At 37.9% G+C, this 57418-nt stretch overlaps 3 protein-coding genes and 3 long non-coding RNA genes across 6 annotated transcripts; 3 read left to right on the top strand and 3 right to left on the bottom strand.

Annotated features, from left to right (window-relative positions):
* The first annotated feature begins 4826 nt into the window (after nucleotides 1–4826).
* LOC149036368 (uncharacterized) lies at nucleotides 4827–7103 on the top strand. Its single transcript, XM_089188833.1, has 2 exons — nucleotides 4827–5076; nucleotides 5216–7103. Exons 1-2 carry the CDS (start codon nucleotides 4903–4905, stop codon nucleotides 6290–6292), a joined length of 1251 nt encoding a protein of 416 aa, XP_089044959.1. The 5' UTR covers nucleotides 4827–4902; the 3' UTR covers nucleotides 6293–7103.
* On the bottom strand, nucleotides 6460–9160 carry LOC149036367 (uncharacterized). Its single transcript, XM_089188832.1, has 2 exons — nucleotides 8770–9160; nucleotides 6460–8410 (listed from the first exon to the last, which is right to left on the bottom strand). The coding sequence occupies exons 1-2, from the start codon at nucleotides 8889–8891 to the stop codon at nucleotides 7126–7128; spliced, it is 1407 nt and encodes a 468-aa protein (XP_089044958.1). The 5' UTR covers nucleotides 8892–9160; the 3' UTR covers nucleotides 6460–7125.
* A 458-nt stretch (nucleotides 9161–9618) lies between these two features.
* On the bottom strand, nucleotides 9619–10991 carry LOC113675193 (uncharacterized). The gene is made up of 3 exons (XR_003446576.2): nucleotides 10908–10991; nucleotides 10652–10725; nucleotides 9619–10022 (listed from the first exon to the last, which is right to left on the bottom strand). It is a non-coding gene; the product is annotated as an uncharacterized LOC113675193 (long non-coding RNA).
* LOC149036366 (uncharacterized) lies at nucleotides 10692–11919 on the top strand. Its single transcript, XR_016181898.1, has 2 exons — nucleotides 10692–10802; nucleotides 10935–11919. It is a non-coding gene; the product is annotated as an uncharacterized LOC149036366 (long non-coding RNA).
* A 5895-nt stretch (nucleotides 11920–17814) lies between these two features.
* LOC149036365 (uncharacterized) lies at nucleotides 17815–20677 on the bottom strand. Its single transcript, XM_089190324.1, has 4 exons — nucleotides 20500–20677; nucleotides 20097–20174; nucleotides 19144–19665; nucleotides 17815–18250 (listed from the first exon to the last, which is right to left on the bottom strand). The coding sequence occupies exons 2-4, from the start codon at nucleotides 20112–20114 to the stop codon at nucleotides 18104–18106; spliced, it is 687 nt and encodes a 228-aa protein (XP_089046450.1). The 5' UTR covers nucleotides 20115–20174; nucleotides 20500–20677; the 3' UTR covers nucleotides 17815–18103.
* A 15473-nt stretch (nucleotides 20678–36150) lies between these two features.
* On the top strand, nucleotides 36151–50631 carry LOC149036364 (uncharacterized). The gene is made up of 3 exons (XR_016181486.1): nucleotides 36151–37298; nucleotides 38108–38206; nucleotides 49082–50631. It is a non-coding gene; the product is annotated as an uncharacterized LOC149036364 (long non-coding RNA).
* Nucleotides 50632–57418: the final 6787 nt, after the last annotated feature.

Here is a 57418-nt window from a genome sequence, read left to right as displayed (position 1 = left end):
AGGTTCAGTGTTTTATTTTACAGGGGGACGAGTTCGATGATATCAAGAAGTTGAATCAAGAACGCTTAAAGATAAAACTGGCTATTTCAGCGGAGAATTCAAACACATCATATTTCAATGACACGAACATCTTGTAAAAAACGACCGAGAAGTTTAAAAGCAACCGTTGAATGAATCAGTGTTTCTTATACTGTCAGTTTTCCTTCCAAAAGGCTTCATCGTCTCTTTAAGAAGTGTCTGGGAAGGCGTCCGCCATTAAGATATATGCTAATCGTAGAGACACTAAGAAAAACATTTTGAAATTATTGCAAAGAGTATCCCATGTTGAAGTGTTAAGTAGCATTATTATCCCACTGACAAGTCAGCGAATGGAAGCCATATTTTTTGTGTCTTTAATTTCTTGTGCATATTACCGCTGCACACTCGGTCCCCGTTTTCCGTTCCCTGTTCCCCACTCTTTGATCTTCGTTTTAGATTTTAGTGATCAGTTTCCCAACTCAGCTGTAAATACTTCAGGTAATAAGTCGACTCCAAACTCGTGGAAGCCCATCACCCGGTATATGAAAACGCCGATTGTTTTTTCGGACTACGTTGCGATCCAAGTTTACTTTAGGTGTGCGCCTTACGGCTCGTTGGTTGAACAAGCTTATGATGAAACTACTCCCACAGGCAGACCACATCATGTGTTCATGGCATGTTAATAATTGTTGACACGGACGAACAAAATCTATGAGGGTTATGAATAATGCACTGAAAATTGCATATCTTAATTACATCTCGGTCTGAATATCTCAATAAAGTTAAATAAAATGTTAATCAACTCTTTTGTGGTATTTTTTCGCCTTCATGGGCCGTTTGAAGCGTCTTTTTACTTTTGTCTTTTTAAGCCTAAATTTCCCATGCAATTTATTCAAGGCTTTCTTACTTGGGCAAAGCGTCATTTATAACATAAAATCGCCCCATTTAAGGATTCATATTCATTACTTGGTTTGGAAACAAAGTGTGAGAAATACAGTCTCTGAACGCTGATAAGAATTATCAGAAAATTAACTGTCAAAGTCTTAGACAAGCCCTAAAAACCATTAACATGTACAGAGGGTGGCAAAGGGGTTAGTTGCGAGTGGCGCGTAATTAACACCAAAATTGGGATCAGTATCAGTATCTGGGCCAAAGGAACTATGTAATAGAGCCGTTTAATGTTACGATATAACGGCTTATGTAAAACAGCACCAGGAAACAATCTTAATATATAATTCAAGTCAATTATATAGCCTGATGTTGCGCTCGTAAATGCATTTACATGCGACCGTAAAGTTGTTACGCGGGTAATCTTTTAGAGGACAGGTAGCTCGGAGACCAAACTGAACTCAGTATTGTCGGGACAACAACAAGAAGATTTATTTAAAGCGTAAACATTATTTCAAAAGGAAATCAACTGTTTCTTTAACCAACAATCTAAAGAAGGTTCAATCAAGTTGGAACTGCGTGAAAAAGGATCAAACTTTGCAAATTGCTGAGTTGCTAAAGTCATGAATATTGGAAATTTTGGGTTTTGTTGACTAAAAATAACGATTTAAATTAATTTCTTCAAAATAACCAAATATTTGAGTTAATAATATACCTGGAAAAATTACTCAGTTCTGATTGGTTAAGATAAATGCAGTTTTCAGGTAATTCAGTGCAGAAGAGGGTTAAGGTTACTTCCCACCTTCAAAGGCCGAAAAAAACCGATTTTTCTTTTATTGGACTAAACTGAATTTTAACATTGAACTTAATGTTTCCATAAAAAAATTCTGAAATTTTTAAAAGCACTCGAGTTATTAAGAAAAACGTATTTTCAAATAAAAGTGAATAAACCAGGAAGGTGTCTTAATCTCGGACCTGGGTGAGTTCGTTAGGGGAATTTTCGCGGCAACCGCTCATGATGGGGCTCGTTTTTCATGTTGTTTCCATATTTTGTTTACATCGCGCACTCAACAAAACTCACACGTGAAAGCTTTTTGCTATGGAAAGATCTTTGCTCATGGAAAAGTCAAAAGCGGAAGAAAGTCCTTGATAAGAAAAAAAAGGAAAAAAGAAAAAAACAGGTCCACAGAAGAAAGAAAGAGTACCATTCTGTAGAGAAAAGAAAAAAATTCCTTCGTGAAACCGACTATTTACTGGCAGAGTTCCATGCTGGTGTCTAGATTTCGAACAAAGAAGTCGCCGTCTAACCAAAATTTGCCATAAATAATGTTAAAAACGAGGTTTCCTTCTCTTTATGCAAGTACTAGCCTTGATATAAAAGCATTAACAGTCGTAATTTTGAAGCTGTCTGTCGATTCGTTGTCTTGCTTCTCGGCCAAGTTGATAATTTTTCCTAATTTTTCCTCTGTGATTCTCTCCTCTGAGAATCTTCCCGGCATAATGTTATTGCTGGTAGGTGAAGGAGCGGATGTTTGAGCAGGAGTTTTCGTCGTATCTTGACGACTTTTTATTAGACATGTTTACACCTTCTGGCGAAGTTTTCTACCACTTAGATTCACATCAACGGCCATAAAAAGGGAATGGAAACGGCAAAAAAGGTTAAATACTTGTTTCTATCGGCCATAAAATGTTAGAAGAGCAAATATCTCATCGGTAACTCTCGTAGAATGGCAGAGTTCATTCTACTTTTCCCTAAGCAAAATGGCGGCTTTCGTCTAGTTGAGGCAGCCGGTTGCCATGGCGCTTTGACGCCCTCGTCCCAGTCCCGCGGACGATCAACAGGTTCTTACGGCGGGTCCATTTCCAAACATAGAAGTCCTCAACGGAGTCCGTCAGCAACGATAATGGCTCGTTACTCTTGTAATCTACATTAAGATGATGCTATTTCGCTCCCCTTTTCAGACCTGACTCATTAAAATCAGGGAATTGAGCTACTGTTTTTTACTTTACTCTAACATTTTGGGAAGCACTATTTGGGGGTACTTTTGTTTCACAGCTGTGATAATAACAAATAGGTGATTAAGAAAAGGGATTCTAAGAAGGCAATTATGTAAAGAATAGGAATTAATAACAATAAAACAACAGGAGACTTGTTTTATCATAACCCTTTACACCCTCATATCAGTATGCATATTCTCCATACTCTTCTCAAAGATAATTTGTTAAATGATCATGAACACAAGCTTTAACGGTGAAGAGATGAAATTAAGAGATCCTCGCAGCTAAGAACACTACTGAAACGAGTAGTTGAAAATAGGACCTGAAAAAAATTCAGGCCCTATCTCTTAATTTCATTTCTTCACCACAGTGCAAATATATGAATTTCATATATCTAAATTCATCATTCATTACTTGGACGGTTTATTTGGACCCAACACATTGACCAGCTCCCAGTTGGCTTGTTAGCTCAGTTGGTAGAGCACTGCACCGGTATCGCAGAAGTCATGGGTTCAAATCCCGTACGGACCTGAATTTTTTTCAGGTCCTATTTTCAACTATTCGTTTCAGTAGTGTTCTTAGCTGCGAGGATCTCTTAATTTCATCTCTTCACCGTTAAAGCTTGTGTTTCAAAAATTAAACTATGTCTAAAAAAAATTATTATGGATTACAAATACAACAGCAGCAGTAGCAATGATATTAGTGAAAGTTCCTTATGTCAAAGACCTAAAATTCTTACTGCTCACACTACTGCACACAAAATAACAAAGTTGACATGTAAACCTGCCACTGAACACTACTCTGAATTAAAGTTCACACCCCTATCTATCAGAGAACATTATTCAAGCAGTTTGATAAAATCTTTGACACTGCAAGCCCACTGATCTTTTGAATTGGATCCTGAGAAAGAAATTTCCTGATAACTAAAATGCAAAGGTGTTGTAGCTTAGGAACTTGACAAGAACCAGCTGACTTTCCCATTGCCCAGCAAGGTGTAATGGGGTGTAACCCTGGATATCTGGGAGCAATACATCGCTATCGCCGTCAAGAAAAGCTCCACTACTGAAGTACAACCTCCTGCTGAGAAAAAATGAAAATATAAGACAAATATAAGAAAATGGATCCTAAGTCTTGAGAGGGGGAGAAGGAAGTGCGGAAGAGAGTGTTCTTCAGTAGGAAAAAATGATGGTTTCGAAAAAACTATAACAGCCGACCAAACCCTCAACTTCTAATGTGTATATCACTATTGTAAGGGCCCCCTGAAGAGTCCTACTCAAGTACTTCATGGCCCGTCTGCAGAGTATAATATAAAGGCGGGTCCAAACAAAACGGGTATTTCTTTGCTCATCATTACTTGAATGCTTTTGCCGGCGCATGATCTCAGTGATTTCCATCATTATCTGCAGAATGGGTAAAAGAAAGACAACAAAGGGTCTGTACCATTTAAACTGGCTGATATCTGACCTGTCACTGAAGACGTAGAAGATTTTACAAGCCGATCAACGCGATCGGAATCAATCAAGTCCATAACGATTTTAATTTCCTTGGTGTATTTCCTTTTTATCTGATTTCAGATTATCAGTGTTATGATTGGTTCACTCAAATGCCAATCGAGCCATGAACCGGACGCCAATACAGAAAAAAAATTCCTGATAGAAACTAGAAAAACACTAGAAATCAGTTTGTCCGAGGAATAAAATCAACTTTTGCTGATCCTTAACAATGAGGGGGAAGAAGTGGCAACCAACTTTCAACGGTACTCAACGATTCGAAGTTTCTAGTTGATTTAAACTACGTATGCACGAAAAAAATACCCTGAGCTATGTAAAACTTTCAAATAAACCTAAAAGAATTAGACTGAAAGAGAACAAAACTCCTACAACTTTGTGGAGCGCCACTCTGTTTAACGTCAACACGCATAGAGTCCTAAAGTGTGACGTCACGTTGCCATGACAGCATTTTTTTCTGGTCTAAACAGTTTAAACTCATACTTCAAACATGGCGTCTTTATCGATATGCTCACTCGTTTCTTTCTTTTCTGGAGAGCGGAAATCGCTTGATCGCGGAGAAAACCACTTCAAATCCGACCATGTCCAAAGCTTTATTTATTCCAGGGGAGTCATCAAAGGTGAAGTCCAAGCAAGCATGAAAAATAAGGACTACAAAGTCACAGTAAGTTGCCAATTTGGGATCACAACACGTATGTTCAATTCGAAGAACTCCCAACCCCGATTTCACCTCCAATTTAATGTTTATATTGCGGAATATATATTGCAACTTACGTGTCTGTTTCGAATTATCTTTTTATCAGATTTATCTCGATGAAAACCTTGAAATAAAAAACACAGAATGCGAGTGTCCTCGCGGCGAGTTCAAGTGCAGTCACGCGGCAGCCATATTTATTTATGGCATCCATAACCTTAGCAGGACGGACCTGCAATGCCAATGGAAACGAAAGCGAAAGGCAGAAAGCGTACAGTCTGCAAGCCAGATGTTTCCAGCGCCACCGAAGAAGAAGGATTACAGCCCTTTGGCGTGCGATCCTAGCCGAGAAGATCGGACGTGGCTGCACAGCGAACTAAAGCGCTATGGCAAATTTACAGGGACCTGCTGGATCTTGAGTCCCGAACCACAACCTGCTACCCCTCTCCCGATCAAGACGATTGAGGATATCATTTACTCAGAAGGTTTCCTTATGGCATCTACGAAGGAAAAACAATTAGAGTACTTGATTGAGAATGCCAAAGTAGAGGAGAGAACCATAAATGTTGTGAGCACCCTCACGGCTGGCCAGCGAAACAGCCCTGCATGGCACCAAGCTCGTAGAGGCCGCCTGACTGCCAGTAATTTTGGCTCCGTCCTCCAGGCAAAAAGAGTTACACCGTCTCTTATCAAGCGACTACTTGGGGAATACAACTTGAGTGGAGTTAAAGCAATTGCATGGGGACAGGACAATGAGACTGAGGCCCTGAAATCCTTCACCAACATCACAAACTTTACACCTGTACAGACCGGCCTTTGGCTACACGAGTCGGGAGTTCTGGGTGCTTCCCCTGATGGACTTGTGGGAGACGACTCGGTGATTGAGTGTAAGTGCCCCTACACACATCGAAATGCGACAATCAAGGAAGCTTGTGGGCACAAAGACTTTTACTTGGAGGAGAAGGAAGGGAATTATACGCTGTCTACCACACATGTTTACTGGCATCAGTGTCAAGGCCAGATGTTCCTGACAAAGCGCAAATTCTGCTACTTTGTTGTATGGACCACAAAGGATAGTGTAGTTATCAAGATTGAACGAGATGAATCTTGGGAGCACAATATTACTATCTTGAGTGATTTTTACTTTCATCAACTATTCCCAAAGATTACCGAGGGAGAACTTTGAAAAGTGGTGCACAGATGCTGGACATAATCGGAGTGGGGGGGGGGGGGGGGGGAGTGGGAGCTAATGTAAATAGGCAGTAGCTAATGTTAAAAGGTATTTTTTTAAATTTCATACATTAATTTCTTTATATAACATTACATATTCTACACTCAGATAGAGACACAAGATAAAGAACCCACATTTTTCCATTTAGCATAGTAACTTAATAATAAATTACATTCTTCCTGAAAGCAAGCTTAAACAATTTTTTTTTTGCAACCAATGGCTACTGGTAGCTGGTAACACTTATCCTGGTTACTCAACAGGGCCCAGGTACATAAAACTTATGCCACACTTAAGTAGGCTTGCATAGCAATGCAAAGGGAAGGGGTGAGAGCCAAAACAAAATCCATGCAGCACAGGTTATTTTTTCTGACTACCTCTCACCATCCCTTAAGCTAATTGAAGTGTGGCTTTAGTTTTATACACCTGGACTCAGGCTCCCAGCTTCACAGACACAAAAGTAAAACCTTTAAGCCAGCACGACTTTCACACTTGGAACTACTGGACGAAAGAATTCCATACTGGTCACATGCCCCTGACCTGGATTTAGTTGAAATGACAATTTAAGAATGTCACTGGTTTTCATTATAATCTATTTTCACAGAACACATAGTAGTTTGCATTAATGAACATAAAGGAGATGAATATCAGAAAAATGTAAAACTGACCACATCATATTTTTGACCAAAGCTATGTCAATACCATTTGATCTGTTACAGTAGGGCTTCTAGTAATACAAAAATAATATTAAAAACTCATTGTACTATAATTTAGTTGAAAAAAAGTTCTATTCAGTCAAATTCAAAGTCTTTGCAGCCATCCTTGATCAATGGATACTGCAAATTAACAAGAGCTGAGCACAGTTGGCATAGCTTGTCAGCATGGCACCTCAAAAATGCTGGGATGAAGCCAAGGATGCGAAAACTCTTAAGTCTTGCATTTGCACGCTCTACGTGGATGCGACATCGAGCTATTGATTTTGTCGCCCTTGCCTCACTCTCTGTAAACTTTCCATTGTTGAGAAATGGTGGTATGGTCACTGAAACACCTCTTGGAACTACATCGCTGATGAGAAAACCTTTGTCTGCCAGAACAAGATCACCAGCACTCAAATGTTTACAAAACCCAGACTCTTTAACCATGACCTTGTCACTGACTGAGCCAGGGAAAAGATCACTAACATAGGTTATAACTCCATTTGGGGCAACCCCTATAATGACTTTGAAAGAGTTCATTCCCCTGTAGCTGGAATATGTAGCATTCTGCTGGGACATGAGCTTAGGTGCAGCAATTTCAATGTCTGTACAATCAATCACAATGCGGCAACTGCTGTACTCAGAGAAAGAAGATGGCAAACACATCTTGTTCTTTTCTCTAGATGGCACAGTTGTCATGATGTCTTTGAACAGGAGAGAATGCAGAACATGGACAAAAGTTAGTACTATGTTAGCAACAGTTGCAACACTGCATGAAAACAACTGGGCTAAATGTAGATTGGTATAATTTTGTTTCAGTTTCATCAGAGTGATAAATATCTGGTCCTCAAGTGTGATCGCCTCAACCTTCCATCCAGCATAATAGTTTATTTCACCCTTGAATCTTGAAACATATCCCACAACAATATCAAAAACATCCTTAGTGGGTAGACCTGTCTCCATCCGTATCACCTCAGGGCTCAAGCTCTTAGCAGAGTAGTGTGCACTATAGTAACTTGACACTTCCTTGTGTTTAGCAAGTTCTGTTGAAGTCATATCAAGCTCTATTGACAGCAGAGCTTCTTTGGAACTTGTCTTTTCCTCTTGTGAGCATTCAGTGGAACATGGTTCAGAGTTCTCTTTAATCTCTTCAAGCACAGATGCTACAGTTGGTAATTTCGTGGGCTCGGCAGACACTTTCCGTTTTTTCTTGGGGGTAGGTGTACTGGGAGGTGTTGGTCCTGTACCTGGCAGCAAGTCCAAACTATCAAACAGCTTGTGCCTGTTTCTGTCACTGATGGTTGGCATATTTTCTTTTCGCCCATCTTTAAAGTGACAACTGCAAAGTCGCGAATGTTTGCTGGGCTTTCTATCTCCTCTCCTATAACAGAAAAAGACAGAAGCAGTTACTATACTTGCGCTTAAAAAACCCAAAGTTTAGTTGGTCACATGCTTAACCTTGTAGTCTAAGACGTGAATGCGAAGCGAGTATTTCTCTGAGCTTGTTACTTAATACTAGTTAGTGTAAAAGCTTTGATACTCACAACTATCATATAGTTTTTTAGTAATTAAATAATCTTAGATCAAGACTGAAGACAAGGAAAGGCAAAGCCGCGAGAAAAGAAATAAGACAAGAAAGAGAAACAGCTAATCGTGAATCAGTTTGAGATAAAAAAAAAAACCAGCTATTTCTAATCGATGGTACAGCATCGAAATATATATTTTTCGAAAAATACTCACCTTACAAATGATATCCACTTATCATAGAGTGTTTTATGTTTTTTCTGGTCTGGAAACGAAAAGAATCGGCAGCAGTGGCTTTCAGATGTGTGATTGCAATCTGGATGAAAACACTGACCCATCGCAAACTTCGTCTCCGTGGCGTTTTGACTCGAATTATTGCTCACCAGGTGCTTTTGTCCGCTTATTATACTCTTCAATAGTAAGGCCAAAGGTTATCTTGATTCTCTTTATCTTATTTCTATTATTGGAGGATAAAATGCGCTATTATAGCTCTTGAAGTGTTCGAGGTCAACGACAATGTGTCACGCTAGGGACGCCATATTGGTTTGTTTAGACCACAGAATTCCGGTGCTATGGAAACGTGACGTAAGCACTTTAGGACTCTATACCTATCAAAAGTGTTAATCGATTTTCGAGGCCAGCCGTCAAATTACTGACAGTAAGTTAACAAATCGACAGTGGTGTAGTGTGGTCGGTACTCTTATCTACAACGATATTTGTCATCAAAATGGTCAAAATGCTGTGGACTCACGAGGCGCAGCACGACACGTTGACACGAGCAACGTTGTCTGTAACTCTTGTCGCCAACGGCAAATTGGCCAATCATATTGCGACATTATTGCCAGTGGTGGTAAAACAAGACATCGACAATTGACCACACTAGTTAGCGTAAGCTGGGGAGGGGGGGGGGGGAACTATTGCTCACGAATCAAAGCGTAAAGGAAAAGACAAGAAAAAAATGGAGCAAATATAAAGAGGAAGTGGTAGTGATAAAATAGAGTGTTATTAACAAGTGCCGCAGATCAGCAGACTGGAGAGCAAACTTTAAAGAACAAAGCACAACAGTTTTTAACTCCTCGATTGGGAGAATAACATGTTTTAATCCGTGGAAAGCTGTTTGAAATTACAGCTACAAAATCATGCAACCTTTGATTTAGTTTACGTTAACTCCTTTAACCTAGTTAGGTTGCTTTCACAAATCGTTTGACAGGAAAATTCATCCACGGAACCTTGAATGCGTATCCTCGTCACGGTCAAGCCTTTTGCAAGCTCATGACAACTTCAGAACGTTGAAGACCCATATCTTCGGGGCTATTGTATTTCATACCCTGTGTGACTAGTTTCTTATTCCCTCCATACTTAGTTTGTGAGCAAACAAACCAATCGCCTGCACGGACTCCAACTTCAAGAGACTTTGCTCCATTATTGAGGCCAATTTGTCGCACGTCTGGTGTGTCATCTGTCACTAGCTATGTTAAGAAAACAAATTGAATAAATAAGTTTGGACCTTGAACCTTGATGATTAGCTGTTATTTGTTTTGGCAGAAACCGACGCACAATTTGTGAATGACTGAACAAGAGAGTTCTTTGTGACTGTTGGAAAAAAACCTGAATGCCTGAAATGTATGCTTCAACTGAATTTTGATGTCCACTCCAGAAATACACACTTTGGAAAATTAAATTTACGCTGCCCCATGTGCAACAATTTTACTGAAGGAGGGCGATAATTCTCGGTTAGATCAATTAAAGACTGGAATAACCTAAATAAAGAGCTCAAAATCTCTAAGGACGCAAAAAGTTCCAAAAAGCGATTGATAAACACACTTTTAGAGAGACAGAAAGAAAATAACAACTTTGGCACGCTATCTTAGCTTCTTTATGAATAGATGAATTAAAGCATGTTACTTATTTACCTTTAATCTTGTTCGGGAGCGGATTCAAACTTTTGAAAAAAAAAAAACTGCCAAATCAGCTACATCAGGTCCCCCATCAGTTTGTTTTACAACACAAGTTGTTTCAATCAAATGTTTCCAGGTAAAGCTTGGAATTCTTATATACGGCCTACATCGAAAGTACATTATTTCATATATGTATTTACCGTAGCGGGTATGGGCTGACACCCTTCCTCTTTATACAGTGATACTGACGATTCTGCCATGATGTTCTACGATTCTGAAAAACATAATGTCAGAGACCGTTTAAAGAAAATATTGTCGGCAAGATTGATGCGACAGAGCTTCTTGTTGCTGGTAAATCTATGTATTCATTATTTTAGTTTCATTTCTCTGATCAGCTTTGCATCTTCAAAAAACGAAAAGTATACTTGCATGAGTATTTGTAGACTAGAAACTTACTCTTTCTTCTCAACTTGATTTTTGCAGGTTAAAGCAACTTCTCTTCTGTCGAGGCTTCGACTGATGAGTGATGTTCAGTTGTTCACGGAGTCATTTTATGCTGTTCGTACTTCAATCATGCGTGCAACTTGAGATGCCGATATTCAACAAGTAGCATGATTCCAGAACTTATTGTTTGGGCTGTTCAAAAGAGTAACGACGCATTCGATAAAAAGCGTACTACTTGATATTGTTAAATGCTTACGATATTGGCACGAAGATTACTAGAAGATAAATGAAGTGTAAAGTCCTTAGTGGAATTGCTTAGTCCATGTTAGCACGTAGACGGAGTGTTGATAAAAATATCAGCCCTATGACATGTCATGTAGTTTTGTGAAATTCACTCTTTCAGAAATGTCTTAAACATTTAAAAACAATGCCAATTTTACCTGGACACAAAGTACGAGCAATTTTAATTCTCCTGCGTTGCTTGTCCATGCATAGTTTTTGAAATATGCAAGATTTTTTTCAGTCACGTGAAGTTGCCGTTGTTTCGCAAGAGTTGTTAAACAAGGGTTAACATAAGTGTTAAGGGTTGTTCCTGTTTGTCCAATTTGGTCGATAACAGTAACCATGCCACGTAAAGGTAGGTTTTGAGCAAATAGGCAAACTAAAGAGGAATTTTCTTTGACACCCAATGCCAGCCAGGGAGACCACAGGAGTCACGTCTTAAGCCGTAGTCTTGGATTGGATTCAGTTGCTAATTGAAAATGACAATACTGTGGAAGTATTCAAGGCAGGCTCCTGTTCAAAGTCATGCTTCAGTGCTTCCTATTCCGTGCCAGCGATAAAGGTGTGCCTCACTGATTACTGGTATCAAGAAAAACGCAAGATATCTGCAAAACTGCCAATACAGAAAAGCATTCCTGATACAAACTATTAAAGAAAACCAATATTCTAACCACATACCACACACAATGCAAGGGATAGCACTCTCCATCAATAAAGTAATTCGAAAAAATTTACCAAACTACTGGAAAATTCTGCCATTCTTTTTTGTGTCTGTTTCATTCACAGCCGTGAACTGGATACCAATACAAAAAAACACTCGCGACGCAAAGTATAAAAGAAAACCAATATTCGGCCGTAGCTTTCCAGAAGTCGCTTTGGTAATTAGCTAAGATACTGTTACTCGGTGAAGCTGAATAAACTACGCGTACGTGTTTGGGCATAAATTAAGCGTACATCAAAAACGTTTGCTCCCAATGGGGCTCTTGACAAAAACTTACGAGGTTTATTTTCATTACATTTGCAAACATAGTGTATCACAAGGCATTGAGTGGTCTCTGAGCTTGGGATGGTAACCTCATAGATAAACAGGAATTTCCTTGCGCAACCGTTGAACACACCCCTTTAGATAAATGAGTCATTATCTTGTCACTTGTGGGAAAAAAGGAAAAATGTCACGTCGTCTTTTCTTTCAAATTTTTGGTTGCGTTCTGTTTTTCATGGTTGGACAGTATGACAGAATTGACAGTAACCTTGTGAGGGGAGAGGATATTTTCGAGGACGTAAAGTGACGAGATTTCGAAAGATCATAAAAACTCAGCTTAGTGAACTGATAATGACCACCTTTAATCTGGCTTGCTTCATTTGTGTGAAACAGAAATGGGCTCACAACAGATATGTCTTTGGCTTTGTTCATTGTTCGAAAAAAAACTGTCGTGATTTAACAAACTTGCAATGGTTAGTTTAACTGAAAGAACTGCACACGTTATTGCTGAAACTTCACCGACATGAACAAATTCAAAGAGTTCAAGAATTCTCACATGGACATTTCTGTGGATAACTCCGCCCAAATGAAATCAATGTGTGAGACAGAAAGGATTCGAAAGAATCGATTGAATCATCATAAATAACCTTATTCTCAGAATCATCCGTTATTTGTCTTGTTTGACACCATCTACGTAGAAACCTACACAGGGGAAGCTATGAACTTTAAGGGAATTCGAAAAAGAAACTGAATACAAACATATCCGAGTTCTTTGGCGGCGACCAGAGGCAGTTTCGTTTGATGAGTTTTGCACAAATTAATACTTTTGAAATTCAGTTTTGTGTAGTTAGGGCACTGTTCGCTCTAAGAGCGCATGATATTCGTCCGGGGTGACGGAATTAATCAATGTTGATTGTCAACAGTGAGAGGAAACAAGTTGCAATAAACTTGCTCTAGTATTCAACGGCTCCAAATATAAGTCTTGCAAAATGCCGAGAGCTCTCTAAGTATTAACCTGTTGATACTCCAAAAGCAAAACTATCAAAACTGTAAAACAAGTATGTGTGGGTGATCAGCTTTCTAATTAATGATGTTGGTAGCTTTATTCAAAAGATATCGGCAATGGACAAGAGTTGTTGGTTTTGGGTTTTAAAGCTGTATTAATTGGATTTGAGAATTGAGCGTTGAGGTGAACCGTGAGCGACCACGAACACAACGGAGACGGTAAACTCTGTAACAATTTGAAAATAATCAAAGAGAATTCAAAGGAAACCCAGCCAAGTTGTCTCAAACTCAATAGGTTAACCCACGGTTCGTCTTAATTTTTGGATTAATAGTTGGATAGGAAGATTTCTTACCAGGAAGGCGCAGTTACAGAGAATTTATCCCGAGACCTCAGCTCTTAAACGAATGTCTCGATGATTCTCCTATGTAAAATGCTTCAAGTTACACTTGAATATTGTAATGCACTTTAAGTTCGTCTTGGTAATGTGCAGAGCGATAGACTCGAAGATGCTAACTATTATATCTTAAGAACTCTATTTAGAAATAAGAATGAAAGCTGAGAAACCTTAATGAATCTCGTAGGCATGAATATTTGAAACACCGTCGTTATTATCAAGCTCTGGTGTTGATTTATAAATGTCTTAACTCAATAGGTCCAAAGTACACTACCGATTTTCTGAATTTAAGGGATGTATGTTATAAGCTTAGGGGTCAGGGAAGTAACTTGGTACAGCATCATCTTAACACTGATTGGACGCATAAATCCTTTTCATTTATAGCTGTGGAATAAGCTGCCGTTATACATTAGAAACTCAGATGATCTTTAAGTGTTTATAAAGGCTCTTGATAAGTTCAACTTAGTACCTTTATACTAGTTTTTGTCTTGCATACGTTATTAGGTTATTTTATCATAAATATTTTTCTCTAATCTAGTCTATTCTTTGCCATCATTGTTTTTGGCTTTTCCTGATATCTATGTCAAATCTTTTGCTCTTTTTCAATGTTATGTTTTTATGTAATGATATCGTTTTTAATGTACTATGTATTCCATCTTGAGTAGCTAAAGTTTTTTTCATTTGAGTTTTTGTATTTATATTCCACTCGTGTACGTTCGAACGAGTTTTTGTTTACCCTTGGGTTTTTACGTGTATGAATAAATTACTTACTTACTTAGTAGCTTAACAAGTTAGTCGTGTAGCTTTTCAGAAAGTCTTGCTTACAATGTTGTTTTCCGTCGCTTCTCCGTAAGCTGAAATACAAACCCTCCTAATGTGAGCCCTTATAATTGCTTTCTTACAAATTATATCAAAAGCTAGTTTAATTTTCAATCCTGGAAAGTTTTCTACACACTTCTATCAAAAGAGAGTTTCCTGAAAACCACGCGCTTCTATTTGCCTGAATTTGTCTCAGCACTCAATAGACATCGACTTTTTACTTTGCTTTTGCTCCCTGTTAATCAAACAGACATAATCAACTCTGGGAAGGAAATCGTAACGCTCGAGAGGAAGTCCGGGTGAAAGAAATTTTTTTCTAATTTTTCTTCTGTGATTCCCGACTGAAATTTTTAATTACACTGCGTACAAACAAAGTTTGTAAGTAACGTGTTGGTATAGCAGTTATTTGCATCGGGTGAACCGCTATCGACAATGAACAAAGCGAACCATCGCTACTTATTACATAAGAAAAAAATTGACAACCACAAGTTCAAATAATTTCGACAAAAGGTAAAAGATTTTTTTTATCAATTTTAGTCCAAGAAGAACCACTTTCGAAGAAAACATGAGAACCACACAATTTTGCCCTAAGCAATGCGTACTTTGGATAAGTTTGTGTCTCTATGCACTCGGTCAAAATATCGCCGCTGCGAATTGTTTTGCAATAAGTTTATGAGAATGTTTAGTGAAGGAGATGGTTGTAATTGCTATATCCATGCAACTGAAACATTTACACATTTTGCCCCAGAGCTCGTCATGATAGCCGATGATTTTCTGATAGCTCATAAAGAAAATGAACGACGGATGACTATTTGCAAACATGAAACTCAACAGTTAATACGATTAACTCAACATTTAAGTTACGATATAGAGAATCCCGAGTTTATTTTAGTAGACGGTATTCTTGTTCGCATGTTTCATTCTAAGACACTTTTGATAACTGAAAACGACAAGACTGTGGAAGTTTTCAAGGTCATGCTTCAGCGCTTCCTATTCCGTGCCAGCGATAAATGTTTGCCTCCCTGATTACTGGTATGAAGCAAAAAGCAAGATATCTGGAAAACTGGATGCCAATACAGAAAAGCATTCGCGGTACAAACTATAGAAGAAAACCAATATTCGGCCCTTAACTTTCCAAAAGTCGCTTTGGTAATTAGCTAAGATACTGTTTTTCAGTGAAGCTGAATAAACTACGCGTACGTGTTAAGGCATAAATTAAGCGTACATCAAAAACACTTTCTCCCAATGGGCCTCTTGACAAGAACTTACGAGGTTTATTTTCATTACATTTTCAAACATAGTGTATCACAAAGCATGCATTAAGTGGTCTCTAAGTTTGGGATGGTAACCTCATAGATAAACAGGAATTTTCTTGCGCAACCGTTGAATACGCCCATTTAGAAAAACGAGTCATTATCTAGTCACTGGTGGGAAAAATGAAAAATGTCACATCGTCTTTCCTTTCAACATTTTGGTCACGTTCTGTTTTACAGAGTTGGACAACATGACAGAATCGACAGTAACCTTGTGGGGGTGGGGGATATTTTCGAGGACGTAAAGTGTTGAGATGTCGAAGTGTCGAAAGATCGTATAAACTCAGCTTAGTGAACCGATGTTGACTACCTTTAATCTGGCTTGCTTCATTTGTGTGAAACAGAAACGGGCTCACAATATATGTCTGTGGCTCTGTTTATTGTTCGAAAAAACGTCGTGATTAAACAAACTTGTAATGGTTAGCTTAGAATTTTAATTTTTTTTGATTTATCGACTGTTAACAAGAGGACACTCGTTGTAACAGACTTTTGAGCATCTCAGTAAACTTGTTGATGGCCATCTATCAGAACAGCCAATAGTCATCCGTGGCATTACTTTCGTAACAAACCGTCTGCAAGCATTTTGAGATTCTGTTTTGTGCTGAAACTCTCTTTCATTATTTATCAATGATACAAGGTTTCCTAATTTTTAGTAAGGATGATTGAGTCTATTAAAATTAGTAATCCACTGCCTAAGCCATAGCTGACTTGTAATAGAAAAAGTATTCTACAAAAATAAAGTTTAAAATTATCTTCTTCGGTGAAGATGATAGACAGTCAGCCCTCCCGAGTAAAGTTTTAGTTACAGACTCTTTATGGCAAATAGGGGTGGTGAGAGTTGAAAGCGAGGTATTTGCCAAGATAGGTGGTTTTCTTTTCTTTGTTAAGAGGGTTAGAATTTGACACAAGATGGCAGCCAAGCGTGAACAATACGGTCACAATGGCGGCAAATTTGTTAAAGACATGAATAACAGAAAGAAGAAATCCAATTAATCCAAGTAGTTTTCTTAATTAAACTTTCTTTCAGTGAAACGTGATCCTTTTAACTGAACAATGCCTTCCTCTTCAATTCAGTACAAATAATTTCAATGGAATTTCTCTGATTACATTCTCGTTTCTGTTCTATCTATATTTGCCACGATTCTGCTCTGCAGATTCTCATCGATAGATCTGTAATCTAATTTCCAAGGAGAATTTCAATCAAAGGCGAAGGATACTGTCTCAAACTGTCGAGTGAATGCTATTCTTTTCACCAAACCTATTGTGTGCGTGCATGCGTTCCAACCGATTTACGCTTCACAAGAAATGGACTATTTTTAGAGTTTTCAACAGGAAACCGTTTTGACTGTTATGAAGTACTTAGTTAGTTCAGTATCATTTTCTCATTCGGTAATATTTAGCATATAGTTACTGTATGAATTAAAAGTCCGAAGTTATTTCGGTTAAAGCTCTCGCGAAGAGTTTCCAAATCGACTGTTTTGTCTATTTTCCTTCAGTGGACGTGCTTAGTTTGTCTCTATAGTGACCTTGCTTTGGACCCACACGAATTAAAGTTCTTGTTTTGAGCTCACGCAGTCAAATATTGATTCAGTTGAGCGAAAGCAATCAGTACATTGTTGTTCATTTGTGAGATTCTTGTAAAAGTGTTTGGGTTAGTGATCTAACAACAAATGTTTAATCTTCAAGGTCAGTTAGCTAGCATGCCCACTCATGCTTACCGATAGTAAATATATAAGCATGTACTTTAGAGTTTACATAGTAGTTAGTAAGAATTACAAGAGTGAGATTCAGCCGGTAAGAATCAAAGTGTGAGAATCAGAGAGGGATCAATCAGAGGTACAATCAGAGTGAGGTAAAATTGATGTAAGTAGAATTGTATATTAGAGAGCAGAGAGATTAAAAAGGACTGAGAAGCGACAGGTAGTCTAGTGTTAACTATGAGTTGAAAACATAAATTGGCCACCATAATGAGTGAAAAGGCTGACGTTTGGAGCGTTAGCCCTTCGTTGGATCGCTCTGACGAAGGGCTAATGCTCCAAACGTCAGCCTTTGAACTCTTTATGGTGGCCAATTTATGTTTTCAACTCAGTTGTTCACACTAAATGACCTGCTATACTCTCCCACCGACGCAGCACCACAGTTTCCTTAGAAACTTATCCCCTTCACGAGAAAAGACAGACCGAGAGTCCTTGGTGCCTTTCGTAAAAGGGTGTTGAGGTCTGCAGCTAGTTTTACCGTCACTGCGACCCAACATAACAATAAAGTCCGGAGTAGAAAAACAGCGAACAACGACGGTTTAGGAAGGTGAAGCCGAATTGACAGGAATAGAAAATGAAGAAATGAAGAATTCAAGTTAAATTTTACAAGATATTCGCAGCCAAGACTCTCTCAGCCTTTCAAGGATCAAAGCTGTTAACAAAATTCTAATGGTGGTGGAAACTCAGGTATCTTTCCAAGCACAAAACTGTCCGCCCTGAAGGCCTGCATATCTTCTTCACTACAAGTCAAAGGTACAGGTGTTGACTGTTCCATTGATGAGGTGGCTTCTGGAGTAGATCTCTGTAGAGAGAACGAAAATCAAAACAAGTTCAAGTGCGTTATTAGTTACATTTTCACTGCACTAAGTCTTCTTTCCCCAAAATTTCATGTCGCAAAAAAACTCGCCAATTTGATTCATAAACTTTCCATGATCTTGTTCAAACTTTCTTTCAGTGAAACTTGATCCTTTTAACTAAACAATGCTTTCCTCTTCAATTCGTCACAAATAATTTCAATGGATTTTCTTTGATTACGTAAAGCGATGAAATACATGCACAACGCTGAAATACATGCACAGTACATTCTTGGTTTTTGCCTTCAACATTTTTCTCTCGCGCAGAAAAATTCAAACTTGTTAATGACAATAATAATGTAGTGATGAAAAATTCAAACTTGATAGCGACTAACCAAAGAGATCACAAACAGACGCGATCTATAACTTTCTCGTATCTTTCGCTCGAAGATTTCAACTGAATTTTTGGTTTTAGACTCTTGACAAAATATACGAAATGTATAACGTTATATTGTCTAAAAGTAACGATCGTATCGATTTATAAGCACAAAATCATGATTCCATCGAAAGTTTTATCGATGCGACAAGAATAATTAAGAAAGCGAGCTAAACAGGCTCCTCAAAGACTTCATTCGCATATAGACCTGCCGTTATCAAGATCCAGCGAGTAAAGACTGCCTTCATATCTTAGGAAGCGATTGCTCAGAAAGGAAAAAAATAAAGTCGCAAAACTGGAGGTAAATGACTTTCTTGTGTTCTAACTGACCCTGAAGTAGCTCAGCTTACCCACCAACACCCTCCACGAGAAAAAATTGTCAGGCCCTAGGCAAGTTTGTGAAATTAAAGTAACAGCTTTGCTCTTCTGTTTTTGCTGCTGTTAAAAATGACTAGATACACCTACCATTGAGCTGCTTGATCCATTGTCTTTCTGTACTTGGGATTCACTCGGAATAACCCCAGTCACTGTCTGTGAAGGTACAGAACCAAACACTCCAGGTTTTGATTCAGTTTTACTCCAAAGAAGCCAGTATTTGAAGTGGCCCGATTGGTTTAAGTTTGTACTAAACATAGTCGTGGATTGGCTAGTTAAAGGAAAACTGGTCATTCCAGTTTGCTGATTGCTGGCACTTAAAGTATTCTCAAAAACATTTCCAGTCATCGCTGGGACATTGCTCTGTCCAAACAGGCTTACTTGATTGGTAGAATTACTTGTGCTGAATAAGTTACTTTGTTGGTTCAATGTAGCTGCTGGAGACGAGAAGCCAGTCGACTGAAAAACAGGGCCACTAGATGCAAAACTACTCATCTGACCAAATGAACAACGTCCATTGAAACCTATCCCTGGTTGTGTCTGTAGCATTGATGATCCTGCTTCCATTGACTCTGCTGCCTTATGGCTGCGCTGCTTCTTTATCTCTGCTTGCTGGTAATGAAAAACAAAATTGTCTAAGTGTTTCAAAAAGAACATATCACTATAATATTAAATGACCTACAACTGAAACACGCACATAGGCTTAGGGAGTCTCCACAGATATCAGGACTGTATTTTTTCAATCAATCTTTACTGAGGGAACCAACATCACCATAAGTGGTTTACAGAATGGCCCTCACAACATATGATCACATTTAAATGATGGTAGTGACAAGCAACTCTGGGCATTTATCAATCTGTAATATCCAGTAATTGAACACTAGAAAGGCCCATTCATGACACCGACATCAGTCATCCCTGTTAGTGCATGGAGGATAATTCACAACTTTCTCATCACTATTTTCAAAGATAGACAAAACTGTTTGTTGCTATATGTGTTCAAGGAAAGAATACTGTATAAAAGGTTTATTTTTTGAGCTTACAATCTGTGAGACTGACATGCGTCCTAACTGCTACCGCTTTTGTTTATTAGCAGTGATAAGAGTTTTCAGTCCTTGTTGCTGTAAACAAAACCAAAAATTGGATAATTAGAGTGAGTTTGAAATATCTGAGGAAAATGTTAATTCAGCCCCATGTCAGAACAAACATCTCTTCCTAAAATTCTGAGTTATGAATCTTAACCCCTAGGAGTGACTAGCATCTAAATTCTCCTTACAGTATCAACTCTGAATAAAAAAATTTACGACAATTAAGGAACTGATTGCCGAACAAAGCTCTTACTTGTGAAACAAAATTTCCTTGTCAACACCATAGGAAATGGAGAATAAGCATGCTGATGTTAGAGTGTAAAGGATTAAAGTAAAATCTAGATATAGATTATCTTACATAGCTATCAGCCTTCCCTTCAGCATTTGCATTGTATGCCTCAAGGCGAATTTCTTCTGGAGAGAAGTCCAGCAAACTTAAAATAACATTCATAACACAAGTCATCATTATAATAATTTAACACAAGTACCACATAACTTTTCAATGAGGCTACCATGTTATAGCTGCTACAGCATGCTTGATAAGGTCACCTTCTGTTAACTTTAAAATTTCAAGCCCCACACCTCTCTACAGAAAATATATTTACAGTGAGAGTAAGAAACCGTAACTTCTGAAAATATTTCTGGATGGGGAGACAAGTCAACCAGGTGTGAGAAATCTTCACGGTATGCAGTCACATTCATTGATTTGCAGTTTTATGGTTTGCTGACATTTCCTGATCTCCTATGTGATTGGTCGGAATTCAATAAACATTTCAAGCATTTTTCAGGTGTTCATAGTTTTTTTTTAACCCTTTAACTAACAAGATCTGATTGATAATTCTCCCCTCTGGTGGCTACACATTTGCTTGTAAATTAGTTTGGAGAACTTGGTATCAATTCAAAATAACAACTTCTACCTGATAAGTTTAAGTATTATTATTACCTGTTTGTTTGATAATATATGTATGTTGTAAGGAGAATTACCTGTTAATCACTCCTGGGAGTTAACTTGGGTGGTACTCCTCAAGTAGATTGGAAAACAAAATACAATTGGAGATGGGGGGTGGGGGGGGGGGAAGGGGCTGTGACAGAAGCTATAGCAATCCACCTATAATAAGTTTAAATAAAAGGCCAATTAAACAGCCCTAAGAGTGGATTATGTAAAACTTCATATCAACTTACCTGGTAAGCATGGTTCTTCCTTTGTGTAAGTGAAACAAGACAATGGCCATTGTTTACTCTTTTCCCGCATCGCCATATCAGTTTGTATGGTTCTTCTGTTAATTTAAAGAACACACCGCTGTAGACAATCGAGTCATTATCTTGTCGCTCCTAGGAAAAAGGGAAAATGTCAATAGCCTAGCTAGCTAGGTGGAGCCAATATCTTGGTACTTTTGACAAATGTCGCCGTCGGTCATGACATGACTATTGCGACTGTCGATTCAAGCTGATAGCGAAGACAAAATAAACAGTTTACAACAGAGAAAGCTGAAAGAGATTTTCCGGCTTCGCTTGTGTAACATGGAAGCCACGGCCTTTCCAGTCTCGTGGAGTAGTTGTTCCTTCACGAGAGTTTTTGAAACAATGTTGCGATATATACAAAATGTTGTTCCTGTTTGTCTAATTTCCTCCACTCGCCAATCAAGCGCGCAACCTTACATTGCAATACCGTTTTTCAACCAGTGGCATGATTCCAGAACACATTCTTGGTGCAATTAATCAGAAGGGTAATGACGCATTTAATCAAAAGCGAACCACTTCCTTCTCTGTGCAATAACCATTATTATAAAAGCGGGAAGCTAAGCCAAGGATGTAAGCACGTAGCGGATTACTTGAAAAATAGGTCAACTATAAAGTCCTTTGTGGAATTGTTCTGTCCATGTCGCCACTAAGAGTATAATTTTAATAAGAGTCACATATTACAAGCAATTTTAATTCTCTGGCGTTGCTTGTCCATGAACATTTTTTTGAGTCACGTGAAGTTGTAGTTATTTGGCAGTCATTGAAAAATGTTAAAATGAATTCTAAGGGTTGTTTCTGTTTTTTCAGTTTGGTCGTTAGTAGAAACCAGGTCATCGTGGGTTTTGAACAAATGAGCAACCTAAAAAGGAAATAACTTTAGCGCACAACACTTAGAAGGGAGAGCACAGGTATCACGCCTAAAATAGTCTTGGATTGGATTCAATTGACGATTGGAAATTACAATATTGTGTAAAGTAGTATGTGTCGCTGATGTAGCTGATAACCAATCAAAGAGCAGTATTTTGTAACGTGTGACCCATTGTTTTTCGGTGACGTCACTCCCGGCCGCGGTTTTATTCTTTGTTCACTGAACACAAGCATTCAGCTGCAGGGTAATTTCGCAGCGAGAATGAGGTGCGTGTTAATAACGATTTTTTTTTTCTTATCAAGATTGATGAGCATGTTGAGAGAATCGTGTGGGTTTGGTGGTTACTGATCTACTTAAGTTCCTCAAGGGGATCGAAATAGGTGAAACACTGTCAACCATGAACGAAGTAAACGCAGTGCCAGAAAAAGTGGATAGGCGCGTGTGGAAAAAACGGTCATAATGGTTGCAGTCTCGTGAAAAACAATTTACGAGATTAAAAAAAACTTATGCAGTTTTAAGGGCAGAGGTCTTCAGTCCGCGATTTGAATTATATTCATATAATAAGCATGAATAAAAACCGTTAGAGAGTAAACCTTTGAAGGTAAGGTTACAAAGATTTATCTCTATCTTTCTTCGACTCCCACACCAAATTTCCTTCAGAACTTTAATGGTTAATACGGACCATACTTTCGCGTGGGCTGTTTTGTTTCTCTTTCTCTGAAGCAAGAAGTGAAAGGAAACAGAGAGATTTGATTGAACGCTTGATTTCATACTGTCTGCCTTATAGACTTAGTATTCCAAAGTAACGTCGATCAAGTAGTTGAAGGGTTTTGTTGTAGGAATATCAACTTTTCACACAGTCAACAAACATATCAGTTTTTATTATTTACAACAAAGGAGACTGCAGAAGGATCCAATTTGAGAGCTGTTGGTTTGATTCGAGATGCAACAAAAACGAATAAAATTGTTTTGAATTTCTTTTGCAGTTTTGGCATCATTAGGCCAGCACTGAACGCGACTTAGCTTAATCGATTCAAACATCTTAATTTCAGGCAAGCCGCTACATACATACATACATACATACATACATACATACATACATACATACATATTATCCAGAGGGTACTTGTGATTGGTCTCTTTCATTTATTTCAGAAATATTCAACCTCCAAAGAACTGTAGCCGAATATACAAGGCTTTCGTTTCCCTTCAGAGTGCTCATCAGCTTTAAGATCGGCTCAGGACTAAAAAGTAAACGGATACGGAAAAACATAGTAGATATTTATTGTAAATAAAAGCGGAGAGAATAGGTTTGTCAATCGGCGGAATTGGCCCAAAAAAATAATAAGAAGAAACAAAACAACCCTTAGATTGTGGATTTTTGCCAAACGTAGACCAGATCCACAGATTATCTTCACAACATACCTAAGGAGAGCTAAAAAGATCCCAGCACGAAGAAAGCTCTGCTTATAATATTGTTTTTCCTTCCCTTCCGTCCTTGAGCTAAACAACTGACTCTTTAAAAATGTGAGCCCTAGTCATTGCCTTCTTGCAAGAACAATCAAAAATATTTTCAATTGCTGGAACGATTTTAACGTGAATAAAATTGTTTGATTCCTACGTAATAGCAACTTTCACTGATAGCAATGCAAAAAATATGTCTCGATAGCGAATTTGAAATGAATTGAAGCATGACCTTTTCCATAATGTGCTTAGAGCTTGGCCTCGCAAAAGGTACTTCTTATCTTTGCCTCGCAAAGTTTTTTCTCATTATGAACTTCTATCGAAGCACTTATTGGGTTTGACAATCGTGTATTCCAGGTTCGTCTCGAAGGTCAAATGAGGTGAACTGTAAGCGACCACGAACACAATGGACGTGGTAGCTCTGCAACAATTTTAAAATAATTAAGAAGAATACGAAAGACAACCGGGCCAAGTTGATTAAAACTCAATAGGCTAACCACGGTTAGTCTTGATTTTTTATTAAGTTTTGTAACTTTTCAGAAAGTTTTGCTTACAATGTCGTTTTTCCTTCGCTTCTCCCTAGGCTGCAATAAAACTTTTCAAAATGTGAGCCTTAATGATTGTCCTCCGTTACAAGAGCAATTGAAAGCGAGTTTAATTTTCAATCCTGGAACGTTTTCTACACACTTCTATCGATGGCAAGTTTCCTTAAAACGAAGCGTTTCCATTCGCCTGACTTTTTCTCAGTATTCGATAGAAAATTTCTTTTTTAAAATTTAAATTAAAAGGCTGTGTTTTCAGTAGTTTTTCTCCTTGTTAATCAAAGCGACGTAATCAACGGAAGGGAAATGACTTAGCGGCCGGAAGGAAGAGTGATTAAATGATAATTTTTCCTCATTTTACTTCTGTGATTCTTGACTGACATTTTTAATCACAAGCTAATTTGGTTTTACCGGCTGAGTTTTTAATTACGACTGCGCATGCGTATAAACGAAGTTTGTAAGTTACGTGTGTGTACGGCTATTAGTTGCTTCGGTTGAACACGAATAAACAGCACTATCGGTGCTGCCTGATATCTAAAAACAAGACTGACAGATACAAGTTCAAATAATTTCGACAAAATGGAAATTATTTTTTTTATCAATTTTAGCCGAAGAAGAATCACTTACTAAGCAAATATAGGAACAACAAATTCTTGCTCTAAGCAATGCATACTTTGGAGAAGTTTGTTCAATGCACTCAATACAGAAAAGCATTCCTGATACAAACTAGGAAAGAATAACCAATATTCGGCTGTAGTTCTCCCAAAGTCGCTAACTTTTCAAGTTTATGAAAATCATTAGTAAAGGAGCTCATTGTAATTAATGTACATTTAGCTAAAATAATTGGACATTTTTCCCCAGAGCTCATCAGTTTGATCATTCCCAGTAACTTATAAAGAAAATTAACGAGCACCACTTACAAAAAACAAAATCAACAGTTAACGAAATGAAGTCGACAATTAAATTACGGAAAAAAGAATTCGGAATTCATTGCAATAGGAGGCATTCTTGTCTGCATGCTCGGTCATTCTTAGCCATCTTTTATCACTGGTTCATATGCCACCAAAATGTTTCTGAATTTAATACTCACTCAGTCTTGCAGCCGAAGCTATAGAACAAACTGATGAAATCAGTTTCTCCAATTCGTTTTCTTAATGACATTTTCTTTCTGTGAAACGTGATCCTTTTGAGTTGAGTAACAATGCTGTCCTCTTCGACACGGTACAAATAATTTCAATGGAATTTCTCTCATTACATTCTCGTTTCTGTTCTATTTACATTTACCACGATTCTGTTTTGCAGATTCTCACTGATAGATCTGTAATCTAATTGTCGAGGAAAATTCCAATGAAAGCGGAAAGATACTGTCGATAGAACGTCATTCTGTCCACCAAACCTATTGTGTGCGTCTATGCGATTCAACTGATCTATGCTTCATGAGGAACGGATATTTTAAGAGCTTTCAAGAGGAAACCGTTTTAACTGTCATGAAATTGAGGTCACCTTGTAGGCAAAAGAGTGATACTACAGCCGAGTGGCTTTCCTCTGCAGCTTCTTGCAAAGCCGTCCAACCAAAAGATCCGACTCTATTTGGCGATACACCACGTTTGAGAATTTTCTGGACATTTTCGCAGTCTCCAAGTTGGCAGAATATTTGTGACGATTTGGTTGCATAATCACTATAATTTCTATCGGCACGGAGGCACGGATGCAGACTTACTGACATCGCTAAAGAGTATTCGTCTTGATTAATTTCTCGAAGAAAACTCCCCCAGCATAGGAAATTCTCATTACGTCAACGAGAAGCAAAACAAAGGGTATCTCCGCCATTTCTCACATTCATTACTCATCAAGCATTTCGTTCGTTACGGTCATAGCAAAGTCAACCACACTCTCCCACCAGTCCCCCGATTAGGCGTCTTAAGCTTGCAATAATCGTGGATCAGTGAAGTGCGTTCAATCCAGCTTAAAAATGGATCTTTTCGACTCGGCGTAGAAACATCCATTGCGTAGTAAATCATTTCATTTGATCAAATACCATCTGTGTAAATCCTGATCTAGTTGTATTTATCAAAACAGATATAATCATAACAAGACTAATACTACAATACCGCAATTAGATAATATATATATAATATATATGTACCACAGACTAATATAGAATCCACACAATAGACCCAACATTCACCTATTGCATATAGTTTTAAAACATTTTAGTACAAAAACACAATTTCATAGGTACATAATATACAGAATTTTATTTTACACAATACATAGAATTCACAATATAGACTTAACTTTTATTCATCAGATATAGTCTTAATGCATTCATAGTATTTTCTAACATTTGGTGGGTGGATGGGTAGGTAGGTTTCGGAATATACTATAGTAAACACCATATATAATATATAGATCATTACACGATATTCACAGTATTTTTACAATTCTCACAATTATTTTTACAATGATTAGATACACCCTTAGTTTTAGTTTATTTGAATCATTTTGTTATAGTGTCCCTGATTATTAACCTACTTGTGGCTATCTAGAAGACTTAGACACTAAAATAAAGTTGTTGATTGATTGATTTGCAATTTATCAACATATCTTTCCATGGCATCCAGACCGAAGTGAATCAACACCGCGCCGGGGATCTCGCATGAAATCTGGGCGAGTGGTGAGCTGTCCAAGATGGCTCCTAAATCATGACATCGCACAGCATCCAGAAAGAAACGACACGAATAACGTCGAAAGCAAATCGTCCATTGAGCCAACGTTATACAAGGTCTCGTGTATTTTTGTTTGTTTTGTTTTTTTTTTTACAATTTGTGGGAAAAAGCTTTAGGAACAATCACAAACGTTAAAACTGATGACAAAGCTATCAAACTACATAAAAAAATTCACTATAACACCGAGTAGATAAATCTTAATAAAGTGGAAGACAAAGGATAAGACGTCAAAGGAGAGAGATCATGATCTCAGATAAGCTCTATTCAAATCATACGGTCTTGATACCTTCAAAAGAGAGGCCCGGGTTCAAGACCTGGCCGGGAAAATGCGTTGTGTTCCTGGGAATGACACTTTACTCTCACAGTGCTTCTCTTCAGGGCGCACTTAATTTGGAGCCTCACTTTGTTGTGTGTCCTGCACCTTCACGGTGAAAGCCATTAAATAAATAAACGAATAACAGAAAAGTCTAATGTTGAGGAACGAGCGTTCCTTCTCCCGTGCGATGGTAACGAGAAAGGTAAGAAATAATGAGGCTGTCATTCAGAAAAAACAAGCGAATTTATTCTTCTTCAACAAACTAAATATGCTGAAACGTTTATTATCAAAATACTTGTAGGACCTCTCAAAATTCTTTACGAAAGCTTTTAATAGGGTTTCCGAGTCCTATTTCCGAGTCTCGTTTATCTTTTACCAGGCCCCAAAATAGCATATGCACCCTGACTCACTCAAGTTTTCCCGCGCTTAAGACAGTTTACATGTAAGGTGAGTTCCTATTGGCTCCTACCGATAATTAACTTTGTTCTTAACGGCCATTCTGGTTTAACGACACTCGATCAATCAAAAAGTGCTTAAAATGAAAATTCACATTTTCTTATTTTGGCACCGTAAACAAGTTACAGGCAACTAGGAAATGGAAACATTTTTACGCTGAAGAAAAATGGAACACGAACCACTGTGAGAATTAAACATCTTGGGAAATGAACATTTTCAACCCTTCAAATTTTGCATGCAGTTAGGCACTCAGGGGGGATACACAACAATGCCATTTTTAAAGGTTGCCGCACTCTTGTTGCCATGGTAACAACGGCTGCTTGTCCAAGACCTGGGGCCTCATTTTCAAACAGAAACGTCGCAAAAAGAGTGAAATGTTTATTTCTCTATCTCAAGCTAAATACAACATTACAAATTACCACTTCTACCATACATAGTGACATCATTTGTCTTCACTTTGACTCATTTAATTTTCCCTGGGAGTGAATGTGAACACACCAATGGATTATTCATTATTTATGCATGCAGTTAGGCACTCAGGGGGATCCACAAAAAGGGGGGATGACATGTTGTTCACGAGTACGGATAGTTTTTTTTTTTTTTTTGAAGAGCTAGAGCCTAGGAATCAGTTGTAAAATCTAATTCGTGGAGGATAAAACCATAAAACCTTAACAGTAGGTGAGTAAGATTCTCGTCCGAGGTCGGTAGGTATATTGAATGCTCTCACATAGCACAGCACAGACATACACCCATTCCAGAAATCCGTAAATATTGCGGATCATATTCCCAAGGCTAACATTTAAACAGTTGATAACCGAAAAAAAGCATTTAAATTGCCAAGGCCATATCACGTAATTTCCACCGTAGTTTTCACGTTCAAAGAATATCAACTTGACGGATTCCTTTGCCATTTTCTTTGGAAAGCTGTGTGAGGCAGAACGGAAAGAATCAATACGATCACATAGCATAACCTCCCTTATCCCTGCTATGTTTGCCCTTTGTGTCAATTTCCATACGGACATTCCAGAAGAGAAATCAGGGCTGAAATACCCACAGCCACAACAATCTTTACTCTCCATGAATCAAGTAAACACTTTAAAAGACAAGATTATCAGTAAAATGTAAAATTCTTCAGTCCACTTTAATAACCTTTGATTCTAATTAGTTACATTAACCAATTTTGGTTCCGCGAAATAGGTCATATGACAAGGGAAAAATTTGTACGACCACGTCACGCAAAACATCACGCCGATCAAGCTGGGTTTATCCAGTTGATTTTGATAGACGCAGGGTTCTGTCGGTCAAAACCGTTGTGGTCCATAACAGCGTAAAATCATTAATGATAAAAAAAAAATTTGTAGAAAGGGGGGCTAGGTCATCGCGTTCCGTGTGCAAAATCTCGGGAGAAACTATAGGAATTCTTTCAGAGTGTATGCGTGTTGTTTTATAAATAACATGGTAACGTATTTCAACTTGTTTGTGTGTCCTTTTAAGCAACGCAATATGTCTGTAATGACTAGAGTGCCAAACTTTATTCTTTAATTTTGCTCTTCTCCCCACTGTGCGTAATTTATGATCTGTTATTTCAACGAAAATTATCGAGAAGGCGCCTTCCGATAACCTTTGTTTACTTTGTAAGTCACGCAACGTTTTAGGACAACTCGGCATCTAGTCTCCATTCTGTTGTTAAGAAAACCTGAAATCCTCAACGTAGAAGATAAACAAACGAAGTTTGAACGGTCAAATGGAGATCTTGGTCGAGTTTCAGAATATTATGCAAATGATCATTGACACGAGCGCAATTGAGCAAACACATGGATTTGCGTTGTTTTTAAGATGTTGGTGGATGAAAGCTACGGACGTAACCGCGGGTTTGAGGCAATCGGTGACCTCATTGGTGTATAAAATATACACTGATATGCTTTTTTAGCCTGATTAACGCCTGCATTTTGAGAACTCTTTCGTACAAATTGGTGAATTTTGATGTGCAAATTAAGGTTGAAGAGAAGGCTCTCCTCTGATCACGCTTGTATCAAAAATATTTTAGCTGAAGATTCTATATTTTGTCTGTGTACTAACTGAAGTTACCTTGTAACTTGTAGCAAGATAATATTACATGAGCTCTATTATTGCAGTCGCTGTGCGCTGGCCAAAATCTGTATAATTTACACTTTCGATTGCTATCCCTAGGTGTGGTCTAGCCAAAGATCATTTTTGGCTTGTGGCGACGCAATAAAAGAGAATTGGAGAACAACCAAACTACTTTTGAAACATGTGTCCTAAACCCTTTTCATGGGCAAAAAATAAAAGACAACTTATTTCGAAGGGAAGTTGAGAGGACCGCTCTTGGCGAGAACGGCTCTTAATAAGTGATATCGTTTCTCTCCGCTTCAGCTAATTTACCCTTAGGTAAAATATTAACGTCATAATGGTATAAAAATATCGGCATTCAGTTAAAGAATAGAATTTTTTTGGATGTCTTAGATGTCAAGACTCTTACGGCTGATTTCATATTAAAATTAGACCAAACTTGAATATATCCTGCCAGTATTACTGCATTATTGAGAGACTTGGTCGGCTCAAAGGGAAAAACGGTCAACGTCCTCCAAATATGCGTTGCCTCTTGTTTCACGAAGTTAAGAGCCCAATATAATGTCATAATTTTCAGTCTTGTCGAGATCAGAGCTGAGATTGATATCATAACATTTTCGTGAGTTTATATTCCACTTGGGTGAGAATTTCGCGCAAACTTTGCAAAAAGAGGAGATTGAGACAGGAAAAAAGGGGAAATTGTGTGTTGTGCGAATAACTGTAACTAAAAATAAACTGTGTTGGTGCCTCGGATACCTGTTAATACAAAATGCAGACTGTAGACCGGATACAAAATGTAGGCTGCAGACTTCAGAGTGGGTACAAAATGCAGACTGAGAATCTAAAGAGTTTTTTCGTCTGGTATGTGATAACATGTCATCTTACAATTTACCTAGCGTCACGCAATCGCTTCTCCGCGATCAGCTTTCACGATTATTTGCACTATTGTGGAATACTCCTGGCCCATTTCTTGATCAAAATCGATCTTAATATAATTTCAAGCCTTCATATAGTCTTCTCACTTTGTGCACGAGTTGGTGTGATGTCTGTACAGATTTTACCAACGTATTAAAAGTAGATGTAGATGTAGATGTAGATGTAGATGTAGATGTAAATAAGATGTCACTCTTGAATAATTAACACGCGCAACATTGGAGAAACAATTGACAGCTCTGCACTTGGTCCGAATTATCATCTTTTCAAGCGGTATGTGTTTATTTTGTTACAAAAGTGCGGACCGAGATGAAAACTGTTCCTTCCACTTGATATATTTCCGACGTTAGTCGATCAAATCACATTAACCTACCTTCGTAAATCATTCATCCCAGATAACAGAATAAAATAAACATGCTGACGATGGTATCTGAATTCGTCCTTTGCCAAACACAAACGACCCCACAAGATCACTTTCTCCAGGCATCGAAAACATATACAAAATAGTTGATTTTAATCAGACATTCATCTAGAGATAGTACCGAGCAAACAAACCTAGGAAATATATAATCGGCACACTCAACAAATCATGAATCTTGCAACAATTCTTGCCCTTAAAGAACTGCTCAAATCAACACCTCAGACAATGTTTGATTCAGAATTTTTCCACTCACTCTCTTCGTGAAAGAACAATAACCATGATCATGCTACAGAACACAGGACTCCATTTTCTCTCGAACAACTATCCACCATTTTCATAGCATGAGTAACACGTTTACTATAGGTAATCTGATATCTTTCATCTGTCCAGTAGTATCGCGTTTCTCATGAAGTGCGGTAAAATATACGTTAAAAACACAAAAAAGCCAACATTTCTCATTCTAAAAGATAATCCCATTTTATGAACTGCTCTCTTCGAATCCCCCATTACTTCGTTGAAATTTAAACACCACTCAAACCAAAGAACAGAAACGACGCTCTGATTGATGCGAGATACAAACCCTAATGCGGCGATCTGATTGGTGCGAAATACATACCCTAAACGATCTGATTGGTGCGAGCAACATACCACTCTCTGTTCGCTAACATAAATGTTATTCACTTATTTACTTTTTTAATAACTCAAAAACGACTCACAACTTGGAGAATGACATTCTTTAATTAGACCGTGGATAGCTTAGCTTATGTCAAGCACAAAATTGCAACCTTGGATTTAACTTAATTTCTTAATTACAGCTAGATTGCTTCAAACACTTTCACGCTGTCTTCTTCTGAATTGCTCATGAAACACGCATGCTCTTGATAGGGTCAGCAAGGGACCAAAGCGGTGGAAGCTCCTTGGTAGTTGGTTACTGCGTACACCTGCCACGAGCTTTGCTTAGATCCGACCTTCACGGAGAACGCCCCGTTGGTAAAGTTTACTGGTTCAGTAGTAAGGTCCGGATTGTTCTTGGTAAGAGGCTATGGCGAGAAACCATATGGATCGTTTATTGCTTTGGAGATTTGTTAAAATCAGTAAATATGGCTTTTGTACGGCACAAAACATTCATTAGTCTATAGTTTGATTGTTTATCATCATCATTGCTCATTTTAGGAGCTTTTAAAGTCACATGCTGCGTGTTTGTTGACATGACTACAAGTTCCAGTGTGCTACAACTTCGGCTTTTATAGGCGAGAAATTCTGCGCTCTCGCTTGAGAGCAAATATCAATAGTTCTATCAGACTAAAAACTGTGCTTCTATCCCGAAAATAAAATTAAAATAGAGTTGTCGTCGTCACTTAGCGCCATCGAACATTTCCATGCAGAATTCCGCTAAGCTAACATCTGTTGCGTGACCCGAAGACTTTCCTTAGGAATTATTCAAGCGCGTTGTTCATGCTGTCTGCTAGATAGCAATTTCAGAATAATCTGCAGATCTCTATGATTATTTGCCTACTTCGATCGTAAAATATCTGCATATTTTTCAAGCATTCTATTACTACATATAAATCTACATCTCTCTAGGTCGAGTGTTGCCGGCGTTTAATTGCGTGACTTGTAAATTTATTAAGAATGAGCCAGCAGTATTTTGACCAGTAGGCTTCCTGCAAATTTCCCTTGAAGAAATCCCAAGACATAGTCAGTTGTCTTCGTGAGCAAAGACAATAAATATGAAAGAAAAGTGAGATGCAAATGTCGTTATTTTTTTTTTTTTAGCTTAATAGCAGCTGTACCCTCTGCTACAGTCTTCGTCTAAATTTTGCAAGGTCCCTCCTTATCTTCTGCCTTGTTCGGTCAGTTTCGACTTCTGAAGCTAGATCATCGGCATCGGCCTCTTCGTCATCATTCATATTTACAGAGAGGGACCTCGTCAGTAAACCAATTTTTGTTACGGCAGATAACCGCCTGAAGTATCGAGCGATTTGCTGCTCTACACCCACGAATTTATAGGTATGAGCTGTTGCCGTCCCTGGCCAGCGCGAGAAAAATAACATTTGGTTCTACAGTTAGTTGCAAATGAGCAAGACAACTGCACCATCTTGACTCCATCAATTCGAGTGTTAGGTTAAATTGAGGGCTTTTTAGACACTTGATTTCTTACATGGCATCACTATGAAGACGTAATACAACTGATACACCTACATTACATAGGATTAACAATGTCTGTTGCGCTGTTGCGAGAAGGAGGAAAATATTACCGGAAGTGTAAACTCTTTAAGAGTTTCAGAGACGTTTCAGAGATGTCTATCTTCGGCTGTCACAAAAAATTGACCCCCACTTAAATTCACTGGGAAAAATTACAAACTCCTTGTTGAAAAAATTGGAATTCATTTGACCGATAAGCCGGCTGTTTCAATTTTGCTTTTTCCTCGCGCTGTTATAAAACAGTTCATAAATTGACCAATAAATAAAATATTTTGAACTACCGTTCGGAATTTGCCTTTTCTTTTCTGCGTGCAAATCAAGGGTAGCCAAAGTTTTTAAAAAATATGACAAGAATTCCATGGGGTTCACCTCGATAATTTTCGTCGGTCAGAGTCAAGACGCGCCAAGCTAAGCGACATCGCCCTCGAGTAAAATAATTTTCCAAAGAATAAATGTGGCGTGCGTGAGGAAACGCACATTTTTTTTCATTATTGTGATCAAAGCCCAATGATGTACCTAAATGGGTAGTTACGGTATCAAACCATTGATTATGACAGGGTAAGCTAAATTTTTCCGTCGAGGTCGACCTGACTTCACATTAAAAGCGTTTTCGACGGAACAAACAAGTGAGCATCACCGCACGAACTGAGAAAGTAAAAACTTGTATTTATCTCCCACACGTTTCGTCTGACAAGAGTAGACTTCATCAAGGATTTTTTTCAAGTAGGGCAAATAAGCTTGCTCATATACAAATAGTAAATAAGTTGTCTCTTTACTATTGAAGCCAGTGGATAGAATTCGCGAGCTGCGCCCACGGTGTGATATATGCGTGATATTTTCCAGACGTTACATGTACGAGTACGTGATCCGTTTGAGGGTCACAGATTTAGTGTAAATATTTGACCCCTCAACATCACGTAATGTCTCTACTTTACAGAGGTCTTAGAACGTTTCATTACATGGATTTGCCTTCTGCGGGTAGAAGGCTAAAAGCGAATTTCTCAGGCGTAATTGCCTTTGATTTCTCAATTGATGTTGTCGCAAACACAGTTTTTGGGAGTCACGAAACAAAAAAACTTATCAGGACCTAGTTTCATGTTCTAATGGAAATAGATAGCAAATAAAAACACATTCTCTTGAGAAATAAAGTTATAGATAACAGGGGTTCTCTGAAACAAATAGTGATAGAAAAGGGATTAAGTTCTGGTCAATATTGACTTTTCACAGCCTACTTCCAAATCTGAGGGAACGCGCTGAAGGAATAAAAAAACATAAATGTGTGATAATGCAAGGCAGAGAATAAAAATACAAATAAAGAAAAAGAAGCAAACATAGGAACCCGTGTTGCAGCGTGCAGATATCTTTTGAGCCAGACCTACACACCTAAGCCCGACACCACCCAAAGAAACTCGAAAGAGCGCTGTATATGAACTGGCACGCACGTGCACGCAGGAAAGGCCATGACAATCGGCGAAAATAATAGCACATGTAGATGATATTTGCAGTCAAAAAACAGGAAAATAAGATAACAGAAGGATTAAGAACTTTCTAGAAGTGTCTTCTTGAAAAAAAAAAGATCAACAATTTTTACTTCTCATGAAAGGTCACGCAGTCACGCAACAAATACTACTTCTACGTGGAATTTCTTGATGGTGGAAAGTGGAAAAACATTTTCCAGTCTTATTTTCTGGAAACATGACACAGTTACAATGAATTTTATGGGGCTATTGATATTTCCTATCAAATAAGGGGGGACAGAGTTTCCCGTCATCCGCGGTATGGAAAAGCCGAAGTTGTTACACACAGGAACTTGTAAGTCAACAAGCACGCGACATGACTTTAAAATCTCCTCTCCTGTTACAGTTTCCTTATTATTTGTGCGATGATGATAATAGACGATCAAATTATAGGCTAATGAATGTTTTGTTCTGTAACAAGAGCCCTATTTCCTGATTTTAGCAAATCTCCAAAGTAATAAACGACAAGAGAAAGAAACGCTACGATTTTCCCATCGATTTTTCGCCCACATGCATCTCTCTAAACATGAAACTTTCCATTCCTACAAAAAATTTCGAGAGTTTTTCACATTTTTCACCTTTCTTGATCAATCATCTTGTATAAAGAGCCAAAAAATGTAGGTTTATTTGGTCAAGCGACCGCCTAAAGCAAGAATTGCTTGACAGGTGTAGTTGAGAGAAACTTGTCACAGTCGCAGATTTTAAAAGGCATCCAAGACAAAAATACGGTAGCGCCCAAAGATTTTTTTGATGATTTTCAGAGATGAAATAATGGGTTATAAAGGGGAATCAAGATTAGTGTTGTAGCTTTCTGGCAAGGGGAGATATTTGACCTCAAAGTTGTCAAATATTTGGATGAATCGAAAAGTCTAAAAACACAGTCGTTTCTTTGCCTCTGTTGATTAACAAGCCGTCAATCAAATTGACTGATACTTGTGGCGAACATTAACTAAGGATGGAAAAATATGTGTGCAAACCCTCAGAGTAATTGGTTAAATACCATCGTAGTGAGAGCTTCATACATTTTACCTATTTTGAAGCGAAAATGGCAATTTTGCAAATCCTGAAAAGTTTCCCTCAAAAACTAACAGAACTCCTTATAAAGGTTTTTTGTAAGTAGATAGTGATTGAAATAAAATATTCTGATGGATGTGATCTTTTGGTTAGGTTGAGTGAGGAGTACTGTATGTGGCAGTGGAGGCAGATGGTGCGCCATTTGGCAAGGATGACACAGTCACTGCATACTTAGTTAGCTTTCTCAACCTGCCGAACAGAGTACAAAGTTGTGATGATAATAATTTACTCCTTGGTGCCAACTGTGAAGAAGATCATCCACTCATGAAATCTTACTCAAATCACCTGAGAGAAGAAATGGAACAGATTGAAAAGAAGACATTGACCATTGAGATAGTGGGTTTCTGTTCAAATTTGAACTGACACCATCTGACATGAAATAAATGTCATCCCACTTACGAACTATAGGATATAGGAACTTCTGAAGATCAACTCTCTTTCAAAGGGCTCAGTTGTGAAACTTCACATTGGCATTTGTTGTCGTCGAATTCAGAGACGCAGTTTCTATTTACTCAACAGTTGAGTTGCACATTGAGCAAGTGGAAAAGCTAAAGACCTCACGCCAACACTTTTTCAATGCCGACTGTTTGTTGCTTAATGGTGTCACTTCTACTGTGAGAACAGTTGGACACGAAGGGTAACATCTGGACAGGAAGTTTAACATCTGAGGCTTTGCTATGGATTAGGCCTCAATTCAAGGCAGGGTAGAGAGGCAAAGCATGTTAAGCTGGCTTAGTATGGGGAAAACAAATGCAATGCCAAAAATAGCTTACAGCGGTGGAGAGTGTTTAAACACAAATTTGTCCACAAGATGTGCCTGAGAGAAAGGGACCCCAACAGCATTGCTTATTACATCAAAAAGAGGAATATCAGCGATTCTTACATTCCTAGGAGAGTTTGAGATTGTGACCACAGATTTTGCCATTGTGGACTTTCAAAGTCAACTGTTGATAATGAAGGGTGAGATTTGCTCAAGTGATGTCATGAAGGCCAAAAAAAAAACATCTTGAACAATTTATCGGTCAAGTCAAGTTTGTCCACATATGATTAAAACCAATGGAACTAATTAAACATACACCTTTGCATCTGTTTGTTCAGTGCTGCAAGATACTGCTCACATTCCAGTATCCTTAAATGAAATTTAATGATGAGAACTTCACCACCTAACTGTGCGCCAACAGAGTAGGAAACTTCAGAGGATACCCTCCTTCACTGCAGTTAAAGTCGACCTTCAATAAGAATTTTGCCATACATATTGTGCCGCTTTTCTTTTTACCACAGGAATTAGATGGACCAAATGTAAGTAGGGCAGGGGAAAAACTTACCTTAGATCCAGTTAAATAAAAAAAATCGAACCGATTATATTCAAATTCTTCCATTGATGTTGACACAACAGGAATTGCTGTGGATTGCTGTAAAGCTATTGACAGTTATCTCTGTAACAGAAGGATGGCTGAACAGGCATTCACTAATAGTATCTAATAAAACTCTGTTTGTTTTGTTTCAAAACTTTTATTTTTTCTTAGTGACTTTGATTTTCTATTGTAGAATAAACAATGTTATAATGTGAATAAAATATTTGGGTTGTTGCTAGACTTGAAATTTGTGAGTGTCTTTTGAAAGACCTTCAAATTATTGACAGATGTTTCCATAACATGGTAATGAACCATAGCTGGTTAAGCATTTTCGGTTTTTAGATGAATTTTCATCTTTGTCATGTTTAATTCCTATAACTTGACATGCTCTGCATACAATCAAATCATCATGAGTGATTTGAAATGAAACTGTTTGCATTCCGATACATACACACTGATCAGAGCACTGGATCAGAGGTTAACTTGAGTGTTTCCTACTTTAAAAAGCTGAAACCGCTTGAAATTGGTAACCTCAATTCTCCAGCCTTTTTTTTAAATACTCTTGTAATGTAGTAGTTACTTATAAATTTTTCTTTAATTCTTATTCTTACTTTATTATATCTTTAGAATAACTTTTTCCCTAACTGATTTATTTTTTAACAGAATCTAAAATGATCTGATGATCGATAAAGAATATCCTTTTGATCAAACGCAACCCTATTTCACTTTTGTAATTAACTTTTGTTTTGTCAGTGCTACACAACAAGTATAACAAGTGCTGCACAACAAGTATAGAGTCCACAGATCTCCTCAGGTGAAACACTTGTGCAAACTGAATAAGCAAAAGCAAAGGTAAAACTTTTAAGTTTCTCACTATGTTAATGAACTTTGGGGAAAGCAGAAAATGTTTTTCCATGCACTCGCAGACACTTGAGAAATTGCTTGTTGGTTATTGTGCAAATATCATAGTATCGTAACAACAGTCTGATCACACAAGCATTGTGATGCCCTGTATATCTTATTACTTTAATCAAGATTCTCCTACCAATTACAAAGCCCAGAGCAAACTTAAGTAAAGTCCAATTTTGGAAACCAGTCAGAACAAACTGTCCACAGTCGAACAAAAACTGGATAGTGGCATAGAACAAAAGTACATTATTCTATGATGATGTACTACTGCACATTTCAAATAACCCCTTATAGTTTAAAATACTTCGCTTGATTGGCAAGCATTCCATCAGCTTTGAATAGTGATGAGGATCTTCAAAATTTTATGAGGGTGATTCTATTAAAATACTAATACAATCGTGCATAGTCACGGTCTCCATACATCAAAAAATGGGCAAGGGAGAGATATCTTCAAAATCACAATGTAGGGAAAATTTAACAAAAGAATTGTCATCCAGTGTTATGGTCCAAACTTAGAGAAGATTAATGAATGAACAAAGGCATTTTTATCATCGTTTTTACATTTATAACTGTTTATAAAACACTGGACTCTAACTTGAAAGCATTTTGTGCGAGCAATGTGTACTTCTTTGACAGCTCCTATCGGAAAAACTTCAAACTTCAATTATGGTTTTTGGTCTAAAATTCAATAAATCTACATGTGCCAAAGGATGCCTCTTAGGCACTGAATATACCCCTCATGGGAGGTGGCAATTTTTCCAGCAGTTAGGCAGTCGTGATGCATAGAAACATAGCTTCAATGAGCTCAAATCATCTGTAGTCAAATTTTCCAAGCTTCTTTTAGGGGAAATTTTATTGAAGGTTCATAAGAATGCTACTGATGTAAACCAATGTGGTAAATCACGGATTCAGCTTCCTCACAAATTCAGTCAACCCAGCCTAAAGACCACATCTATCAGAATATTTTATTTCAATTACTATTCACTTATAAAAGACCTATATAAGGAGTTCTGTTAGTTTTTGAGAGAAACCTTTCAGGATTTGCAAATTTCCTTTTTTCCTTTCAATACTGTCTTCCCACTTAATATAATCCTTTATCAACTCAGCTACTCTCCAGGTAATTAGTGGTTCACAATACAACAAAAGAAAGATGGTATTTTACATGACTTGTTCAGACGCTGGAGATGCAAGAGTTGTGCCAACTCACTTACCACTTCCCTCAGGGTAATAGTTGTGATTAATCATGGAATACTCTGTCAATCTCAATCCCAAGTGACAGCCACACTACCAACTAAACACTGGTTTACAAAGAAGAGCCAGAAGATGCATTTTACATGTGCATCTTCTTGGCAATTATTGATCGATCACACTGTTATTGGTACATTACATAAACAAACAGATAGCACCCTCCATCTGCTCAACATTCTAGATATTCTAACAGTAAATAATTTGTATCAACACAGTGCTTTAAAGTTTTTGCATCTATGGCAGAAAGGCCTGCTTAAGTGGATCTACTCCAAAATCATTATCAATATGCAAGCAGTATTCATGGATACAACACCAGATATGCTCCCAAAAAATTTATGTAAACCTTGAGTGTGCAATAACTCTGGAGAACAAGCATTTGCAAGGAAAATAAAAACTGACCTTGACAAAACAATAGAGAATCTCGATAAGGGAACATCAAAGTCATCACTGAAAGTCCCACTCTGAAACCAGAAGTGCCAGCGCCCACCCAAGCAGAAGTGGAAAAGTTTTAATCAAAAACAAAGCCTGCTTTTCTGAGCATTTTACCCCGTATGCTGACCAAGACATATTGCCCAATCACAAAATCCCAATCCAAACGTAGCGGCTATTTAGCCTCCTGGCTCTTCATTTGAACTATTCCTCAGTGTTCTAAGTATTTTGTATTTTAAATTTGTAATGTACAACAGTGTATAAAGTATTACATTTTATGCGTAAAAAATGGTCACTGAGTCACCAGGAACTGAGACCAATAATTTCAGACCTTTAATACAACTACCAGCCAGAAAAAGGAAACAAAAATTTGCTTCATATGCCATTCAGACAGCAATCTATGAAGGTCAGTAAATCAAAGTAAGCAAGTGAAAAAAACTTTGTAAAAGTGAGCCAAGAGAAGTAGATGCTGTGCACCATGCATTGTCAGTAATACATATGCCCCTTGGAGATTTAACAGAATGATACAGTTGTAGTAATGATAAACAAATTTAATGAAAATTAGACACCTATGCCTAGAGAAAAACACTGTCAGGGCTATGTAAATAGATTTTAAATCGATACTTTGAACTATTTTTATTCGACCAAAGACTTCTTTTTATCGGTCTTGACATCTTGATATTTACATGTTTGCAATGAAGATAAAGTCATACCAAGGGGTTAGACTTGTCTTTGTATAGATATTCCAGACTGTATTTTGATTTTTTCTACCGTAATTTTAGTTTTTATCAATTTTTTACTCTCTTATTTGTAATGGGTAATGATATAATTGTACATGGATCACATACATGAGTAGCACCATGCACAAAAGTTTGCCACTCTCATGCTGACAAACACTAAGAAGTTCAACACATCTCCCCAGCCCAGCAGGGACAAGGTTTCTCCTATTTTAAGAAACAGCTGCTAGTATGCAATGTCACACAGTTGCATAATGCTATGAACAGCCTTGAGCCCTCATATAATAAACATAAACAAATTCAAACATTTTCTTTAAGGAGGCATACTTTGCCTTAACTATTTAGGTCACCTCTAAAATGTGTTATGAGGCCCAGATGTTAGTGTATAATCTCCTTTTTTGCCATCTTTTCATCTCCTGAATTTCTGTCATTCCCATAAATGCCAAAGTAAATTTAAACCACAAGGAATATATATATATATATATATAATATGCATATCCACGCCTATTATTCAAATCTGCAAATAGGCGTCATGGTAAATTTTAATTCTCTGTTCCATTGTTACACAGTAGACAACTTCATTACGTTTCTTGAGTGATGATAATTCAGGTTAGTGGAAGATAAGTAATATTTCTTTGAAGCAGAGGTTGCATCTTTTGCTTGCGCTGTTGTAGGGTGATCTTCATGAAAGGATGCGCCATGAAATAAAGTGGTCAATGTTATTTTCTTGAAGGGTCCAGATGTGTTTGCTGAGTTCGGTAGAGTTTCTGTGTTTTGTGTGTTAGAACGATGCGGTGTGGTTTCTGTATCTAGTCTTGAAGTCGTTTTCTGTAAGTCTGATGTATGTCTCAGCGGTGGTGTTGTCCTCACGTGCGACAGTGGCTTGGTAGATTGGTGATGACTGGAAGCAGTTTCCGTTAAGTGGACATGTGATCTTCTGTCGGCAGCTGCAAGTTTTGCCGTCTTTTGTGTTGGTGTTATCTATGGTGTCATTGATGTGTTTGGATGAATTTACAACGCATTTGTTGTGGTTGTCCATGATCTGTTAAGTGTTATTCATGCAGCTGTAACTAATTTTGATTGTGTTACGATTAAAGATTCTTCTGAGTTTGTGGTCTTTCGAGAAATGCTTGTCTACTAGGGCAGAGAATTGGTGTCCAATATTGGTGCTGACAATTTTGCTGAATGGGGGGTTGTACCAGAGTATGTTGTTCCGTTATCTGCTTTTTGGTTGTTAGTTGTGGGTGGTTCGTAGTGTAGAGTGTACCAGTATCTGCATTCTTCGAGTGCTTATTGATATGGAGCCGCCCCTCCATATCAAAAAGCATTCATCAAGTGCTTTTGATATGGAGGAGCGGCTCCATATCAAAAAGCACTCGACAAATGCGGATACCAGTCCACTCTACATTATGAACCACCCATAACTAACAAACGAAAAGACAGCCAACGGAACAACATACTCTGGTGCAACCCCCAATTCAGCAAAAATGTCAGCACCAATATCAGACACAGATTCCTTGCCATAGAAGACAAGCACTTCCCGAAAGACCACAAACTTAAAAGAATCTTTAATCGTAACACAATCAAAACCTGCTACAGCTGCATGAATAACACTAAGCAGACCATCGACAACAACAACAAATGCATTTTAAATTCATCCAAACCCTTCAATGACACCGCAAATAACACCAACACAAAAGACGCCAAAACTTGGAGCTGCCAACAGAAGAACACATGCCCTCTTAACTGAAACTGCCTCCAGTTATCACTAATCTACCGAGCCACCGTCACACGTAAGGACAACAGCACCACTGAAACGTAAATCAGACTTACAGAAAATGACTTGAAGACTAGATACAGAAACCACACCACATCATTCCAACACACAAAACACAGAAACTCTACCGAACTCAGCAAACATACCTGGACCCTTAAAGAAAATAACATTGACCACTTTATTTTATGGCACATCCTTTCATCAAGATCACCCTACGACAACGCAAGCAAAAGATGCAACCTCTGCCTCAAAGAAAAATTACTTATCATCCACCAACCTGAATTATCATCACTCAATAAACGTAATGAACACGTGTCTTCATGCCACCACAGAAACAAACAATTACTGTGTATATTAACAATTGAACAAAGCATTGAAATTTCCCGCCATGCCTTTATGCAAATTTGTAAATTATATAAATGATGGTTATGAATATTCTTCACAATAAAATCCCCTGATGAGTGAGTAATCACGAAACGGGCTTGTAGGGATGAAAGTATAGTCTCTGTTTTTTTCCCCTATCTCATAAATATTGCGCTCTGCTTCTACGTATCAAGCACTGTACAACAGAAAAATCAGATCACAGACTTCCTATATTTATATCTATGTATAGTTTTACGTGAGGCACATGTCTTGAAGGGGAGCTCATGACATAGATCTCTAGCAAGCTACAATCAACATGACAACTAACTTGCCGAGACTTTTCTCTTGAGGTAGTGATTGTCCTCTGAGATGACCAGTAAAAAGTCCTAAATCATTATAGAAAGAAAAGAAAGGCAAACTGAAGAAACACCCCCTGTGAATAAAGTTGTTGATGCAGACTCCTTAATTAATAACATGCCTTGGACACTCCACTCCACCCCACCAACAAGGAATTGTTAGGTCTCTGAGGATAATCTTGACTCCTGTGAAAATTGCACTTTTTCAGTCATTGCTCCCTCACTCTGGCCAAACAAATAGACAAAATAAGAACTGTAGCATGCTTAAGTTTCCTTAAGAGTAAAGTATAGACATTTTCAATGAGTTATTCCTTTTAGCTTTCAAACACCACAGATTTGTTCCTGAATTAACAAATATTAAACTTATAATTTAATTTACATATGCACTAGCAACTTTGATAGGTGCTTTTGGTCAATTAGTACAAATAACAATTATCATTACTATTGATACGAATTAGCAGCTATCTATGACACAATTCTAACCCCCAAGAGGCGTTAAAAAAAACCTTTTTAAAATTCATCTTTTTAACATTCATACCATTGACTGATAAAGTCCGGTCGAAATGCGGACGAAATATTTCATAAGTTTTAACTTTTAGCTCCGAGTTTGGAAAAAATGTTTAACTTTTATTATGCTTCCGGAGCAGGAAATTAACGTTTTTGATTGTATCTTACGACAACATGGACGCGAATTCCTAAAGATGGTTAGGAAAGGAGAGAAAACGCTTGGAAAACTCGCCCGGTGGCAGAATCACAAGCACTTTAACATCCGATGCAGATATAACAACATTACTCCAAACAGCCTGAAACTACGAACCTGTATGAAAGGTGTTAAGACCATGAAGATTATTCATAATGCCGAGAAGAAACTTCTTCAGGAACGAATAAGACAATGCAACTTTACGATCAGAAAGTACGAGGAGAGCGTAAAAGAACTGAAATCAAGTTTACAATCCAAGGTGTCAACAAAGATAAACAATCAAATCTTAATTCTCTTCGAGAAAACACATTCGCCGCACTTTGAGATGGCAAAGAGCCGCCAGAGGCAAAAGTTTGACCGCCCACTGATCAGTAAAGAAGAAATTCAGTCACCGACGACAAACATTGGAGATACCAACATTGATCGGACAAAGTGGGTTATGAATCTCTCTGACCGCCCTCTTTCCGACAGTGAACGCTCGGTTCTCATGAAAGGTCTGAATTTTAGCGTAACTCCATCAAAGATTCCAGTTGATGAGATCGTGGCAGCCACTGAACTGGCCTGTAATCAACTAAAAGAGAAAAGCCAAGCCGAGAGCCTGAGAAATGAAGTAGTTAAAATCGTAAGCAAGAGCAAACCCCCAAGACCAAACATCAGCAGAGCTGAAAGGGAAGCCATTAAGGCTCTGGCGAAAGACGATTCAATTGTAATCTTACTAGCGGACAAAGGGTGCACTACGGTAATCCTAAACAAACAAGATTATCACAACAAGGTGAAGGCTCTCCTAGACGATACCAATACGTATGAAAAATTAACATCTGACCCAACTAGAGCCATCAAAAACAAACTCATTCAAACCTTGAAGGAGTGGCACAAAGAAGAGAGAATCCCTAATTATCTTTACAATCAACTGTACCCCACAGCAGAGAATGTCCCAAAGTTCTACGGGCTACCCAAGATTCACAAGAAAGACGTACCGCTACGGCCAATAGTTTCGAGCATTGGTAGCGTGATGTACGACACTGCCAAGTTCCTTGCTAAGATTATGAAACCTCTTGTTGGCCTCAACAGTCATCACATCGTTAACAGTGAAGACTTTGTCAACAAGATTGCAGAACTTGAAGTACCCCCTGGACAGAAACTCGTTTCATACGATGTTTCCTCACTGTTTACCAGCATTCCGATCAATGAAGCCATTCCAGTTGTCAGAGCCAAACTGGGAAGTGACCAGAGCTTACCGGACAGATGCCCGTTAGATATCGCCCAATTATCTGTTCTACTAGAGATGTGCCTCTCGAGCACATACTTCACATTCCAGGGTGAATTCTATAAACAAAAGAAAGGAGCCGCAATGGGGTCTCCAATTTCCCCTGTAGTGGCCAATCTCTACATGGAACAGTTCGAGAGCAGAGCTCTGGACACCGCCCCCACCCTTCCAACTATGTGGTATCGATATGTTGATGACACGATGGCCAAGATTCACGAAAACGCCGTCGATTCCTTCTCAGAACATCTAAACTCCATTGACCAACACATCCAGTTCACTTCGGAACAAGAAAAGGATGGCAGGATTCCTTTCCTTGATACCTGTGTGAGTATTAACCAAGATGGTTCTACCAAGATCTCCGTGTACCGCAAACCTACGCACACGGACCAGTACCTAAACTTCCAGTCAAACCATCATCTACAACACAAAAGAGCTGTGGTTAACACCCTTATGTTGAGAGCTCAGACCTTGGTTACGGAAAACGAGGACAGAACTAGAGAAACACAGCATGTCAAGCAAGCTCTAAAAATGAATAACTATCCAGAATGGATGCTAACAATACCACATCCAAAATCTACAACAGAAGATACCGAAGAGCCTCAAAACGAGATCAAAGGTATCTCGGAACGCCTGCAAAGAGCGTTCAAGTCACACGATGTTACACTTATTCATAAACCCGTCAATTCTTTAAGATCACAATTGGTACGTGTCAAGGACACAACTGTCAATCTCAAGAAATGCGGTACTGTGTACCAGATCCATTGTGAGAAGTGTAACAAGGAGTACGTTGGCGAAACGGCCCGCGCTCTGGAAATCAGAGTGAAAGAACACCAATCAAGAAGTTCATCAGCTGTTCACGAGCATTGTCGCCCAGAGGGCCACTCGGTGGACCCAAATAAGACAAAAGTACTATCAACCGAAGTTAACACCTTCAAACGCAGGATAAAAGAAGCTATTCAAATTAAACTTACGAAACCGGCGTTAAACAGAGACAATGGTTACGAATTAGCAGCTATCTATGACACAATTCTAACCCCCAAGAGGCGTTAAAAAAAACCTTTTTAAAATTCATCTTTTTAACATTCATACCATTGACTGATGAAGTCCGGTCGAAATACGGACGAAATATTTCATAAGTTTTAACTTTTAGCTCCGAGTTTGGAAAAAATTTTTAACTTTTATTATGCTTCCGGAGCAGGAAATTAACGTTTTTGATTGTATCATTACTATTATTATCATTATTACTATGATTATACAACACCCGATATATTAATAAGGTCATCTTTCTTTGAATCTGACATTGATCGACCAATCGGTGAGTCTAGATTCAACCTGGCTTTATCAGACTATTGATCATAAAGCTCAGATGAAGAAAGGGATTTTAAAAGAAAAGGATATAAGCTAGTATATCTAAGCCCGTTTTCCTCAACTATCTCTATTATTTAACATGTGGTCAACTTCAACTGTTCTGAACAGTTCTCTGAAAAATGTTTCAATTTTATTGTACAGTTTCTGTTTGACTATGTGCACAAGACAGTAGGTACATAGTTGTTAATTTATTGTTTGGCAATGTTTGCTCTACTATAAATTACTTCAGTGATTCAATCAATAATTTTTTGCTTTCTGCTTGTCCTGTATATCTAATGCCCTACAATTTCCTTGAGGCAAGTGTTTTTCACATGAAAAAGCCAGTTGGAGGGCGTGGCCACCTCAGACAAACAAGTAAAGACGATTCAGAGATATCATGGTCTAACCATTACACATAACGTTCTGTCAACCTCAAATCCATCCGATAGTGAAATAAATGTAGCTGTTTACACCATAAAAAAGAACTTGATAGCCATCTTACACCACTTTATCCAAGCTGGAGATTCAGCAAAGAAACTCAGATTTTGTCCCCTTGACGAGAACTCCTGGTTTGACTGGCAACAAGAACGTTGACCGATAAAGGGATAACTGCTTTCCCCAGGTTTTTGTGGAATTGTTGCACCCCACCCTCGTAATGTCAAGTTACACAGAACTGAAATGAATGCATCAATTATCTGGTTTGGGTTCAGTGCCCAAAGCATAAATGTCCTGATGTGAAAGTGATTCCCTGTGCTGTGGTTTCTACAGTGTTACATTTTTATCATGGAACTGTTAGCTGCCAAAGATATCATCAAAGACCACCATATTTTCACTCACACATTTCAATTTCCACTAGTTTGTACACTTGTAGATTTTAAAGCATGTTGTAATTCTAAATAATTTTATTCGTAATTTAGTCTGTACTTTCCTAAAAACCATTATAAATAGCTTTTATAATCATTAATTGCAATTTTACTCAGAATAGACTTCTAGGAGAGTAAATAAACTACTGCATGGTTACTCTGGGAGACTAGAAAGACACAAAGGCAAAGAAGGTTCAAGTTAACCAACAAGCAAAGCAATTCTAATTCAGGCCAAATATGCAGATGAGAAATAAATGCACCCACCCAATCTCCCTACTTGGAGACTTGAGGTTATTAAGGAGCAAATGGTAGATCATGAAGACATTTAGTTAATACCATAAACTCATCTGAAAGAGGCAATCCCTTCTTCCACAGTTACAAGCTCATACATATCTTTGCCTAGTGATCCTTTTTATTCTTTATATTCCCCTTTGGGAGAGCCTTCATGTGTCTGCTTTAAATGCCAAGGTTAAAGCTACCACTCAAGCCCCAACCAAAGTACAGAACATGGAAAACTCAAACCTTCCAAAGACTGTTCACAAGAATTGACAGATACAAAATTAATGTTCTTTAATACCATCTGTGTATGAAAAAGACAATTCCTAGTTTTAACTAGTCATAAAATATTTTCAATGAGTAAATATCAGTTTTACATAAACTAAGTCTTAATTAGTAAATTTGATACTAATAAACATAGATTTTGTAATGCAAATTTTACCATGTATAATAGTTTTTAAGGACCATGCATAATGTTAAATTTTTTCCAAAATTACTTTAAATTTTCTGCAATTCAGCTTACTAGCTGCAATGTGATATTGTGTGCATATTTTGTGCCTGATAAACCCACTAAATTTATCAAATATTTATCCAGCTAAGAGTTCTGCCAAAGTTAATCCAACAACAAAGATAAGTCCACACTGTTGACCCCCTCAGACCGGAAGTAGCTTTCATATTTTTCATATTTTATCGTTTAATTCTTTTAATATTTTATAGAATATTTTGTAATGTGCTTTAGAATAGTTTTATAATTTTGGTGCTCTAGAAATGTTAATTATCATTATTATTGTTGTTGTTGTCCAAGACACACGAAAGTAGTGTGGACCTATTTGTTTTGTAGAAGGTAAGATCAGGGAACATGACGTTTTACTCATTAAGAAGCAATTGATTTGACTATTTTAAAAAACTTTATAACTTGTTTAATTGGTGACGAAAAAAGAGGGTAAAGTGTATGGCCTTACACCAAAATGGTCACCTTTCATCGCAATGCAGATGACTCTCATACAGAGTGCATCACTTCAGTGTGAGAGCAAATCTACTTGTATCACCGCTATTAAATGTCGTCTTTAAACTTCTGTAAAGCCAGTGATAACTATTAAGATCATGGCAACATGTTCCTTGCCCATCTTTAAGAATGTTTTATTCTTTCACAAGAGCGGACTCAATACCTTTCAACTCCTTGACCTTAAAAATAAGACACTTGTATTCCCTATAGAAACACTTGACACCTCCGCTTTAAATTAACCACCCTGGAAGGGTAAGGTTTTTTAATTCCTTACTCCCTTGACACGGACGACAGTCAAATGCACCTGAGTCGTACCAGGTAGGAGGGGGGCAGGTTGAAACAACACATAAGCTCCTGTGTTCAAGTGTCCGTATGTTCCCCAGACTTCGCCTTCGGCCAGAAACACTGTAAACTGGAGGGATCTCACTCGATATTCTTTTTTCTTCGAGGTCTTCATCCTCGTGAGGCCGTTCCCGCTTCATTACGACCCTTCCCATCACCAGCTAAAACCCTAATGGCATGAAATCTTTACTTGAAAATGCTTCCCAAGTCAAGAGTAAACCAGCGCAGTACAAGATTTCTAAGATCAGAGACGTGAACAAGCCTCCGGCACTTTGGAAAGATGCTGATTTTTCCACCAAAAATAGCCCATTCTCCGAATTAAGAGCTTCAACTTTTCTTTTGTAAAAAAACCAAGAGACTTAACAAAAAGATTCTGCCTACATTACGATTGCTACGATGCTAACCTCATTACCACAAAACAGCGGTTCAACCCGACATCTTAATGCAAATTTTGATCAAGAGGCCAAGCCAGTATGTAAAATTAGTTCTCAGACCTCTCGTATCATTGAAACCTTGAAATTTCAAGGATTTTGGGTTTCATTGGGACTCGAAAGACTAAGTGTAACTCTGTTTCGTTGGAGATTTATATGCCCCCACTTTTAACGTGCTAAAAGGTATAGATAGTAGCTGTATTTAAAATTAGAAATTATCCACCTCAGTGCTCAGCGAGTTTTGCTGAATAGATCATTTTTTTTGCATTATTTTAGGTTATTTTATTTTTCTGAGCAATAGATATGGCCCTCGCAAGAGGTTCATATGATTTTAATAGTGCTTCACGAGATATTCTTAAATCATGTATTCACATATTTGTTCATCATAAGCAGGTTAGATTTAGTTTTCTATTTCTTTACTTATTGTAAAGCGCCATTGGGCTAGATGGAAATGGCGCTACATAAACTTTGTAATTATTATTATTGTCATTATTATTATTATTATTATTATTATTATTTCACTTATAAATAATGCTAATTAGAGGGCCTGTTCTACTTCCTATGTAGAATAAGTACGTTTAGTCGTAGGCGCTGCGTGGTAGTAGGCAATATATAAGGATGGGTGAACTAGTTCACGATTTTTCAAGAGTATTAACTAAAAGATAGCTTTTCAATGTTTTTGTGTTTAGAAATTAGCTTTTTAACGATTACTAGGATAAATGAAATAAATTTCTATGTTTGTTTTAAACATTTTGTGTCATAATTTGTTGGGTACGAATCGACCAGAGAGTTGGGCACGAACTAATCGAAAGTACGTACGAAACATCTAAGTCTGCGTACGAATCGTCTGGGTACGAAAGATCCATGGGTACGAAAGATCCATGAGTACGAAACGACTGGATTCCATGTATTTACATATTTGTTCATCATAAGCAGGTTAGATTTACTTTTCTATTTCTTTTTTGATTGTAAAGCGCCATTGGGCTACATGGAAATGGCGCTAAATAAATTTTGTTGTGGCTATTAATATTATTATTAGTATTATTTTTATAATGAATTCATTTATAAATAATGCTGATTAGAGGGCCTGTTCCCATACCGTACACGATTTTTCAACATTCCTTTCAGCTGACATTTCGTAAGCGATGAATGGTGAGCTCCTTATTGTTGCTATTTCACGCGCTTGAGATGTACTCATACTCCTTGTCTTTCCACATGACTACATTGCGCTTTTCTTATCGTAGGAAAATCCTATCAGTTGTAGTTCCATCGTATTTTGATAATAGAAATATATCATTTGTAATAAAGTTCAAGCCCTTTCCTGCGCTGACCGACAATACTATCCAACAGTTTCAAATCTCCAAACCTTACAAAAACTCCCTATGAGCAAGTGGCATTTAGTACAGCAACAACAATTGCTGAGAGAAATCCTCAAAAAACCGATAATATCGTACAGAAACAAATGATCACTCAGACATACTCGCGAGAGAAAATTGCGAGGGCGAGAAAACTGAATATACCATGGTGTTTCGTGTAAACATTTGTAGCTAATACAGAGAAAACTGGACGTACTACTGAATCATCTAGGCATGTCAACCTCAATTTACACGGGAGCATTAATTAAGCCCGTTTCTAAAGCAAAGAAATACTTTTTATGAGCTCGCCTATACCTGTCCCAACCCCTATCCCGCATTCGAATCGGAGTATATCCCGGTCTCGCCTTCCTATCTTTATCCCGCATCTCACCTTTAACCTATCTCGTATTCCTAAGCCTCATCCTGCATCCTGCCAAACCTATGTTGGACCCTCTCTACCACTTTCATTCAGTATACGGGATTCACTGTTGGATTTAATACACTGAGCACGCAGGAAATCTGCGGAGAGCGCATTAAAGTTGTTGAAAATGTTTTGATTACCTTTATAACTAAGATGCAGTCCTCCCTTGATTAGGCCATTCTCTATTATCTTTAGATGCTGGATAAGTTTCCATCCATTCTGACGGCAATAGCTCTTTAGATGTTTATTCGCATCTTTCACGGCTCTAGTGAATTCATCCCATGTGGAAGTACTCGATATAGCGGAGGTGGCGTCGGATGAATTTTCGATTTGTCTATGATTGATTCAGCATCTTGCAACACTTTTTGTATTTAAGGTTATTGGAGCCGACATAGAGAACGACTTGGTCTGGCGAATGCTTCAGGCTAACTTTGAGGTTGGCCTTCATAGCTTTTGAGGTGGCCCTACAGAATAACTTGACCTCTGCTGGATGGCCAACGGCTTTTTCTAGCTTTTTACAACATATATTTGTCTTTGTTAAGGAAGCTCCAATTGATAGGGTTGTACATCAGTGTTGTAGCCACAAATGCTCGTAACATGTCCAACTTCACTTCCAAAATGGCTAAACGAAACGAAGTTCAGTAATAAATACGTAACCGGTTGCAAGAAATGGATTACAAGTTATAGTTGTCACAATTCAAGGTAAAGAAATTAACAAACGAGAAAACAAAAATAAAGGTAAACAAAAGACACTTACAAACGTCGCACGAGATGTGGGTCAACTGCCAAATTGAAGACGATGTAAAGCGACGTAAAGCAACGTAAAGCGGCATAAAGCGATCGACAGAGAAGGTATAAACAGTTAGACGGTTCGAATAGTTAAACGGTTGATCCGAATGAATAAAATCCGCGGTAAAGACTAATACAAGGGACATAAACAAAAGGCAATTATGCAGGAAAGAGTAACAGAATATTGATGAAAGTTATGCGCACAGAACAAAAGGCACGAATGAACTGTGACAAAAGAAGAGCACGAATTTGTAATCAATCGAATTTTTGGCGGCAACAGTAATGGAATTATCGGAGACCTTAGCAACGGACTGTGTCCCATCCTCATTGTTCCTTTATTTTTGTTTTTTAAATCCTTTCCTTTTCCTTGCTAACAACTTGCCATTGGTTGCGCATTTGTATTGTCAGAAGGTATTTTTGACTCCTCCTCATTAATTGGATTCATTGCCAGAAATGACGGACAAAATGGCGGCAGTGGTGGTTTGCTGCTTGGGAACGGAGTATTTAGAAATGGCTGGAGCGTTACAATAACATGTATGGAACAATGAACTAAATTGAAAAATAAAAATACCTCGAGATGCTGCGCATGTTTCCCCGACCTCATCTTTTTTTCCAGAACATCTGACAAATTCGAAAATATAAATAGATAAATCAACGAAACTTCCTTGTAAGGTCCAAATGCGTATCAAATAGGGTGTTTTTGCTCCAGTGTAACTCGTTCAAGTGTCTGAGATTTGTCTGAGATATCCTCAATCAAAGGTCGTAAGGTTAGGCGTCCTCACATAACATTCTCCTGTTGTCGCAGTTTCTGTTAATGTATTTCGCGGCTTCTGCCCATGCAGGAAATAAGTTCCAAGGAAACTTAAAAAAGGCAAATTTTATCCTGTAAATACGTCTGCAAATGGACCGATATGAGTGTGTGTGGAGTTCGAGAAACCACTGTGGTCTTGCGCAAAATTTCTTTACGACAGGCTTCCATCTTCTTTCTCCCAAAATAAACTTTGTAACCTGGCTTATTCGGCTGTGTGGGCACAGAATGTATACCCATTGAAAGAACTGGAGATTTGAATGAACCGTTCATCAGACACGTGCGTTCTAATACATCGAGGAAATGGGACTTGTTATAGAAAGCCTAGATTTACCCACTTGTAAATTTGATTTTAGAAATGCAGATTCCTTCACATAAAAATATAAGAAACCCAAAATACATTACAGCAATGTCAGATGTAATTTCAAGGTACATGCAGAGAAGCTATGAATGGAAAATCTTTGTCCCAGATCCAACTTTATCATATATTAAACAGGCAGTAAATATATCATACCTATTACTAAAGATATGGCATGAAAATGTTCAGGATGGATGTGATCATATTGAATTTCTTAATGCCACGGTTTCCAGATCATGGTTTAGAGTTAGTTGAGAGACAGGCTACCCTATCCAAGGCAAGCTAGAAAGAGAAGCAAGAGTTGTGGCAAGCAAATATGGGCAAACTAAGGAAGAAAAAGGGAACAGCTTTAGTCAAAATATCTCACTTTAAGCATTCTATACAGTGAACTAGTGTCTATTGAAGGAGCGGAAAGGGACCTTGATCTCACAAGAGATGAGCTTTCAGACTGAAAGAAAAATTTTAATGAACTAGAGGAAGAAACGCAAAAGCTGATACATGAAATGAGGGATTTGCAAAGAAATACAGAAGAAGAAAGGACTCTGCAAAATGAACAAAACCCAACTTATTTCTCTCCTTCACTAGCAACAGGGGAGGCATTGCTGCACAACTTCTATTTGGTTTGGCTTTTATATCTCTTTGACTTGTATTCACTTCAAATTCTGCTACCTTTCAAAAGCTGAAAACTAGGGGAAATAAATATCAATCAAAATGGTAACTTAAAAGCACCTCTGAGCACATTCAGTTTCAAATAAAAACATAATTTAATGTTATTGATGACAAGCATGTTGTATTATGTGTTAAACACATTCAAATGTAAAAACTATATATCCTTCTTTAAAAGTACCTCTATCAACCAAATATCAATGCCTCGTTGGTGTTAAGAAAATTATTAATTAGCCAAAAGTTAAGTTGGTAAATATTCTTCAATGCATGCTTTAGTATTAATTGTGAGAGATACCATCTCAAGGGGCATTTTTGGTGCTTGAAGAAGTTTCCTTGCTTGCACAACGAAATGCTTTGGTGAGTTTCCAAGGTAAGCTTTCATCTTTAAAGGAAAATCATAGACCTTTCCCTGGCCATGAGGGTCCAGATATATACCACCAATAATAGAATGCAGAAAACTTGTTAAGAGCCTGTCCACGAGAGCACCGGGCAGTCGTGCTACATGCCATCTCACTGATTTCAATGAAACTTTGCCAGTTTAAAGGGTCTACCTCAAAACTGAAAAGACAAACCGGTTTCTGTTTTGGTTTTTTCCGAGGGGAGATAGACCACCGCCCCCGGTTTTTCTTGGTTTTCACCAAGGAAATCGCTTCAAAATAGGTAAAATGTATGAAGCTCTCACTGCGATGATATTTAACCAATTACTCTGAGGGTTTGCACACATATTTTTCCATCCTTAGTTAATGTTCGCCGCAAGGATCAGTCAATTTGATTGACGGCTTGTCAATCAACAGAGGCAAAGAAACGACTGTGTTTTTAGACTTTTCGATTCATCCAAATATTTGACAACTTTGAGGTCAAATATCTCCCCTTGCCAGAAAGCTACAACACTAATCTTGATTCCCCTTTATAACCCATTATTTCATCTCTGAAAATCATCAAAAAAATCTTTGGGCGCTACCGTATTTTTGTCTTGGATGCCTTTTAAAATCTGCGACTGTGACAAGTTTCTCTCAACTACACCTGTCACGCAATTCTTGCTTTAGGCGGTCGCTTGACCAAATAAACCTACATTTTTTGGCTCTTTATACAAGATGATTGATCAAGAAAGGTGAAAAATGTGAAAAAATCTCGAGATTTTTTGTAGGAATGGAAAATTTCATGTTTAGAGAGATGCATGTGGGCGAAAAATCGATGGGAAAATCGTAGCGTTTCTTTCTCTTGTCGTTTATTACTTTGGAGATTTTCTAAAATCAGAAAATAGGGCTCTTGTTACAGAACAAAACATTCATTAGCCTATAATTTGATCGTCTATTATCATTATCGCACAAATAATAAGGAAACTGTAACAGGAGAGGAGATTTTATGTGTCGCGTGCTTGTTGACTTACAAGTTCCTGTGTGCAACAACTTCGGCTTTTCCATACCGCGGATGACGGGAAACTCTGTCCCCCTTATTTGATAGGAAATATCAATAGCCCCATAAAATTCATTGTAACTGTGTCATGTTTCCAGAAAATAAGACTGGAAAATGTTTTTCCACTTTCCACCATCAAGAAATTCCAGAAGTAGTATTTGTTGCGTGACTGCGTGACCTTTCATGAGAAGTAAAAATTGTTGATCTTTTTTTTTTTTCAAGAAGACACTTCTAGAAAGTTCTTAATCTTTCTTTTATCTTATTTTCCTGTTTTTTGACTGCAAATATCATCTACATTTGCTATTATTTTCGCCGATTGTCATGGCCTTTCCTGCGTGCACGTGCGTGCCAGTTCATATACAGCGCTCTTTCGAGTTTCTTTGGGTGGTGTCGGGCTTAGGTGTGCAGGTCTGGCTCAAAAGATATCTGCACGCTGCAACACGGGTTCCTATGTTTGCTTCTTTTTCTTTATTTGTATTTTTATTCTCTGCCTTGCATTATCACACATTTATGTTTTTTTATTCCTTCAGCGCGTTCCCTCAGATTTGGAAGTAGGCTGTGAAAAGTCAATATTGACCAGAACTTAATCCCTTTTCTATCACTATTTGTTTCAGAGAACCCCTGTTATTTATAACTTTATTTCTCAAGAGAATGTGTTTTTATTTGCTATCTATTTCCATTAGAACATGAAACTAGGTCCTTATAAGTTTTTTTGTTTCGTGACTCCCAAAAACTGTGTTTGCGACAACATCAATTGAGAAATCAAAGGCAATTACGCCTGAGAAATTCGCTTTTTGCCTTCTACCCGCAGAAGGCAAATCCATGTAATGAAACGTTCTAAGACCTCTGTAAACTAGAGACATTACGTGATGTTGAGGGGTCAAATATTTACACTAAATCTGTGACCCTCAAACGGATCACGTACTCGTACATGTAACGTCTGGAAAATATCACGCATATATCACACCGTGGGCGCAGCTAGCGAATTCTATCCACTGGCTTCAATAGTAAAGAGACAACTTATTTACTATTTGTATATGAGCAAGCTTATTTGCCCTACTTGAAAAAATCCTTGATGAAGTCTACTCTTGTCAGACGAAACGTGTGGGAGATAAATACAAGTTTTTACTTTCTCAGTTCGTGCGGTGATGCTCACTTGTTTGTTCCGTCAAAAACGCTTTTAATGTGAAGTCAGGTCGACCTCGACAGAAAAATTTAGCATACCCTGTCATAATCAATGGTTTGATACCGTAACTACCAATTTAGGTATATCATTGGGCTTTGATCACAATAATGAAAAAAAAATGTGCGTTTCCTCACGTACGCCACATTTATTCTTTGGAAAATTATTTTACTCGAGGGCGATGTCGCTTAGCTTGGCGCGTCTTGACTCTGACCGACGAAAATTATCGAGGTGAACCCCATGGAACTCTTGTCATATTTTTTAAAAACTTTGGCTACCCTTGATTTGCACGCAGAAAAGAAAAGGCAAATTCCGAACGGTAGTTCAAAATATTTTATTTATTGGTCAATTTATGAACTGTTTTATAACAGCGCGAGGAAAAAGCAAAATTGAAACAACCGGCGTATCGGTCAAATGAATTCCAATTTTTTCAACAAGGAGTTTGTAATTTTTCCCAGTGAATTTAAGTGGGGGTCAATTTTTTGTGACAGCCGAAGATAGACATCTCTGAAACGTCTCTGAAACTCTTAAACTGTTAAAGAGTTTACACTTCCGGTAATATTTTCCTCCTTCTCGCAACAGCGCAACAGACATTGTTAATCCTATGTAATGTAGGTGTATCAGTTGTATTACGTCTTCATAGTGATGCCATGTAAGAAATCAAGTGTCTAAAAAGCCCTCAATTTAACCTGACACTGGAATTGATGGAGTCAAGATGGTGCAGTTGTCTTGCTCATTTGCAACTAACTGTAGAACCAAATGTTATTTTTCTCGCGCTGGCCAGGGACGGCAACAGCTCATACCTATAAATTCGTGGGTGTACAGCTTAAAAAAAAAATTGAGAGACGTCGATGTATCCCAAACATGCGTTTCGTCCGAGAAGAAGCTTGTTCTAGCGCGTATTGGCTTATTTGGAGAGTTACGAAGACCGCGATTTCACGATATCGTGCACAACTTAGTGTGAGATTCAGACCTTCGGGTTCGTAAATGCCACTATCCTCCTCATAAAAATCGGAG

This window comes from Pocillopora damicornis, chromosome 12 (genome assembly GCF_964200805.1).
Source record: "Pocillopora damicornis chromosome 12, jaPocDami1.2, whole genome shotgun sequence".
Classification (NCBI taxonomy): Eukaryota; Metazoa; Cnidaria; class Anthozoa; order Scleractinia; family Pocilloporidae; genus Pocillopora; species Pocillopora damicornis.
Note: the sequence above shows the minus strand (reverse complement) of the source record. Positions and strands in the feature narration are given on the sequence as shown.

Coding starts and splice junctions, on each gene's coding strand:
- LOC149036365 (XM_089190324.1), bottom strand. Junction 18,251..19,143: donor ATGGATCAAGCAGCTCAATG/GTAGGTGTATCT, acceptor TTCTCTCTACAG/AGATCTACTCCAGAAGCCAC.
- LOC149036368 (XM_089188833.1), top strand. CDS start 4,903: ATGGCGTCTTTATCGATATGCTCACTCGTTTCTTTCTTTTCTGGAGAG. Junction 5,077..5,215: donor ATAAGGACTACAAAGTCACA/GTAAGTTGCCAA, acceptor TCTTTTTATCAG/ATTTATCTCGATGAAAACCT.
- LOC149036367 (XM_089188832.1), bottom strand. CDS start 8,891: ATGGGTCAGTGTTTTCATCCAGATTGCAATCACACATCTGAAAGCCAC. Junction 8,411..8,769: donor AAGTGGATATCATTTGTAAG/GTGAGTATTTTT, acceptor TTTCTGTTATAG/GAGAGGAGATAGAAAGCCCA.